The sequence below is a fragment of the Heptranchias perlo genome, chromosome 30 (assembly GCF_035084215.1).
Source record: "Heptranchias perlo isolate sHepPer1 chromosome 30, sHepPer1.hap1, whole genome shotgun sequence".
NCBI classification, from domain to species: domain Eukaryota; kingdom Metazoa; phylum Chordata; class Chondrichthyes; order Hexanchiformes; family Hexanchidae; genus Heptranchias; species Heptranchias perlo.
In genome coordinates, this window is record NC_090354.1 from 1,407,154 (window position 1) to 1,479,242 (window position 72,089).

General features: G+C 47.7%; 1 protein-coding gene, 1 long non-coding RNA gene and 1 pseudogene across 2 annotated transcripts; 2 read left to right on the top strand and 1 right to left on the bottom strand.

The window, feature by feature from the left end:
* Positions 1 to 14,550: 14,550 nt before the first annotated feature.
* Positions 14,551 to 23,889, top strand: LOC137300220 (uncharacterized). Its single transcript, XR_010958045.1, has 3 exons — positions 14,551 to 14,634; positions 16,930 to 17,086; positions 22,916 to 23,889. It is a non-coding gene; the product is annotated as an uncharacterized lncRNA (long non-coding RNA).
* Positions 23,890 to 28,261: 4,372 nt separating this feature from the next.
* selenow2a (selenoprotein W, 2a) lies at positions 28,262 to 41,187 on the top strand. The gene is made up of 4 exons (XM_067969320.1): positions 28,262 to 28,365; positions 35,254 to 35,351; positions 38,317 to 38,393; positions 39,431 to 41,187. Exons 1-4 carry the CDS (start codon positions 28,337 to 28,339, stop codon positions 39,509 to 39,511), a joined length of 285 nt encoding a protein of 94 aa, XP_067825421.1. The 5' UTR covers positions 28,262 to 28,336; the 3' UTR covers positions 39,512 to 41,187.
* Positions 41,188 to 55,557: 14,370 nt separating this feature from the next.
* Positions 55,558 to 66,504, bottom strand: LOC137300054 (proteasome subunit alpha type-2-like; annotated as a pseudogene).
* Positions 66,505 to 72,089: the final 5,585 nt, after the last annotated feature.

Here is a 72,089-nt window from a genome sequence, read left to right on the forward strand (position 1 = left end):
CAGCTAAATTTATGACCTGGCAGTATGAACTCTTTCACTGAACTAATATTTTTTTGCTGTTATAAAGTCCTGTACGACTTTTATCGAGCTGGAGTTTATTATCATGAAGATAGGCTGAAGATACCTATCTCCAATCATTCCCATTAAACTCACAGGGATGGAATCTGCTGCTTGAACTGATGCCAGATCAAATATATCTCTTAGGCCAACGTGTTCACAAATAGGGCGGGCAGTATTATACAGGGTGCAACATTTATATCTTTCCCCAAAAGAAAGAAAGACTTGCATTTATACAGCACCTTTCACGGCCTCAGGATATCCCAAAGCGCTTTACAGCTAATGAAGTACTTTTGAAGTGTAGTCACTGTTGTAATGTAGAAACACAGCAGCCAATTTGCACACAGCAAGATCCCACAAACAGCAATGTGATAATGACCAGATCATTTGTTTTAGTGATGTTGGTTGAGGGATAAATATTGATCAGGACACCGGGGAGAACTCCCCTGCCTTTCTTCGAAATAATGCCGTGGGATCTTTTACATGCCATGTGATCCTCGACCCTTTGATGCAGACCCTCAGTATTCAGCTAGGATGCTCCATGTCACAGACTCCCCACAGCTTCTGTTATTAAGACTCCATCTTTGCTTCACCTTTAGCGGAGGCACCTCATGGGATGGAACCAATAAATGTTATTGTAAAGGGTAGTGAAAATCTGGAACTCGCCCCCCCAAACACCTGTGGATGCTGGGGGTCAATTGAAGCTTTCAAGACTGAGTCAATAGACTTTTATTAGGTAAAAGGGATATGGAGAAAAGCCGGGAAAAGCTAGTGCACAGATACAAAAAGGCTAATGGAAAGTTGGCCTTTATCTCAAGACGGCCAGAATACAAAGGGGAGGAAGTTATGCTTCAGTTGTACAGAGGCTTGGTCAGGACCCCATCTGGAGCCTGCAGACAATTCTGGGCATCGCATCTCAGGAAAGATGAACTGGCCTTGGAAGAAGTGCAGCGCAGATTCACCAGAATGATATCAGGCCTTAAATTTTGAGGACAGGTTGCATAAACTTGGCTTGTATTCCCTTGAGCGTAGAAGATTGAGGGGTGATCTGATCGAGGTGTTTAAAATGATTAAGGAATTTGATAGGGCAGATGCAGAGAAACTATTTCCTCTGGTGGGGGAATCCAGAACGAAGGGGCACAATCTTAAAATTAGAACCAGGCCGTTTAGGAGTGAAATCAGGAGGGATATGGAACAAAGGCAGGTGAATGGAGTTGAGGTACAGATCAGCCGTGATCTAATTGAATGGCGGAGCAGGCTCGAGGGGCCGAATGGCCTACTCCTGTTCCTACGTTCTCATCATTCTCCTGGCGGATATTTTCCCACGTGCTTTGCTCACTCCCTTTCAATGTTATAAGATGCTTTTCCCATTCACAAAATGCTCCCACCCTAATTGAAGGGTTCACCCGCCAATGTTCAATACCTCTCTGGATGTTTATTTACCAATTATGTTGCAGGGGCCAGGGAGAGAAGCAGAGGATTATCTTGTCTGATGGGCTGCCAACACTGCACACATGCAGAGACTGGAGTATCGCGCAGGAATACAGAAGATCTGACGTACATGCAATACTGAGGAAATAGAACGTGCGACACTTAGAACTATGTTTGGGGGGGTCTTGGGGTGTGTGGGGGGGGTGATGGGGTGTGTGGGGGGGTGATGGGGTGTGTGGGGGGGGTGATGGGGTGTGTGGGGGGGTGATGGGGTGTGTGGGGGGGGGTGATGGGGTGTGTGTGGGGGGGTGATGGGCTGTGGGGGGGTGATGGGGTGTGTGGGGGGGTGATGGGGTGTGTGGGGGGGTGATGGGGTGTGTGGGGGGGTGATGGGGTGTGTGGGGGGGGGTGATGGGGTGTGTGTGGGGGGGTGATGGGCTGTGGGGGGGTGATGGGGTGTGTGGGGGGGTGATGGGTTGTGTGGGGGGGGGGGGTGATGGGCTGTGTGGGAGATGATGGGGTGTGTGGGGGAGATGATGGGGTGTGTGTGGGGGGGTGATGGGGTGTGTGGGGGGGTGATGGGGTGTGTGGGGGGGTGATGGGCTGTAGGGGGGGTGAATGGGGTGTTGGGGTGTGGGGGTGATGGGGTGTGTGGGGGTGATGGGGTGTGGGGGGGGTGATGGGCTGTAGGGGGGGTGAATGGGGTGTTGGGGTGTGGGGGTGATGGGGTGTGTGGGGGTGATGGGGTGTGTGGGAGGTGTTGGGGTGTGTGGGGGTGATGGGGTGTGTGGGGGTGATGGGGTGTGTGGGGGTGATGGGGTGTGGGAGGTGTTGGGGTGTGTGGGGGTGATGGGCTGTAGGGGGGTGATGGGGTGTGGGGGGGTGATGGGCTGTAGGGGGGTGATGGGGTGTGGGGGGGTGATGGGCTGTAGGGGGGTGATGGGGTGTGTGGGGGTGATGGGGTGTGGGAGGTGTTGGGGTGTGTGGGGGTGATGGGCTGTGTGGGGGTGATGGGGTGTGTGGGGGTGATGGGCTGTAGGGGGGGTGATGGGCTGTAGGGGGGGTGATGGGCTGTAGGGGGGGTGATGGGGTGTGTGGGGGTGATGGGCTGTAGGGGGGGTGATGGGCTGTAGGGGGGGTGATGGGCTGTAGGGGGGGTGAATGGGGTGTTGGGGTGTGGGGTGATGGGGTGTGGGAGGTGTTGGGGTGTGTGGGGGTGTTGGGGTGTGTGGGGGGGGGTGAATGGGGTGTGTGTGGGGGAGGTTTTGGGGGCGGTGTAGAAGGTGTTGGGGGCGGTACCTGTATCACAGAATGAGTCAGAGGTTTTAGAATAAATGGGACTGAGAAAAAATTAAATAAAACAGTAAGTGATTTCTCTAAAGCCTGGATTCTCTCTGTTTGCTGGGCAGCGCCTGAAAGGTTTAATTTACCTTGTTAAACTTTCTTGGTCGATGCCTGTGGATTTGAGATGAGGGTTTGAAAGAGTTGTGTGTGTTTGGTTGTCTCAGGCTATTCTGCGGCATTAGCCTCAATGCAAGACTTTTGTCCAGAACCAAGAACCCTGATACCAGCTGGGAGCTGGAGGGTGTGGCTGTGTCAGGCCAGCGTTACCAGTACCTCAACACCCCACAGTCTGACATTTCCAAATCAACAGACTCTTCAGTTGTCTGTTGGTAACATGTGTACGAACTCACACTTACAGTCACCGTCCAGTAGATCACACTTTCAGTAGATGGTAAGCAGCAGGAAATGTTTAAAAGATGTATAAGAAAAGCAGAGAAAGAAAATATAAAAAAACTATTAGGTAAAACCATAAAGAGGAAGGAATTCTGGGACTTCAACACAGAATATATCCGCCCAAGACACTGTCCATCAGCTCCTCGAACCATGCACCTCCAATTTTTTGGTTTTACTATTTATTGTCCTCACTAATGTGTGAGTTACCACTCGTTGAGAATGAGGAACATTTTTCTACTTTATACACACAGTCTGAGCATCAAACACTCCCAGGGCAGGTACAGCACGGGTTAGATACAGAGTAAAGCTCCCTCTACACTGTCCCATCAAACAGTAGAGATGTTTGGATCAAAGCACCACAGTACGTGACCTTTGATAACCCAGCAAATTTTTCCCGTCAAGTATTTATCCAATTTCCTTTTGAAAGTTAGTATTGAATCTGCTTCCACCGCCCTTTCAGGCAGCGCGTTCCAGATCATAACAACTCGCTGCGTAAAAAAAATCTCCTTGTCTCGCCTTTGGTTCTTTTGCCAATTACCCCAAATCTGTGTCCTCTGGTTACCGACCCACCTGCCACTGGAAACAGTTTCTCTTTATTTGCTCTAACAAAACCCTTTACGATTTTGAATACCTCTGTTATCTCTCCTCTTTAATCTTCTCTGCTCTAAGGAGAACAGCCCCAGCTTCTCCAGTCTCTCCATATAACTGAAGTTTACTTGGAAAGACGAACCAGTGCATGGCTCTTTCCTTTCCTGGCTCTTCCCTGAACTTTGTCCAGCTCTTGCCCATCACCTGGTCATCCTTCAACGTAACTATTCATGTGTGAGCTCCATTTTCCGCTCGAATGCCACAACACCAACCACCTCTCGACCCCAATCTTGTACTAACTCCTCTCCTTATATCCTTTCCCCCACATAAGCAGAAGGTAAGAAAAAGACAACCAGGGGTGTCCATGCTTTTTGCCTGCACGGGCTGCAGAGGCGCTAAGCACAGAGCCTCAGAGGCCATATATAAAGTTTAAATCCGGGTTTCCATTAATTTGGAGATATCTCAAGTTGCTGATCCTAACAGGCTTTGGGCTTCTAATTTGGGATTTTCAAACCTGCAGAACCACAGATTCAACCAGGCTAAAACCATGGATAAGAAACAAAAGCACAGTTGGGACTGAGTAGCCTGGGCTGGGCCTGCCTGAGCTTGGGGTTTACATGCAGCCCCTGGGTCGTGGTACGACCACCTACAATACACCACCTTTCCTTGCAACAGCCAAATCAAAGTTTCATGTCTCCTTTTGCAGTCATGTAAGAACAGCAGTGAATTCTAAACTAGGAGATTGGAGTTCAAATATTAATTTCAAGCAGCATTCCCAATCTGGGAAGCGTTAGCCACGTTGCAGAGTGAAGAAGGGAAAAGGGACTGGAGGGTCTAATGGCCAGAATTGTGTCTGCTGTCTCCCCAGGGAGTGAAGGGACATGTTTGACCAAAGGTGAAACCATGACCCTATCCAGGGTCAGATTCTCAATCCCAGACAGAGTCAGGGAAAATAAAAATATTGGGAAAGAAGCAGAAATTCGTCACACAAAAAAAAAGGTCTCCATGAATATTTTTTCCATCTCGCCCCTGAGAAAAGGGTGAAGGAAGAACAAGGGCTTATCTTAGGCTGCCTGCCGACTTACTGTGACCAGCAGGCCTAAACTGGGCCCTGGAGGCAGCAAGGCCTGGAACTGGTTTCTATAGGAACTATTCTACTGAAACCGTGCTTTGTCAGCAGCTGTTTGTCTTTCCTTGTGATTTATGAATCCACTGTGCCTAATCCTTGGTAGTAAAATGTAGAACGTTAATTTAGAGAATACTTGAAAGATTAAAACCGTAAATCACCAGTGGGAGCCGAATGCTCCATTGAAGTGATCTGAATGGGCAATACTGCCTCTACTGGGATGTCACTCAATGCACATCCCACATGTCCCGTGATTCAGTCTGGGGCTCCCCTGCTAGCCCGTCTGTAAACTTCCAACAGCTGAGTGCATTACATGCCTCCTGGAGAGTTATATTTAAACTTCTGTGACCTTTTGAACTCAGAACATTCACCATTTAAATGTCTGTCAAACAAGAGCAGCATTAACATTCTGCTGTTGCTGCTCTGAGTAACATTTGCATTGTCTGCAACAAGAAATCCAATGTAATACTGAATCTGCACAGCAGGATCCCATCAGAGATCCTGAATCATCAGGGTAAGGGTCACTCACTGTGCAACGACACAGTGTTCCTGTTTATTCAGAGTAAGGGTTACTCACTTTGTAACTGTACAGAGTCACTGTTTATTCTGGGTAAGAGTAAGAGAGTAGTGGTGAACGGATGTTTTTCGGACTGGAGGGAGGTGTACAGTGGTGTTCCCCAGGGGTCGGTGCTGGGACCACTGCTTTTCTTGATATATATCAATGACTTGGACTTGGGTGTACAGGGCACAATTTCAAAATTTGCAGATGACACAAAACTTGGAAGGGTCGTAAACAGTGAGGAGGATAGTGATAGACTTCAAGAGGATATCGACAGGCTGGAGGCATGGGCGGACACGTGGCAGATGAAATTTAACGCAGAAAAATGCAAAGTGATACATTTCGGTAGGAAGAACGAGGAGAGGCAATATAAAGAAGAGGGCATAACTCTAAAAGGGGTACAGGAACATAGAGATCTGGGGGTATATGTCCACAAATAGTTGAAGGTGGCAGGTCAGGTTAAAAAAGCATACGGGATCCTGGGCTTTATAAATAGAGGCATAGAGTACAAAAGTATGGCAGTCATGATGAACCTTTATAAAACACTGGTTCGGCCACAACTGGAGTATTGTGTCCAGTTCTGGGTACCGCACTTTTGGAAAGATGTGAAGGCCTTAGAGAGGGTGCAGAAGAGATTTACTAGAATGATTCCAGGGATGAGGGACTTTAGTTACGTGGTTAGACTGGAGAATCATAGAATCATAGAAAATAGGAGCAAGAGTAGGCCATTCGGCCCTTCGGGCCTGCTCCACCATTCAAAATGATCATGGCTGATCGTCTAACTCAGTACCCTGTTCCCGCTTTTTCCCCATATCCCTTGATCCCTTCAGCATTAAGAAATATATCTATCTCCTTCTTGAATACATCCAATGACTTGGCCTCCATTGCCTTCTGTGGTAGAGAATTCCACAGGTTCACCACCCTCCGAGTGAAGAAATTTCTCCTCATCTCGGTTCTAAATGGCATACCCCGTATCCTGAGACTGTGAGCCCTGGGGTTGTTCTCCTTGGAGCTGGGGTTGTTCTCCTTGGAACAGAGACGGTTGCGAGGAGATTTGATAGAGGTATTCAAAATCATGAAGGGTCCAGACAGAGAAGATAGAGGAAAACTGTTCCCATTGGCAGAAGGGTCAAGAACCAGAGGACATAGATTTAAGGTGATTGGCAAAAGAACCAAAGATGACATGAGAAAAAACTTTTTTACACAGCGAGTGGTTAGGATCTGGAATGCACTGCCTGAGGGGGTGGTGGAGGCAGATTCAATCATGGCCTTCAAAAGGGAACTGGATTATCGTCGCTGGGTCAAAATCCTGGAACTCTCTTCCCAACAGCACTGTGGGAGAACCTTCACCACACGGACTGCAGCGGTTCAAGAAGGCGGCTCATCACCATCTTCTCAAGGGCAATTAGGAGTGGGCAATAAATGCTGACATCGCCAGCGACGCCCACATCCCGTGAACGAATAATTAAAAAAAAGTACTTGAAAGGAAAATATTTGCAGGGCTACGGGGATTGGGCGGGGGAATGTCCTAGGTCCAACCATCTTCAGCTGCTTCATCAATGACCTTCCCTCCATCATAAGGTCAGAAATGGGGATGTTGTCTGATGATTGCACAGTGTTCAGTTCCATTCGCAACCCCTCAAATAATGAAGCAATCCGAGCCCGCATGCAGCAAGACCTGGACAACATCCAGGTTTGGGCTGATAAGTGGCAAGTAACATTCACGCCAGACAAGTGCCAGGCAATGACCATCTCCAACAAGAGAGAGTCTAACCACCTCCCCTTGACATTCAACGGCATTACCATCGCCGAATCCCCTACCATCAACATACTGGGGGTCACCATTGACCAGAAACTTAACTGGACCAGCCATATAAATACTGTGGCTACAAGAGCAGGTCAGAGGCTGGGTATTCTGCGGCGAGTGACTCACCTCCTGACTTCCCAAAGCCTTTCCACCATCTACAAGGCACAAGTCAGGAGTGTGATGGAATACTCTCCACTTGCCTGGATGAGTGCAGCTCCAACAACACTCAAGAAGCTCGACACCATCCAGGACAAAGCAGCCTGCTTGATTGGCACCCCATCCACCACCCTAAACATTCACTCCCTTCACCACCGGCGCACCATGGCTGCAGTGTGTACCATCCACAGGATGCACTGCAGCAACTCGCCAAGGCTTCTTCGACAGCACCTTCCAAACCCGCGACCTCTACCACCTAGAAGGACAAGAGCAGCAGGCACATGGGAACAACACCATCTGCACGTTCCCCTCCAAGTCACACACCATCCCGACTTGGAAATATATCGCCGTTCCTTCATCGTCGCTGGGTCAAAATCCTGGAACTCCCTTCCTAACAGCACTGTGGGAGAACCTTCACCACACGGACTGCAGCGGTTCGCCACCACCTTCTCAAGGGGCAATTAGGGATGGGCAATAAATGCCGGCCTCGCCAGCGACGCCCACATCCCATGAACGAATTAAAAAAAGAATGGGACTAGCTGGATTGCTCTTGCATAGAGCCAGCGCGGAATCGTTGGGCCGAATGGCCTCCTTCCGTGCTGTAACCTTTCTATGATTCTTTGATAAGGGTCACTCACTGTGTAACTGTACAGCCACTGTTTACTCTGGGTTCGGGTCACTCTCTGTATAACTGTACAGAGTCACTGTTTACTCTGGGTTAGGGTCACTCACTGTGTAACTGTACAGAGTTACTGTTTATTTAGCGTGGTAAAGGTTAATCACTGTGTAACTATATAGAGTAGCAACCCAAACTGCGTGTGTGCCTGGTGCTTCTAACCATCCTGCTTTCCTGCAGTGCCACTCAAAGCAGGACATGCCATGTATGCTGTGCATCTGAAGAACCAGCCAACATTCCCATTAGTCAGGCATTCACGTATTCTAGTGGTGCCATGAAGTCTGCAGTGTTAGCCTCCCTTAGGAGTAGAAGCCTCCATTCGTACCAATCATCTGCCAAAGTGAGGTATGCGCACTTGTGTCTGCAGATATAGGTGTGAGGGTACTGGTGGGTGGCTATGGAAGTCTTCTCATGCAGCCTTAGTCCACTTCTTCATCCAATCACCTGAGAAAGGGGGAATTCCCATTGGGAAACCCACTATTGCCAGCAATAGTGTTAGCAGAAAAAAAAATTAGAACAATTGGCATAAAAGTTCAAGAGAACCTAATGCCAGGAATTTCCTTGGCCTCTGCAGCCAGAACCTCTGCAGAAACCCCGTTTATGTGTATAGATGGAAAGAAAGTGAAAATCAGGCAAAGAATTGCTCTGAAAACTCAGACCTTCCCATTACTATGCCCTTCAAATGCACTTCCATGTTTTTCCTGGTCCCAAGCACATTGGACACGTAAATGTCAAGAATATTTAATAGAGATTTAATGGAGGTGTTCAAAATTATGATGGGTTTTGATAGAGTAAATGGGGAGAAACTAATTCCAATGGCAGGAGAGTTAGGTAACCAGAGGACACAGATTTAAGATAATTGGCAAAGGAACCAGAGGGAAAATGAGGAGAAATTTTTTTATGCAGCGATCTGAAATGCGCTGCCTGAAAGGGCGGTGGAAGCAGATTCAATACTAGCTTTCAAAAGGGAATTGGATAAATACTTGAAAAAGATAATTTGCAGGGCTCTGGGGAAAGAGCAGGGGGAGTGGGACTAATTGGATAGATCTTTCAAAGAGCCGGCACAGGCACGATGGGCCGAATTGCCTCCTTCTGTGCTGTATGATTCTATGAATATAATTAAGGATGGACCATCTGCATACATGAACATCATAAAATGGCATGCAGGACCTCCCTTCCCAAATCTTAATATTGTAATGAACCTCCCGCCTGCCCCAGACCCACCCATAGTGTTCAGCAAATGTGAAAGGGGCAAAGATACGGGGTCACGAATCTCTGTCGGTTTACCCAGTCACTTACGGGCAAACATGGAGTGTAACAGGCTTTACAATCAGCTCCAACTCGCTGCATGTTAAGGAGAGGACGATTACACAGAGTGCGCTGGAGAACGTGTTATTTTGCTGGGATACTTTAGGTAATAGGCACAAAAGTTCTACAGGTTAAAAATAAAGAAAAGAGTGTAAATAGGAGAGTAACTAGGAGAGAGGAATTAATATAGACTTTTAAAATTTTGTTCTCGGGAAGCAGGCGCCATTGACAAGCTCGAATTTACTGTGTTGAGAAGGTGGTGGGGGGCCTTCTCCTTGAACTGCTGCAGTCCGTGTGGTGGAGATGCTCCCACAATGGTGTTAGGTAGAGAATTCCAGCATATTGACCCAATGACCAGGAAGGAATGGCGATATATGTCCAAAGTCGCAATGGAGCGTGACCTTAGGTGATGGTGTTCCCACGACATTGCTGCTGTTGTCCTTTTCGGTTGTAAATAATTTTACAACACCAAGTTATAGTCCAACAATTTTATTTGAAATTCACAAGCTTTCGGAGGCTTCCTCCTTCCTCAGGTGAATGTTGTGGAAATGAAATCCTCGAATCCTTCACATTTATAAATCACAGAACAATGCCTGGTGATTACAGACAGTCTTTCCTACTGCCCGTTGCCACGGCAATCACAGTGTGCAGACAGAGAGGTGTTACCTAAAAGGCCACCGAATATACAAACCACCAAAAAAAACAGAGAGAGAGGCAGAAACAAACATAGAAAAGACAGCAAATGACCCATTATATTAAAAACAGATAACATTTGTTCGCTGGTGGGGTTACGTGTAGCGTGACATGAACCCAAGATCCCGGTTGAGGCCGTCCTCATGGGTGCGGAACTTGGCTATCAATTTCTGCTCGACGATTTTGCGTTGTCGTGTGTCTCGAAGGCCGCCTTGGAGAACGCTTACCCGAAGGTCGGTGGCTGAATGTCCTTGACTGCTGAAGTGTTCCCCGACTGGGAGGGAACCCTCCTGTCTCGGCACTCTACACCAGTATCCCCCACGATGACGGCATCGCTGCGACAGCATCAATACTCAACACCAACAACAGCCAATCTCCAGACGCCATCCTACAACTCATCCGCTTCATCCTGGATCACAATGTCTTCACCTTCGATAACCAGTTCTTTACCTAAACACACGGAACATGGGGACCAAATTCGCACCCCAATACGCCAACATTTTCATGCACAAGTTCGAGCAGGACTTCTTCACTGCACAGGACCTCCAACCAACACTATACACCAGATACATCGATGACATTTTCTTTCTATGGACCCACGGCGAGGAATCACTAAAGAGACTACACGATAACATCAACAAGTTCCATCCCACCATCAAGCTCACCATGGACTACTCCTCAGAATCAGTTTCTTTCTTGGACACACGAATCTCCATCAAAGACAGGCACCTCAGCACCTCACTCTACCGCAAGCCCACGGACAACCTCACGATGCTCCACTTTTCCAGCTTCCACCCTAACCACATCAAAGAGGCCATCCCCTATGGACAGGCCCTGCGAATACACAGGGTCTGCTCAGACGAGGAGGAACGCGATGAACACCTACAGACGCTGAAAGACGCCCTAGTAAGAACGGGATATGACGCTCGACTCATCGATCGACAGTTCCGACGGGCCACAGCGAAAAATCGCGTAGACTTCCTCAGAAGACTAACACGGGACGCAACCAACAGAGTTCCTTTCTCCCTGCGGAGAAACTACGCCATGTTCTCCGCAGCCTTCAACATGTCATCAATGACGACGAACACCTCGCTATGGCCATCCCCACACCTCCACTACTCGCCTTTAAACAGCCACCCAACCTCAAACAGACCATCGTTCGCAGCAAATTACCCAGCTTTCAGGAGAACAGCGTCCACGACACCACACAACCCTGCCACGGTAACCTCTGCAAGACATGCCAGATCATCGACACAGATACCACCATCACACGAGAGGACACCACCCACCAGGTGCATGGTTCATACTCCTGTGACTCGGCCAACGTTGTCTACCTCATGCGTTGCAGGAAAGGATGCCCCAGAGCATGGTACATTGGCGAGACCATGCAGACGCTGCGACAACGGATGAACGGACACCGCGCAACAATCGCCAGTCAGGAGGGTTCCCTCCCAGTCGGGGAACACTTCAGCAGTCAAGGACATTCAGCCACCGACCTTCGGGTAAGCATACTCCAAGGCGGCCTTCGAGACACACGACAACGCAAAATCGTCGAGCAGAAATTGATAGCCAAGTTCCGCACCCATGAGGACGGCCTCAACCGGGATCTTGGGTTCATGTCACGCTACACGTAACCCCACCAGCGAACAAATGTTATCTGTTTTTAATATAATGGGTCATTTGCTGTCTTTTCTATGTTTGTTTCTGCCTCTCTCTCTGTTTTTTTTGGTGGTTTGTATATTCGGTGGCCTTTTAGGTAACACCTCTCTGTCTGCACACTGTGATTGCCGTGGCAACGGGCAGTAGGAAAGACTGTCTGTAATCACCAGGCATTGTTCTGTGATTTATAAATGCGAAGGGTTCGAGGATTTCATTTCCACAACATTCACCTGAGGAAGGAGGAAGCCTCCGAAAGCTTGTGAATTTCAAATAAAATTGTTGGACTATAACTTGGTGTTGTAAAATTGTTTACAATTGTCAACCCCAGTCCATCACCGGCATCTCCACATCATGTCCTTTTCGGTGGGAGAGGTCGCGGGGGAGGTGCTGTTGAGGTAACTCGGATCCAGCAGTCACAGTGCGCCGTTGATGGAGGGGATGGATATTGAGCCTGGTGACAGGGTTGCTGCTCAAGCGAACTGCTTTGTCCCAGATGGTGTCGAGCTTCATAAGAACATAAAAAATAGGAGCAGGAGTAGGCCATGTGGCCCCTCGAACCTGCTCCGCCAATCAGATCATGGCTGATCTTCGATCTCAACTCCACTTTCCCACCCGATCCCCATATCCCTCGATTCCCCTAGAGTCCAAAAATCTATCGATCTCAGTCTTGAATATACTCAATGACTCAGCATCCACTGCCCTCTGGGGTAGAGAATTCCTAAGATTCACAACTCTGTGAGTGAAGAAATTCCTCCTCATCTCAGTCTTAAATGGCCGTACCCCTTATCCTGAGACTATGCCCTCAAGTTTTAGACTCTCCAGCCGGGGGAAACAACCTCTCAGCATCCACCCTGTCAAGCCCCCTCAGAATCTTGTACGTTTCAATGAGATCACCTCTCATTCTTCTAAACTCCAGCGAGTATAGCCCCATTCTACTCAATTCTTGAGTGTTGATGCAGCTGCACCCATCCAGGGGAATGGTGAGTGTTCCATCACACTCCTGACTTAAGCTTTGTAGGTGGAGAGGTCAGGAGGTGAGCTACTGGGCACAAATACCCAGCCTCTGCCCTGCTTTTCTAGCCACAGCGTTGACATAGCTGGTCCAGTTAAGTGACTCCTCCCCCCCCAAGATGTTGATGGTGGCGGACCTTGGTAATGGTGGTGATGTTGAAGGTCAATGTTAGATGGTTGGGCTTTCCCTTGTTTGAGATGATCATTACCTGGCACTCTGTGGCACAAGTGTTACCTGTCTGCCCAAACCTGGATGTTACCCAGGTCCTGTTTTAGGCCGACATGGGCTGCTTCATTATCAGAGGAGTCGTAGAGGGAGCTGAACACTGGAACCGTCAGGGAACGGCCCTGCTCCTGACCTTACGATCGAGGGAAAGTCATTGATGAAGCAGCCGAAGATGGTTGGGATGAGGACACTTCCCTTAGAAACTCCAGCAGTGATGCCCTGGGGCTGAGATGATTGGCCTCCAACAACCTTTGTGTCAGGTGTGTTGCAGGTTTTTCCCTTTGACGTGTACTGACCTCATATTGCTCGAGCTATTTCCTGCCATACTTGGTTGGACGATTGCTTAATTGAAAAATAAAATGAAGTTATATTTTGGAAGGTTTTAGTATCATTCTACAGGCTTAGGAATAAAGGGAATGGGAGTTAAACTAATTGAGTGAAATATATGAAATAATATATTGACTATATTTATACAGATGTGATGAAGATTGTATGTTAGAGAATATATAAATATTTGTCGATGTTTCTATTGTGAGAGTGATAATGGCCTAGATTTTGCTGGAGTGGAGAATCTTGCGAAGTTCCCCGTTTGTTAGATTTTTTTCCCTCATCCTTCAGCTTGAAAATTTTTTGGAAGTGCGAGCTGATAACGGGGCGGTGAGGTCTTCGGGGCATCCGGGACCTGAGTGAACGGCGGGGCCAACAGTCTGTCTCCTTAATCAACGAGATTTAAGGATTGAGAAATAAACAGAGGAACAGCGGAAAAGTAAATAGGGTGAATTAGAGTCAAATCAGGTACAGAAAGAGAACTAAGGAGAGGGAAAGAAAGATTGGATTAAGAGAGAGAGAGAAAAAAAAAGAGACTGAAAGGAAAGTAAGAAAAAAAATTTAAATTTTAAGAATCTCTAAGAACAATTTACTACCTGCAGGAATGAGACTCCACGGTTTCAATTGCCCCAGGACACATTAATGCTGAAAGACACGGAATCATAAACACCAGCATCTCCAGCAAACAATAGCCCCGAATTAGCTGGGAAAATAATGGTGAGTTTAATGCGTTGACGACCTGGTGTGTGATAGGATGCGGGCAGCTGGTTTTTGGATGAGAATGATGTTCATGGTCGATTGGGAGAAATAATAAGGCAGTGTCCTTCAAAGAATCATTTCGTGTCTCCGCATTACAGAGAATAAAACAAAGTCTGGAAATGATTTATTGTTAAGTAATTCATTGTTTTTATAACTAAAAACAGAAAATGCTAGAAAGGAGCAGCAAGTCAATCTGAGACAGAAAGAGGCAGGTTAGAGTGCAAAGGTCAAGCTCCAGCTGACCGCATTCTGGTGACGGCCCCCACTCCAGCGTTAACTCTCCTCTTCCTGTCTCGGATGCTGCCTGTCTACTGTGCGTTTTCCGGTTTTATTTCAGATTGCCTTGATTCAGAGGGTATTTTTTCACCACTTGTTGTGTTTACTCTTCTGGGCGTGCAGGGAAAACCAGCCAGAAAATAAACCAGAGCAAGGAAAAAAGAGCATTGCAAGGAAAATGCGAATCCTCGTCTGGGATAGCTGGTCCAGCCAATCTGCTAATGACTTCCACCCCTGCGTAAGATCCATCTCAGATTAACTCAGTCAGGGCTTCTAAAGGAGCGCATAGAAAACTTCTAAAATGAAATTTATTGTTTAAACAGTTTATCTTTCTTGAAGGATGAGGATAAGAGTTGTTGACGCAGTATCATAGGATGGTATTACTGGGAAGATCCAGTTGATAGAGCATCGCAGGGTGTTACTGGGAGGGTCAGGTCGCAAGACGACATCTTCGTTTCCCTTTATCACCCTGGGATGTCATCTGAGGGTACCATGAAGTGGAAATGATGCATTTCCCCACAGAGAGGGAGCCACACCAGGCAAACCTCACCGATCTTGCCATGGTTGAACATAATAACATAAGAAATAGGAGCAGGAGTAGGCCATACGGCCCCTCGAGCCTGCTCCGCCATTCAATGGCTGATCTTCAACCTCAACTCCACTTTCCCGCCTGATCCCCATATCCCTTGATTCCCTTAAGAGTCCAAAAATCTATCGATCTCAGTCTTGAATATACTCAACAAATGAGCATCCACAGCCCTCTGGGGTAGAGAATTCCAAAGATTCACAACCATCTGAGTGAAGAAATTTCTCCTCATCTCAGACCTAAATGACTGACCCCTTATCCTAAGACTATGCCCCCTAGTTCTAGACTCTCCAGCCAGGGGAAACAGCCTTTCAGCATCTACCCTGTCAAGCCCCCTCAGAATCTTATGTGTCAATGAGATCACCTCTCATTCTTCTAAACTCCAGAGAGGATAGGCCCAAAGTTGGCACAAGAGCAGATCTATGCACAGTCACAGCCAGCGAATGGTGCGTTATACGCAGTCCCAATCAGTGGATGGTGCATTGTGGCAGTGCCATTCAGCGGATGGTGCATTGTGTGCAGTCCCAATCAGCGGATGGTGTGTTATACGCTGTCCCAATCAGCGGATGGTGTGTTATACGCTGTCCCGATCAGCGGATGGTGTGTTATACGCTGTCCCGATCAGCAGATGGTGTGTTATACGCTGTCCCGATCAGCAAATGGTGCATTTTATGCTTTCCTGATCAGTGATTGGTGCATTTTGCGCTGTCCCGATCAATGGATGGTGCGTTGTGCGCAGTCCAGGTCTGTGACTGGTGCATTTTGCGCAGTCCCGATCAGTGAATTACGTGTTTTGCGCAGTCCCGATCAGTGAATTGTGTGCAGTCCTGATCAGTGAATTGTGCGTTTTGCACAGTCCCAATCAGTGAATTATACGTTTTGCGCAGTCCCAACCAGTGAATTGTGCGCAGTCCTGATCAGTGAATTGTGCGCAGTCCCGATCAGTGAATTATACGTTTTGCGCAGTCCCGACCAGTGGATTGCGCACAGTCCTGATCAGTGAATTGTGCGTTGTGCACAGTCCCAGTGGTGAGCTGGTACCCAAAAGAAGAGAATATAACTTACAATTTGGACAAAATAAATATATAAATAAATACATGAATAAAAAGGTACAAAACACTGAGCTTCATCCTGAAAAACAACCTTCTGATTCCACAGAAACACAAATTGTCCAAAATATCAAGTTTTATCAGAGAAAGCCCTACATTATCTCTCATTTGCACTTCCAGCTCCTGGCCGAGTTTGTCAGTAAATACCCTTCCCGACTCTTTCAGTCACTCTAACTGTGTCAATGTCTCTCAACACTTTCTGTCTCCTTGACAACTATCTCCATCTCCTTGACACACTCTCTCTCTCTCTCTCTCTCGGTCTTTCTGTCTCCTTGACACATTCTCTCTCTCGGTCTTTCTGTCTCCTTGACACACTCTCTCTCAGAGAAAGATACTGACTGACTGTCTCACAGTCTTTGAATCTGTCGCTCTGTCACTCAGACGCTCTCTCACGCATAAGAGTCTGTCTCTATCTCTCCTCCTCCGTCTCTCCAGTCGCTCTCTGTGTCGCTCTGTCCGTGCAGTGCTGTGTTACCTTGTTTGAACTCGTGCCATCAGTCCATTCCTGTTCTTGGACTGATGATGTCCTTTCTGTAGACTTTCTTTTCCATAGACAACTGCAGCAAAAGACCAGTCCAAGTGCTCTGCTCCAGTGCAGCTTTCGTTTCTGCTTCATCAACTCCGTCTTTCTGCCTCTTCTCAACCTTTAATTGGGTACCACGTGGAAAATATCAAAGCTGATTTACAGAACTAACGAAACGTGTTGTCTCTTGATACTCTAACCACAAAGGAATCTCCACTTGTCTACGGATCACTGGCCAGAATCCAGGGATAGAAAGGCCTTGCCTGCCCCTAAGGGCTTTGATTTTTTTTTCTCTAAGCCTATCTTTCTTGACAGGTGCAGTATGGTGTTGACACAAATGCCTCCCTTAACATAGGGTATCGCAAAACGAAAATCAACAGTCCTTTACCAAGAAAAAGTTTCCAAATTATGCATCCACTTCCAATCTGAAGACAAGCTGGAGAGAATATTCCTACCCATGCACTTTGAGATGGTGAGTCTGGATACTGGGAATAGAGGTGGGCATAATGTTTCTTTAGGCAGCTGTAATCAGCCCTCCCCCAACACAGACTGAGGCAAATCTCACCGCTAACTCTCCTTAACCCAATACAGTAGCTGGGCTTTTGAAATGATCTTAACAGATAGCAGGACACCAGCTGCATATACATGTTTAAATTCCTGCATGTCAACATACGGAGCAGGACTCACGTCAAGGCCTGATGCAGACTGCTCTCTGCCAGACACCCTCTGATCTATTTCCAGCGTTTGGAAGAGGCAGAGGGGGAGGGGTAGGGAAAGGCGGAGGGGTAGGCAGAGAGGAGGAGGGGGAAAGGGAGGGGGAGGTGGAGTGACGGAAGGGGAGGGGGAGGGGAGAGGGAGGGGGAAAGGGACGCAGAGAGGGAGGGGAGGGAAGGCAGAGAGGGAGATTGAGAGGGAGGGAAGGGGGAGGCGGAGAGGGAGAGGGAGAAGGAGGGGAGGGGGAGAGGGAGGTGGAGGGGGGTGGGGAAGGGGGAGGTGGAGGGGGGTGAGCACTGGATGCTCTCACTCACACAGTGCCTCACTCCATTCAGTACAGTGAGTCGAAGCTAAATATTATTCAGGTCTCCTCACAACATACTCAGGTTCCTTTCCAACCAGTTTGGCCGTCCACCGAGGCCACGATTGGCATGAAAGACTTGAGCAAATGATCCAGGCCGTCACTCCCAATGCCAGTACTGAGGGAGTGCTGCACTGTCGGAGGTGCCGGTTTTCGAATGAGACGTTAAACCAATGTCTCATCTGCCCTCTCAAGCGGATGTAAAAGATCCCACGGCACAATTTATAAGAAGAATAGGGGAGTTCTCCCGGGTGTCCTGGTCAATATTTATCCCTCGACCAACATCACTAAGAAACAGATGATCTGCTCATTATCACGTTGCTGTTTGTGGGATCTTGCTGTGCACAAATTGGCTGCCATGTTTCCTACATTACAACAGTGACTGCACTTCAAAAAGTTCTTTATCGGCTGTAAAGCCCTTTTGGATGTTCTGAGGTTGTGAAAGGCGCTATATAAATGCAAGTTCTTTCTTTTCCCCAGGACCTCAATATGGAACTATTGCCGTCCTTTCTTCCTACAAACTTCAGGCTTTTAGAAGTGGCGAGAACTTCCTCTACTCTAATTTCTCACCTTTACCTCCATGGCTGTTTTGATCTGAGGGCCTTTGTATTGAACCTTGATTGAAGTTTAGTGGTAAGAATTGGTGGGGCATTCATCGGATCGGACAAACGGGGCCACTCACTATTGACTAACTGGTCTGGCTCAGTAATGGAACTTAAATGGGTCAATACAACTCATCTGTTCAAAACTCAAAAAAGCATCTCCCACCCACACCCCCACCCCACTCCTCCTGCCCCCATCTGTAGGTTTACTGTTGGCTTCTGTGGACAGAACTCCCACTCTGCCAAATCCTGAAGAGGATATGATAGAAAAAAGACTTACATTTATACAGCACCTTTCATGACCTCAGGACCTCCCAAAGTGCTTTATAGCCAATTAAGTACTTTTGAAATGTAGTCACCGTTGTAATGTGGGAAATGCAACAGCCAATTTGTGCACAGCAAGTTTTGCCACAACAGCAATGTGATAATGACCAGATAATGGTTTAATAATGTTGGTTGAAGGATAAATATTGGCTACGGCACCAGGGAGAACTCCCTTGCTCTTCTTTGAATGATGTCTTGGGATCTTTTATGTCCACCTGAGGGCAGATGGGGCCTTGGTTTAACGTCTTATCTGAAAGGCGCCACCTCCGACAGTTAAACATTCCCTCAGCACTGCACTGGAATGTCAGCCTAGATTTTGTTCTCAAGTCTCTGGAGTGGGACTCAAACCCATATCCTTGTGACATCAGAGGCGAGAGTGCTACCACCGAGCCACAGCTGACATAGACTCTTATCCAAGACACTTGTGACCTCTTCAAAAAAAAAATCAACTAAATTAGTCAGATATGACCTGCCCTTCACAAATCCATGCTGACTCTTCTTGATTAGCTCATATGTGTCCAAATGCTCAGTCACTCTGTCCCTGATAGATTTCAGTAATTTTCCCGCAACTGATGTTAAACTGCCGGGCCTGTAGTTTCCTGGTTTCTCTCTCCCTCCCTTCTTAAATAATGGAGGAACATTTACAATTTTCCAATCCAGAGGGCCAATTCCAGAATCTAGAGAGCTTTGGAAAATTATGACTAATGCATCTGCAATTTCTTCATTTATTTATTTTAATACCCTGGGATGGAAACCATCAGGTCCTGAAGATTAGTCCATCTTAAGTCCTAGTTTCTCTATTACCATTTTTTGACTCCTCTCCTTGATTTTATTTTAGATTCTAGAAATTAATTGCCAAAACTACTTGTGGTGTTCTGCTTCTCCCAGTCTAGACTCAAATGAATCTCCCATTATAACCACATTGTCTTTGGTACATGCTTCCCTGATCTCTGTATTTGTACATCCCTCCCTCACCTTCACTACTATCAGGTCTGTAGATAACTCCTACCAGACTCTTGCATCCTTTGCTGCTCCTTAATTCTACCCATAGTGTTTCCACTGCCTGATCACCCTTACTGAAATAGTTGTGTTTATTAATATTGCCGCTCCTCCCTCTTCCCAATGTCCCTGTCCTTCCTAAAGATTCTATAGCCTGGAGCTCCCAATCGTGTTGAGCTGTCACTTACACGAGGTAACATTTCCCTCGGGTGCAAAGTCTAGATGGCAAAGAAAATGTCCCTTCGCAATTGCCAAAAGATGACAAAAGAAAATGATCAATAGCCTTAAGTATGAAATGAGCGCTTTGTAATAGCCGATTTTCTGTTGTTCAAAACATAGAAACATAGAAAATAGGAGCAGGAGTAGGCCATTCGGCCCTTCGAGCCTGCTCCACCATTCAATATGATCATGGCTGATCCTCTATTTCAATACCATATTCTCGCTCTCTCCCCATCTATCTAGCTCCATCTTAAATATATTCAGTGACTTGGCCTCCACAGCCTTCTGTGGTAGAGAATTCCACAGGTTCACCACCCTCTGAGTGAAGAAATTTCTCCTCATCTCAGTCCTAAATGTCCTACCCCGTATCCTGAGACTGTGACCCCTCGTTCTGGACCCCCCCAGCCAAGGGAAACATCCTCCCTGCAGTCTGTCTAGTCCTGTCAGAATTTTATATGTTTCAATGAGATCCCCTCTCATTCTTCTAAATTCGAGTGAATACAGGCCGAGTCGACCCAATCTCTCCTCATACAACAGTCGTGCCATCCCAGGAATCAGTCTGGTGAACCTTTGCTGCACTCCCTCTATGGCAAGTATATCCTTTCTTAGGTAAGGAGACCAAAACTGTACACAATACTCCAGGTGTGGTTTCACCAAGGCCCTGTATAACTGCAGTAAGACATCCTTGCTCCTGTACTCAAATCCTCTTGCAATGAAGGCCAACATACCATTTGCCTTCCTAACTGCTTGCTGCACCTGCATATTTGCTTTCAGTGACTGGTGTACAAGAACACCCAGATCCCTTTGTACATCAACATTCCCCAATCTATCACCATTTAAATAATACTCTGCCTTTCTGTTTTTCCTTCCACATTATACTGCACTGCCATGTATTTGCCCACTCACTCAACTTGTCTAAATCGCCTTGAAGCCTCTTTGCATCCTCCTCACAACTCACGATCTCACCTAGTTTTGTGTCGTCAGCAAACTTGGAAATATTACATTTGGTTCCCTCTTCCAAATCATTGATATATATTGTGAATAGCTGGGGCCCAAGCACTGATCCCTGCGGTACCCCACTAGTCACTGCCTGCCACCCAGAAAAAAAACATTTATTCCTACTCTCTGTTTCCTGTCTGTCAACCAATTTTCATTCCATGCCAGTATATTACCCCCAATCCCATGTGCTTTAATTTTGCACACTAACCTCTTATGTGGGACTTTATCAAAGGCCTTCTGAAAATCCAAATACACCACATCCACTGGTTCTCCCTTATCTATTCTACCAGTTACATCCTCAAAAAACTCCAGTCGGTTTGTCAAACATGATTTCCCTTTCATAAATCCATGTTGATTTTGTCTAAACCCATTGATATTTTCTAAATGTCCTGTTGTCACATCCTTTATAATAGACTCTAGTATTTTCCCTACTACTGATGTTAGGCTAACCGGTCTGTAGTTCCCTGTTTTCTCTCTCCCTCCTTTTTTAAATAGTGGGGTTACATTTGCCACCCTCCAGTCTGCAGGAACTGTTCCAGAATCTATAGAATTTTGGAAGATGACAATCAATGCATCCACTATTTCCATGGCTACCTCTTTTAGTACTCTGGGATGCAGATTATCAGGCCCTGGGGATTTATCAGCTTTCAGTCCCATTAATTTCTCCAGCACTATTTTTTTACTAATACTTAAACATAGGAACATAGGAAACATAGGAAAAGGAGTAGGCCATTCAGCCCCTCGTGCCTGCTCCGCCATTTGATAAGATCATGGCTGATCTGTGATCTAACTCCATATACCTGCCTTTGGCCCATATCCCTTAATACCTTTGGTTGCCAAAAAGCTATCTATCTCACATTTAAATTTAGCAATTGAGCTAGTATCAATTGCCATTTGCGGAAGAGAGTTCCAAACTGTAGAAATGTTTTCTAATCTCGCTCCTGAAAGGTCTGGCTCTAATTTTTAGACTGTGCCCCCTACTCCTAAAATCCCCAACCAGCGGAAATAGTTTCTCTCTATCCACCCTATCTGTTCCCCTTAATATTTAATAAACTTCGATCAGATCACCCCTTAACCTTCTAAACTCGAGAGAATACAACCCCAATTTGTGTAATCTCTCCTCGTAACTTAACCCTTGAAGTCCGGGTATCATTCTAGTAAACCTACGCTGCACTCCCTCCAAGGCCAATATGTCCTTCCGAAGGTGCGGTGCCCAGAACTGCTCACAGTACTCCAGGTGTGGTCTAACCAGGGTTTTGTATAGCTGCAGCATAACTTCTGCCCCCTTGTTCTCTAGTCCTCTAGATATAAAGGCCAGCATTCCATTTGCCTTCTTGATTATTTTCTGCACCTGTTCATGACACTTCAATGATCTGTGTACCTGAACCCCTAAGTCCCTTTGGACATCCACTGTTTTTAACTTTTTACCATTTAGAAAGTACCCTGTTCTATCCTTTTTTGATCCAAAGTGGATGACCTCACATTTGTCTACATTGAATTCCATTTGTCACAGTTTTGCCCATTCACCTAATCTATCAATATCGCTTTGTAATTTTATGTTTTCATCTACACTGCTTACAATGCCACCAATCTTTGTGTCATAATTATACTAATTTCCTTTAAACCATTGTGTGATGGATGGATGTGTGTATAGAAAAGGCCTTGATGAGCTTTTGAGAAAACACACAAATTTTACAACAACAGTGTGTAAAAATAAATAAATAATTGCATGTGCTTTTAAAAGCAAAATTTGACGTCTTCAGTTAACATAAATATTGGGTTGGTGAAAAATTTATTTAAACTGAAACAAAACTGAAGCTGGTGTTTATCTCAACTGGACAGAGATCCATTTAAGGGGAAGCGAAATAACTGCATGAGGGAGAAAGGAATAGAAGGATATGCTGATAGGGTGAGATGAAGTCGAGAGAGAGGAGGCTCAGGTGGAGCATAAACACCAGTTTGGACCAGTTGGGCTGAATGGCCTGTTTCTGTGCTGTAATTTCTATGTAATTCTATGTAAAACTTGAAGTCTTGGTCAGTGTGTGACCTAGGGTTTGTAAGCATATTGCATTGTTTTCAACAGGTCTTGAAATCTGTCCTCCTGAGACAGCAGCGATTATCGTGCAGTGAAGCAGCTCTCTTCCCACAATTCCTTTACAGGTTGTGTTACTTGAGAAAGACCAGTCTGCACAAACTTCCTATGGATGCAAGAAAGTGGATCCAACCTTAAAATTATCCCTGTTGTCCATTAGGCATTGTGCTGCATTGTGTTGGTGTTTTTTGTTGGGTTGGGTGGGGGATGGTTGTGTCCTGGGGCCCACTCTCATGGGCCAGATGAGGCCAGTTCCATTCCTCTGCTTCCCCACCCCCCACACATGCACACACACACACACACGCACGAACACACACATATACATCCACACACATTAGTACACACATATACACACGCATGCACACATGCAGGTACAAACACATACACACGTACATATGTGTGCACACACGCACACTGATCAAAGTCTCTCAATGATGTGCACAGTGTAGTTTTCACTCCAAGTTTGAATGAAAACAGTGTTCACTCCAGAACGAAACTTATTCTATAAATGGAGCTTTGCTAAATCAGAAACATGTGTCGCCCAACCCCGGGGGAGGAATTTATAGTTTAAATATATTTTATTAATAGGTATTTCTACAGGTCATTCCAGTTAATCTTGAAAGGTTGTTTCCAGTGCCTCCTCGCCCTGGGGTGTCTCACAGAGATAATGTGGAAGACGGAAGAAATTCTTCACAAATCAAAGTAACATCCCTTCTGTCACGGTAAGCTTACAGTTATCCACCTCTGATTTTTGATGTAAAGTTTCATCCTGACTGAGAAGCCAACCAGCACTTTGAACCGGAGATGGGATTTTGCTCATGTCTGTTTTTATTTTAAAGTAAAATTAAAAACAATTGAATATTGTAATTTACATTTTTATTACATGTCCCGCCAATCTTCCTCTCATTTCCACACCACCTGAGGAAGGGGGAAGCCTCCGAAAGCTTGTGGGATTAAAAATAAAATTGTTGGACTATAACTTGGTGTTGTAAAATTGTTTACAATTGTCAACCCCAGTCCATCACTGGCATCTCCACATTCTCTCCTGAAGGTGCTGACTCTCACTGGGGCCCAGTTGGTTTTTCTCTCCCTCCTGTCCTGAAGGTGCTGACTTGCACTGGGGTTAAGTTAGTTTTTCTCTCCCTCCTCTCCTAAAGTTGCTGACTTGCACTGGGGTTCAGTTGGTTTTTCTCTCCCTCCTGTCCTGAAGGTGCTGACTCGCACTGGGGCACAGTTACATGGCAGCCCTCTTAACACCTAGTCCAAGTGGCCACTGTGAGTGACAGCTGTGGAGCTGCATTTCAGACGATCCCAATCCCAGCCTTGCTCGATATACTCACTGGAGAGCAATCAGGGATACAAACACTGGTGGACTTTCGACTTCCCTGACTACAGAGGCATGGAGACCAATTAGAACATAAGAACATAAAAAATGGAGGCAGGAGTAGGCCATACAGCTCCTTGAGCCTGCTCCGCCATTCAATAAGATCATGACTGATGTTCTACCTCAACAGCACTCTCCTGCCCTCTCCCCATATCCCTTGATTCCCTTAGTGTCCAAAAATCTATCAATCTCAGCCTTGAATATACTCAACGACGGAGCATCCACAGCCCAGGGATTGGACTGGGGGCATTGCCTGTTGGTATGTTCCACACCAGATGTGTATTCACCCACTCCGCCACTGGGGAGCTCCCAGTAATCAAATACTTCATAAATCTGCCCCCTCTTTCCTCGCCCATTACTCGGTGCAATTCCCTGGCTGGGGGCAGCTGCTCTGCTCCATGGCCTCTGCCCATCCTATTCTGTCCTCAGCCGTAAAGAATTGCATGGCAGCTACCCGTTTGTTTTTCCTCTCTCCCCACTGGAGAAGTGTCTAACCTCCACTGAGCTCCTCTCCGGTACAGTGCAACCTGGGATCTTGTCGTGTCTAACCTCCACTGAGCTCCTCTCCGGTACAGTGCAACCTGGGATCTTGTCGTGTCTAACCTCCACTGAGCTCTTCTCCGGTACAGTGCAACCTGGGATCTTGTCGTGTCTAACCTCCACTGAGCTGCTCTCCAGTACAGTGCAACCTGGGATCTTGTCGTGTCTAACCTCCACTGAGCTCTTCTCCGGTACAGTGCAACCTGGGATCTTGTCGTGTCTAACCTCCACTGAGCTGCTCTCCAGTACAGTGCAACCTGGGATCTTGTCGTGTCTAACCTCCACTGAGCTCTTCTCCGGTACAGTGCAACCTGGGATCTTGTCGTGTCTAACCTCCACTGAGCTGCTCTCCGGTACAGTGCAACCTGGGATCTTGTCGTGTCTAACCTCCACTGAGCTCCTCTCCGGTACAGTGCAACCTGGGATCTTGTCGTGTCTAACCTCCACTGAGCTCCTCTCCGGTACAGTGCAACCTGGGATCTTGTTGTGAGGAGAACCAATGAGATAGATGGGCTAGTGCAGGATTTACATAGAATTTACAACATTGGTACAGGCCATTCGGTCCAACAGGTCTGTGCCGGTGTTTATGTTCCACACGAGCCTCCTCCCACCCCTCTTCATCTCACCCTACCAGCATGTTCATCTAACCTTTTCTCCATCATGTATTTATCCAGCTTCCCCTTAAGTGCATCTATGCTATTCGCCTCAATTGCTCCTTGTGGTAGCCAGTTCCACATTCTAACCATTCTATGGGTAAAGAAGTTTCTCCTGAATTCCTTATTGGATTTATTAGTGACTATCTTATATTAACGGCCCCTAGTTTTGAACTCCCTCATAAGAATGTAAGAAATAGGAGCAGGAGTAGGCCATATGGACCCTCGAGCCTGCTCCGCCATTCAATCAGATCATGGCTGATCTTCGACCTCAACTCCAGTTTGCTGCCCCATTACCTCTCATTCTTCTAAACTCCAGAATATAGGCCCATTCAAACTCAATCTCACCTCATAGGACAACCCTCTCAACCCAGGAATCAATCTAGTGAACCTTTGTTGCACCGCCTCTAAGGCAAGTATATCCTTCCTTAGATAAGGAGAACAAAACTGTACACAGTACTCCAGGTGTGATCTCACCAAAGCCCTGTACAATGTAGCAAGACTTCCTTACTCTTGTACTCCAACCCCCTTGAAATAAAGGCCAACATGCCATTTTCTTTCCTAATTGCTTGCTCTACCTGCATGCTAACTTTCTGTTTTTCTTGCACGAGGACACCCAAGTCTCACCATTTAAAAATTATTCTGTTTTTCTATTCTTCCTACCAAAGTGAATAACCTCACATTTCCCCACATTATACTCCATCTGCCACCTTCTTGCCCACTCACTTAACGGGGGTGATTTTAAACCCCAAGAATGGGTGGGTTAGGGGCGGGTGGGAGTTGAAAATAGTTGTTTTTTTGGGTCGCAACCGAAAAATAATCGGACTTGGCATTCCAAGTGGGAAGCCTGTACGTGTCGGCGTTAAACCCAGAAATAAAGCCGGGTTGAGGTCGCGACCCAAAAACAACTATTTTCAACTCCCCGCCCCCAACCCACCCATTCTTGGGATTTAAAATCACCCCTAACCTGTCCATATCCTTTTGCAGACTCTCTGTGTCCTCCTCACAGCTTACTTTCCCACCTAGCTTTGTATCGTCAGCAAACTTGGATACATTACACTCGGTCCCTTCATCTAAGTCATTAATATAGATTGTAAATAGCTGAGGCCCAAGCACTGATCCTTGCGGCACCCCACTAGTTACAGCCTGCCAACCTGAAAATGACCCGTTTATCCCTACTCTCTGTTTTCTGACCGTTAACCAATCCTCTATCCATGCTAATATATTACCCCCAACCCCATGAGCCCTTACCTTGTGTAACAACCTAAGTGCGAATCAGTCTGGGATGCCTGGGCTTCAAGAGCCGAATAGCCGGGGCTCGGGTCACGTGCGGTCCTGGGACAGTGTCACTGAAGCACAACATTCTTATACTGAAATCACTGAGACTATTCACCACCAGTACAAATACACACCCGTTGCGTTGCTAATGACCCCGAGTCAAGGGGCTGGCAATTTCGAGACAGGGCACCAGACTCCTATGCTATGGGCTGGTGCTTGAATTCTAACCCTTGACTGACATTTGAACTGTTTAACGCCCCCCCCCCCCCCCCCAAAGAGAAAGCAAAGCAATCCGACTTCTGTGAAGTGTAAAACCATCAAATTTTACCCCTTAGCGCCAATTCTGAGTCACAATCACCATAGATAGGACGACTATCCAGGGCAATGTTATTGGTTCTGAAAGCAGTACAGACGGGGATATATATAGAGTGGGCCAAATATATATCACAGAAAGTAATAATAACAGAAAACCCAGCACCTGCACCAAGTGATTTCAAACTGCAGCATTAGTGAAGCACAACAGTGACACCTCGTGGCTTTGAATGATCAGGGAAGCTACTTCAAGTTCCAATCCATCTATTTCCCTCTCTGGTATATTTTCTCTCACTGATATATTTCCCTCTCTTTCTCTGCTATGTTCCCCCCTTTCCCTGGCCCGTCAGGCTGAACCAGACTGTTTGCAACCTCGGAGTCCTATCTGACCCTGAGCTGAGCGTCTGACCCCATATCCTTTCCATTACCAAGACCGCCTACTTCCAACTCCGTAACATCGCCCGTCTCCACCCCTGCCGCAGCTCATCTGCTGCTGAAATCCTCATCTGTGCCTTCCTTACTTCCAGATTTGAGTATTCCAATGCTTTCCTGGCCGGACTCCCATCTTCCACCCTCCGTAAACTTCAGCTCATCCAAAACTCTGCTGCCCGTATCCTAACTCGCACCAAGTCCCGTTCACCCGTCACCCCCTGTGCTCGCTGACCTACATTGGCTCCCGGTCCGGGAATGCCTCGATTTTAAAATTCTCATCCTTGTGTTCAAATCCCTCCATGGCCCTCGCCCCCTCCCTATCTCTGTAACCTCCTCCAGCCCTACAACCCTCCCAGATCTCTGCGCTCCTCCAATTCTTGCCTCACGTTCATCCCCGATTTCCTTCGCTCCACCATTGGCGGCCGTGCCTTCAGCTGCCTAGGCCCCAAGCTCTGGAATTCCCTCCCTAAACCTCTCCACCTCTCCACCTCTCTCTTCCTTTTAAGACGCTCCTTAAAACCTACCTCTTTGACCAAGCCTTTGGTCACCTGTCCTAATATCTCCTTACGTGGCTCGGTGTCAAATTTTGTTTCATAATCCCTCCTGTGAAGCGCCTTGGGACATTTTACTGGGTGAAAGGCGCTATATAAATGCAAGTTGTTGTTGTATTGCTGTTGCCCCTGGTTACCTCAGGCCCGCCCCGATACGGGGTTTTCCGCTCTGCCCTTGCCCCGCCCCTTTGTAGATCACGTGACTGTCGGCGTCAAGTGTCCGTCGATCGAGCGGCGGAGAGAAGGACGGAGCGGCCTGAGAATGAGCGCCAAGATTCACGTCGAGTATTGGTGTGTAGGCCGAGGCCTGGGGCTGGTGTCGGGGGTTTGGCGGTGAGCGGGGGGGTTTGCGGGGAGCCGGGGGTTTTGTGGGGGGGGAAGTCGCCGCCGAGGGTGAACCGTCAACCTAACCTGCTGTCCCGGGATGATTGACGGGAGCTGCGGCCAATAGGATTGTTAGCTTGTCAGCTGACTGTGCATAGTTAGCCAATTGGAGCCGGGGGGCGGTGCCGCGATCAGGTTAGGTCGCCCCCGCCCTGTCAGTGGGAGTTCCAGCGAGACCCGAACCCCCAATAAACAGAGAGGAAGGGGGCAAATGAACAGATCAGCATTGATTTTTATATAAAGTCATTAGTCTAGTGCACACTTGTGTAATTGTCACACTTCCTGACACAGTTCAGACATTATATTTTGGCATATCCTCTCAACGTGAGCAACGCCACAGGAGATCTGGGAGGGCCGGCATGAGTAACCCTGTGGCAGTGCTGCCTGCCCCTGTGGCAGTGCTGATGATGCTGTGTCTAACACCGTGGCGCTGCTGGTGCTGCCTGCCCCTGTGGCGGTGCTGGTGCTGCCTGCCCCTGTGGCGGTGCTGGTGCTGCCTGCCCCTGTGGCGGTGCTGGTGCTGCCTGCCCCTGTGGCGGTGCTGGTGCTGCCTGCCCCTGTGGCGGTGCTGGTGCTGCCTGCCCCTGTGGCGGTGCTGGTGCTGCCTGCCCCTGTGGCGGTGCTGGTGCTGCCTGCCCCTGTGGCGGTGCTGGTGCTGCCTGCCCCTGTGGCGGTGCTGGTGCTGCCTGCCCCTGTGGCGGTGCTGGTGCTGCCTGCCCCTGTGGCGGTGCTGGTGCTGCCTGCCCCTGTGGCGGTGCTGGTGCTGCCTGCCCCTGTGGCGGTGCTGGTGCTGCCTGCCCCTGTGGCGGTGCTGGTGCTGCCTGCCCCTGTGGCGGTGCTGGTGCTGCCTGCCCCTGTGGCGGTGCTGGTGCTGCCTGCCCCTGTGGCGGTGCTGGTGCTGCCTGCCCCTGTGGCGGTGCTGGTGCTGCCTGCCCCTGTGGCGGTGCTGGTGCTGCCTGCCCCTGTGGCGGTGCTGGTGCTGCCTGCCCCTGTGGCGGTGCTGGTGCTGCCTGCCCCTGTGGCGGTGCTGGTGCTGCCTGCCCCTGTGGCGGTGCTGGTGCTGCCTGCCCCTGTGGCGGTGCTGGTGCTGCCTGCCCCTGTGGCGGTGCTGGTGCTGCCTGCCCCTGTGGCGGTGCTGGTGCTGCCTGCCCCTGTGGCGGTGCTGGTGCTGCCTGCCCCTGTGGCGGTGCTGGTGCTGCCTGCCCCTGTGGCGGTGCTGGTGCTGCCTGCCCCTGTGGCGGTGCTGGTGCTGCCTGCCCCTGTGGCGGTGCTGGTGCTGCCTGCCCCTGTGGCGGTGCTGGTGCTGCCTGCCCCGACCCTGTGGCGGTGCTGGTGCTGCCGTGTCTGACCCTGTGGCGGTGCTGGTGCTGCCGTGTCTGACCCTGTGGCGGTGCTGGTGCTGCCGTGTCTGACCCTGTGGCGGTGCTGGTGCTGCCGTGTCTGACCCTGTGGCGGTGCTGGTGCTGCCGTGTCTGACCCTGTGGCGGTGCTGGTGCTGCCGTGTCTGACCCTGTGGCGGTGCTGGTGCTGCCGTGTCTGACCCTGTGGCGGTGCTGGTGCTGCCGTGTCTGACCCTGTGGCGGTGCTGGTGCTGCCGTGTCTGACCCTGTGGCGGTGCTGGTGCTGCCGTGTCTGACCCTGTGGCGGTGCTGGTGCTGCCGTGTCTGACCCTGTGGCGGTGCTGGTGCTGCCGTGTCTGACCCTGTGGCGGTGCTGGTGCTGCCGTGTCTGACCCTGTGGCGGTGCTGGTGATGCCGTGTCTGACCCTGTGGCGGTGCTGGTGATGCCGTGTCTGACCCTGTGGCGGTGCTGGTGATGCCGTGTCTGACCCTGTGGCGGTGCTGGTGATGCCGTGTCTGACCCTGTGGCGGTGCTGGTGATGCCGTGTCTGACCCTGTGGCGGTGCTGGTGATGCCGTGTCTGACCCTGTGGCGGTGCTGGTGATGCCGTGTCTGACCCTGTGGCGGTGCTGGTGATGCCGTGTCTGACCCTGTGGCGGTGCTGGTGATGCCGTGTCTGACCCTGTGGCGGTGCTGGTGATGCCGTGTCTGACCCTGTGGCGGTGCTGGTGATGCCGTGTCTGACCCTGTGGCGGTGCTGGTGATGCCGTGTCTGACCCTGTGGCGGTGCTGGTGATGCCGTGTCTGACCCTGTGGCGGTGCTGGTGATGCCGTGTCTGACCCTGTGGCGGTGCTGGTGATGCCGTGTCTGACCCTGTGGCGGTGCTGGTGATGCCGTGTCTGACCCTGTGGCGGTGCTGGTGATGCCGTGTCTGACCCTGTGGCGGTGCTGGTGATGCCGTGTCTGACCCTGTGGCGGTGATGCCCATGCCGTGTCTGACCCTGTGGCGGTGATGCCCATGCCGTGTCTGACCCTGTGGCGGTGATGCCCATGCCGTGTCTGACCCTGTGGCGGTGATGCCCATGCCGTGTCTGACCCTGTGGCGGTGATGCCCATGCCGTGTCTGACCCTGTGGCGGTGATGCCCATGCCGTGTCTGACCCTGTGGCGGTGATGCCCATGCCGTGTCTGACCCTGTGGCGGTGATGCCCATGCCGTGTCTGACCCTGTGGCGGTGATGCCCATGCCGTGTCTGACCCTGTGGCGGTGATGCCCATGCCGTGTCTGACCCTGTGGCGGTGATGCCCATGCCGTGTCTGACCCTGTGGCGGTGATGCCCATGCCGTGTCTGACCCTGTGGCGGTGATGCCCATGCCGTGTCTGACCCTGTGGCGGTGATGCCCATGCCGTGTCTGACCCTGTGGCGGTGATGCCCATGCCGTGTCTGACCCTGTGGCGGTGATGCCCATGCCGTGTCTGACCCTGTGGCGGTGATGCCCATGCCGTGTCTGACCCTGTGGCGGTGATGCCCATGCCGTGTCTGACCCTGTGGCGGTGATGCCCATGCCGTGTCTGACCCTGTGGCGGTGATGCCCATGCCGTGTCTGACCCTGTGGCGGTGATGCCCGCCCCTGTGGCAGTGCTCGTGATGCCCGCCCCTGTGGCAGTGCCGGTGATGCCGTGTCTAACATCGTGGCGGTGACGCCTGCTAGTCTTAGTTCTTCCCATTGGATGGAACTGTCGCCTATTACGAGACCTGTTATCCCCCGCTTGTTCCAGAGATGTTGCTGTAACCTGTTACAATGGCTAAAAAACATACTAGCTGAGGTTTTCTGCTTCTGCGCTCACCAACCAGTGATTTTCCTCCCATACACTATAATGGGGGCCTGGTCAGCCTACTAACGGAAAACCCCAGCCAGCAATATCTCGGACTAACAACGAGCAACACCACAGGAGACTCAATAGCATCCATAACGTGTCTCGATTGCTTGTGCAGCTCCTGTTTTGAGCTTTGGGACATTTTACCACGTTAAAGGCGCTATATAAATGCAAGTTGTTGTGGTTCAGGGCCTGTGCAGTTTGAGGGTTCTGTCAAAAACCTTCACCCGAACTGTTCTTCACCCAGAACCTTTCTTTTCTCAGATGGATTTTCTGTGTTTATTTTAGACCAGCTCCTTTTACAATTCTCTGTTTCACCAGAGTTTATATGATGTACTTAATTAAGGGTGTTTTCCTTACTGGGATATGTCGCTGCGCTAAGAATAGAAAATATGAAAAATAACAGCAGCCTCGGTAAAGAGAAATGGTGACTTTGGTGCAGCTATTTTGCAGAAATGTGTTGCTTGGCATTATTACCATTAAAAATTAGGCATAGCAATTCTCCTTCACCTGACCACCTATCCAATGCACCACCTCTTGAATACAGCCTCTTGGCTTATTGGTTGTGAATTGTGCTAGTGGCCAAACAGTTTCCGTGATTGCCCACTTGTTGACACCTGGCAGAATACAGGGAGGGAAGGGGTTAGATTGCAACTCATCTTATGTGCTGTTTATTGGTTGGTTACGGAGCAGCAGAAGCCCGGGGGAACTGTCACCTGCCCTCCCAGGGAGGGTGAACATTTCCAGCAAAATAGCTAAGCTCTCAACATTATTGTGATGAGTAATATGTTGGTTGTCAAGGCACCTCTGCCAAGCAGTGTGAGAATCTGTTTTGCAGTGGCTGTCTACAGAGGGCGAGGCATTCGTATTTCCCTGACAGGAAATCAGGGACTTTGAGGCATGTAGTGCAGTGTGAGAGTGATGTTTGAAAACGTCCACGGGGACAATGTTGGAGTGAAAACACTGCCTTTTAGAGCATTGATGTGATGGGTTGCTGGGTGATTAGGTGCTGAGATGTGGGTTTGTCCCTGTATTTCTCCACACACAGCTTGGGGAGATAGTAAGTGGAGGTCACTCAGTTCCCCCCAAAAATAGAGAAAGGCTTCCCTGGGGTTGATGAGTTAGGGAGCAACAATTGGCCTCAGTATCCCTGAGTTTGGGGGGGGGGGGGGGTGGGAAATCAGCCATGATTCCCTGATCAAAAGTGATTGGCATATCAACTTGGGAATGGAACGCTGGGTTAGAATCATAGAAAGGTTACAGCACGGAAGGAAGCCATTCGACCCATTGAGTTCATGCCAGCTCTATGCAAGAGCAATCCAGCTAGTCCCACTCCCCTGCCCTATCCCCGTAGCCTGCTATTTTTTTCCTTTCAAGTACTTATCCAGTTCCCTTTTGAAGGCCATGATTAAATCTGCCTCCACCACCCCCTCGGGCAGTGCATTCCAGATCCTAACCGTTCACTGCTTAAAAAAGTTTTCCCTCATGTCACCTTAAATCTATATCCTCTGGTTCTTGACCCTTCCACCAATGGGAACAGTTTCTCTCCATCTACTTTGTCTAGATCCTTCATGATTTTGAATACCTCTATCAAATCTCCTCTCAACCTTCTCTGTTCCAAGGAAAACAACCCCAGCTTCTCCAGTCTATCCACTAAATTCCCTCATCCCTGGCATAATCCGTGAAACCCTGGGTTTGTTCTTCTTTTGTGCATGTTTGTAAGTATATGCAGCGTCTGGGGTTCAGGGTACCGAGCGAGGGTTGGGGCGGTGAGAGGGGATGATCTGGGATTAGTACTTATCTAAAGAATTTGACTGCATGTACTGGTGCCGCTCTGATACGTTGTACGCCATCTCTCTCGTCTCTGGGTTTTGAGATAATTGTACAACGTCAATTAAATGGCACCCTTTTTTTGATTAAAACATTGTGTTGGTGGATTTTCAGGATTAGAAATTGAGTTGTGGTTGATTTTTTTTGGAGAAGACCTGATTGGTCACCTAGGTCTAGGTGAGTAAGTGCTTATTAAAGGTTGTTATTTAGCAACACCTGCTGGAAGTCCCTATGTGTGAGGACAGGTGTTTGTGCTCAGCCCATGGTAGAATAGCTTGCTGAAACTCACTGCCCAGGCTCATACCTGATGAAATGGCCACTTAGACAAGAGGGAAATTGGAGATGGAAAAATCAGCAGTTAAAAGCTTGACACAAGTTATCTTGATGTCTGTCTGTTGGAATCTCAAACTTTAAATACTTAAAACCTTTTGTCAAAAGAAGATGCTGTAATGGGCACAAAGCCAGATTTCAGAATTTTTAATTCCTCTTGGTGTGCGTCACATTGTGAGTTTCATTTTGGTTCCTGGCTTAGGTGGGCCGGAATGGAATGTGGAGTTGGCCTGAACTCGTTAGAAAGAAAGAACTTGCATTTATAAAGGGCCTTTCGTATCCTCAGGACGTCCCAAAGCGTTTTACATCCAACAAAGTACTTTTGAAGTGCAGCCACTGTTGTAATGTAGGAAACGTTGGAGCCAATTAGTGCACAGCAAGATCCCACAAACAGCAGTGATCAGATAATGTTTTTAGTGATATTGGCAAAAGAGAAACTATGTATATATTATATATGTGGCTTTGGGAGCTGAGTCCATGAGGGGGTCCCAGAAGTTCAAGACCAACATCCGTCACACCTTCAATAGTAGGGGATGTCCTGGGCTGTTCTATAAGGACAGGAGTGTGATGCCATGTAACACAGTGCAATATTCTGAAGGTACTGGGGAGCTGTGTGTAATCCCTTCAAGAGTACAAAGTGTCATACCCCTCACACATGCTGGGAGGTCGAGTGTTCCACAGTGCACCGAGGAGACCTTATCTGTAAGACCGCCTATCCTGCACTATGCAGAAACTCACTTTGCACGTTGAGCAAGAGTCCCACCAAGTGGAGGTGCAGGAGCACAGCTTTCTGGAGGTAATAGTACTTGGGCTAGCTGCAGCTTGGAGCTCATTCATGCAAACTTTGCCCATTTGTACCTGAGTCCTGAGCATCATTTTGTCAGCGATTGGAGTAGGGGCTCTGTGGGAGTGTGTCAACATTTGCAGGGGTCCCCCTGCTCACAGGAAATAAAACAGACTTACATTTATATAGCACCTTTCACAACCTCAGGACATCCCAAAGCACTTCACAGCCAATGCGGTACTTTTGAAGTATAGTCACTGTTGCAATGTAGGAAGCACAGCAGCCAATCAGTGCTGCACTGGAGGATTAGCCTGGATTATGAGCTGAAGCCTCTGGAGCGGGGCTCAAACCCGCGACCGTCAGACTCAGAGGGGAGTGCGCTACCCCTAAGCCACAGCTGACGCAGGAAAGTTTGTAACCGTAGTACAGTGCTGTGCAAACAAGGGAGAAGATGGATTTCTGTCACGGGAGAAGCTGATTGAGGGAGCGAGGAGACTCAATGATGTGCAGAGAATTTTACTATAGTGTGACACAGTAGTCAGATAATTGCACTAACTGCTGGTGATACTGTTAATAAGTCTGTCAGATATTGAGTGAAGTTGATGAACTGACTCCATTGTGTGTTTGTTGTAGTGGTGCCTGAGGGTACCAGCCCCGCTATCAGAAACTCGCCAACACCATCATGGGGACGTTTCCTGATGCGGATATTTCTGGAGATGTTGGGAGATCAGGTAACGTCGATGCATTAAACACTGTCCTTTCAGCTATCGCCCTTCAGGTGGGAGGGTGGGATGGTTGTGGATTTCCACACCTTTCTCAATGGCCCTAAAGTACTTTGTATAGCAGGAGCAGCAATAGGTGAACTTCAACTTCAGTCAAGGCTGAAATCTGTGGGTTTCTCTCCGTTTTACGTTGGGAATTCCTCTCCCTGCTGTAATAGCTACCTGGCTAACCTGCAGTTAGAGAAAGACTTGCATTCATATTGTTCCATCCCTCAAAAGCACTTCACAACAATAAATTATATTGAAGAGCAATATCTCTGGTTAGGTAGGCAATTGTACAGCCAATTTGTGCAGAGCAAGATCCCACAAACAGCAGGTGAGACAGATGAGCAGTTAACTGTCTTTTGGTGCCATTGATCGAGAGAGGTATCTTTCCTCCACGCTGGGAAAGCTCAGTGAGATCTTTGTAACATCCATCTGAACCACCAGAAGAGGAGAGACAGGACTTCAGTTTAACGCCTTATCTGAAGGATGGTACGTCCAAGGATACAGCACTCCGTTAGTGCTGCACTGGAGTATCAGTCCAGAATATGGGCTCATGTCCTGGAGTAGGGCTTGAACCCTCGACCTTCTGACTCCGAGCCAAACTTTGTGGTTCCTACATCTCCAATCGAGCCAAACTTTGTGGTTCCTACATCTCCAATGCTGTTCGAACCATAGAAGTTTACAGCACAGAAGGAGGCTATTTGGCCCATTGTGTCTGTGCTGGCTCTATGCTGGAGTATTTCAAAACTAATCCCACTGCCCTGCTTTCCCCATAACTTCTCTGCTTCAAATCTTTATCTATCTAATCTTCCTGTAAAAGATGCAATAGTCTCTGCTTTAACCAACCCTCTATTTTAAAAAACCATTTCTCCCAATCCCCCTCCTCACTCTATTGGTGTCAATTTTAAATTAATGACCCCTTGCCACTAACTCCCCAACCAGACAAAATAGTCTTTCCCTATTCACTCTATCAAAACTCTTAATAATTTTTAAAATCTCTCTTAAATCTCCTCATCGCCTTCTCTGCTGCAGTGAAAATAGTAAACAATTTTACAACACCAAGTTATAGTCCAGCAATTTTATTTTAAATTCACAAGCTTTCGGAGATTTTCTCCTTCCTCAGGTAAATGTTCAGGATCTCCTTGAAGCCTACGCATTTATACATATTGAATAATACATGGTGTTTACAGACTGCCCCTGCAACTGCCCGTTGCCAAGGCAATCACCGTGTTCAGACAGAGAGGTGTCATCTGCAGAACCCCCGAATACACATCGACCTCATAGACCTCCTCAGGAGACTAACACGGGACGCAACCAACAGAGTACCCTTTGTCGTCCAGTACTTCCCCGGAGCGGAGAAACTACGCCATGTTCTCCGCAGCCTTCAACATGTCATCAATGAGGACAAACACCTCGCTATGGCCATCCCCACACCTCCACTACTCGCCTTTAAACAGCCACCCAACCTCAAACAGACCATCGTTCGCAGCAAATTACCCAGCTTTCAAGAGAACAGCGTCCACGACGCCACACAACCCTGCCACGGTAACCTCTGCAAGACATGCCAGATCATCGACACAGATACCACCATCACACGAGATGACACCACCCACCAGGTGCATGGTTCATACTCCTGTGACTCGGCCAACGTTGTCTACCTCATACGTTGCAGGAAAGGATGCCCCAGAGCATGGTACATTGGCGAGACCATGCAGACGCTGCGACAACGGATGAACGGACACCGCGCAACAATCGCCAAACAGGAGGGTTCCCTCCCAGTCGGGGAACACTTCAGCAGTCAGGGACATTCATCCACCGACCTTCGGGTAAGCGTACTCCAAGGCGGCCTTCGAGACACACGACAACGCAAAATCGTCGAGCAGAAATTGATAGCCAAGTTCCGCACCCATGAGGACGGCCTCAACCGGGATCTTGGGTTCATGTCACGCTACACGTTACCCCACCAGCGAACAAATGTTATCTGTTTTTAATATAATGGGTCATTTGCTGGCTCTCTCTGCCTTCCGGATGTTTCTGCCTCTCTCTGTGTTTTTTTTTCTCTTTTTTTTCCCTGTTTGTTTTTTTGTTGAATGTGTATTCGGGGGTTCTGCAGATGACACCTCTCTGTCTGAACACGGTGATTGCCTTGGCAACGGGCAGTTGCAGGGGCAGTCTGTAAACACCATGTATTATTCAATATGTATAAATGCGTAGGCTTCAAGGAGATCCTGAACATTTACCTGAGGAAGGAGAAAATCTCCGAAAGCTTGTGAATTTAAAATAAAATTGCTGGACTATAACTTGGTGTTGTAAAATTGTTTACAATTGTCAACCCCAGTCCATCACCGGCATCTCCACAGCAGTGAAAATAGTCTCAGTATCTTGAGTCTCTCCTCATAACTATAGTTTCCCACCCCTGGCAGCATCCTGGTAAATCTACACTGTACGCTCTCTATAGCTTTAATGTCCTTTCTACAATGGAATGCTGTTTAATTTTCCTGCCCGATATGAACTTAGGTTATTTCCTACTGCGTTTATATTATCACTGGTGTGTTGCTAATCCCTTTTTACTGCTGAAATGATCTATTCCTCATTTATATAATAATATAGTTCTGTTCTCCGCCCTCTTGACGTTCCTTGTACCGTCTGTCAGTGTGATAGGTGTGCTTATCATTGATTATTGATTGATTGATTGATTATTTCCCTCATTCCTTCCTTCTCCTCGCCTCATTGCTCTGTACCTCTCCCTTGGTGTGCCCATTAACGGGGACTCACGGGCAGAGACTACCCTCCCACTCTGTGACACAGTCTGTTATACCAGTAACACATTGCCCTTTGCTTAGCTTTTTGTAAAATGCCCTGTGACTACTGTCTGTAGCTGAGGAAATGTATCTTGTTTGTTAATCAACTTTTTTTTCTTTGACTTCAGGCAGCTTTGAGATTGAAATCAATGGCCAGCTGGTGTTCTCCAAACTGGAAACCAGTGGGTTCCCTTATGAAGATGATGTAAGTAAAGAATTTAATCCTTTCAAGACTGAACCTGTACAATTCTAAACGTAACTGGTTCCCCCTGCCTCACCCTGTACCCATGTTGTCTTCGGCAGGGTGGGATAGTATCATTTCTGGGTATCCTCCATGCAGACACTCTGGATGTACCCAGTGGGGTGCGGGGAAGGCGGGGAGTGATGTACTTCAATGATGTGAGAAGGTAGCCCCCTGCCTCCCCACCCCCCCACCCGACTGTCTCCATTTCCCATTGGGTTTTGCTCCATAACTCTGGGTCCTGGATTATATGGTCTCCTTTACCTGCTGGTCCCTCTCTACATATCACATAGAATTACATAGTATTTACAGCACAGAAACAGGCCATTCAGCCCCAATGGTCTGTGCCAGTGTTTATGCTCCGCACGAGCCTTCTCCCTCCTGACTTCATCTCAACGTATCTGACACAAGTGTGGAATTCTCTGCCACAAACCATTGTCGATGCAGAGTCAATAAATTCTCTTAAAATGGGAATTAGACAAGAGGAATATAAACACATCTGGGGAGAGAGGAAAGTGGGATAGGCTAGCTGGTTCATGTGAAGAAAACCACAGCAATGGGCTGAATGGCCCCACCATTGGCGGCGGTGCCTTAGCTGCCTAGGCCCAAAGCTCTGTAATTCCCTCCCTAAACCTCTCCGCGCCCCCCTCCTCCTTTTTAAGACACTCCTTAAAACGTACCTCTGCGACCACCTGTCCTAATATCTCTTTACGTGGCTTGGTATCAAATTTTGTTGGATAATCGCTCCTGTGAAGCGCCTTGGGACGTTTTACTATGTTAAAGGTGCTGTATAAATGCAACTTGTTGTTGTACTTGTGTAACCGTAAACTGCAGCGATTTGTCCTTGAGGAAATGTGTGCGCTCAAATCAAGATGACTTATTGAAGCTAAATCGCAGTGGATTCTGTCACTGACAGTAACGACTTTCTGCATAGCTTGCCAGGCAGGTGAATGTGAGCAGTGGTTTCTGAAGCTGTACTGGTTACTCGCTGTCTGTTACAGATCATCGATGCAATCCAGAAAGCCAATAATGGCGAAGATGTCCAAAAGATCCTGAAGAGCCACCCTTGTATCATTCTGTAGCCCTGCCTAGATGGTGCCTTTTCTTAGTCAGCTGTCAACCTACGATTGAAAACCTGCCTTGAAGTGTGTTCAGTCCAGGTCCTGGCGATGTGGAACAATTCAAGCCTCCAAGACAGTGTGATGTAGCTCTTTTTAGTGTAGTATTGTGATTTCACGTACTAGGTGCTGCTTGCGAAATATTTATTATGTAAACCTGTGGTGACCCGACTATCGAGTGTAATTTAGATTTCTTCACCAACCCAGTGTGCTTCAGATACAACTTGTAATCCCTGCCTCTCGGAGCAAATCAAATTAATGCATTTTTAAGAAATGTTTCCGCCCAATGTAGTTTGCAAATCACTGTTTTGCTGTCCCTCCTTTTTCTAAGGCATTTTTGCCTTTAGTTGTTCCCTGGGCAGACACAGTTTTCTGCAGGTATTCTGACTGTTCCCGGGCCTCTGCCTGTGCTGCTGTGAAACACACGAGTGACCCAAAGCTCTCCTATCTCGTCTACTTTCCTCACTTCCGTTCTCTAGTAGAAGCAGTCTGCCTAAAATCGGGGAATCATGGGGCACCGTGTGTGCACATCATGCAACGAAATGTGATGTGCGTCCCTCACAAAGGGATATTCACTCTCAGTCCAGGCAGGATGCAGGGCTGCCTCACCCCCCTCCCCCCATTGTGTCACTATCTCCGCTCTTTAGCCTTGGTGAGAGAAGAGCGGCAGAACTTGTAAATGAAAGCAGCCAGATTCTACTGACAAATGTCACTTATTTATAACCGTGAGTGCACACTACTTGGATAAGAGTCTCTGTGCTCAGAATATGGAAGGGTTGTTTCATGCACGGAGGGGAGTTTGGTCCTTATTTTGACCTTTCCCCCTTGCATTGGACTTGATTGTTTTGGAGGCTGACCTGCTTCTAACTGTTAGCCAGCACTCTTGGCCAGCCACTCTTGATGTAAGGAGGGGGAATGTTGACCACTTGTTCTTTGATTCCTCCCTGTCCCGTCCCCTCACCAAACAGGAAGACGCTGGATCTTTGCGTGACATCTCCCTGCACAGCGTGGCTGAGATTGAGTTGGGCAGAGAGTCGGGGCCTTGAACCTACATCCCTCTGCTCTATTGTGTTATATGTTCAAGCATCAACACTGTGCCTCGGGCAATGAGTTCCTATTGATCTGAGAAACAGCAATTGCTAGATTAGACCATGCTTTGCTCAGAGAGGCGGATTATCCCCACTCCTGCACTTTTATCTCTATTATTGAGTTTCAATTACTGGATTAAAAGGGATGAAGATTCCTGGGGAATCCGTGTGAGCTGTGGATCTACTCCCATCGCAGCTGTGTGGGGCGGCTGAGTGTATGACTCATTCCTCGCACCATTCGTGTACATTCCCGAGTCCTGCTCTTTCTCCATTGTCTGAGGCGGTTACATGTCCTGGGGTTTTCTCCGAAAGCAGCTGCTGATTTACTGAAACTGTCGACTTGCTGCAGATTTAGAATCTGGTTTCTATGAATGACTATTTTAACTGAAAAACTAATGGTTGAAATATGATAGGAAAGAGATGCCTTTTTCTAACTGGAGAGCAGATTTGCAAGTTCAGTTTAAAAAAAAATGTTACTTAAAAAGAATTATGCTGTGTGAACTTGACTGATATCTAATCTAATATAATTAAAACATTTTCACATGATCAGAACTTGTGCTGTTGTCAGTTGTTTGTAAGAATGGAAATTGAGTTTTTAATATGTAAATTCATGCTGATAACTGAAACCAATTCTTAGTGATTTCTTAGAGTCAGTGGGCAGCGCTCTCATCTCTGAGTCAGAAGATTGTCGGTTTGAGTCCCACTCCAGAGAATTGAGCACATAATCCAGGCTGACACTCCAGTGCAGTACTGAGGGAGTGCTGCATTGTTGGGGGTGCTGACTTTCAGATGAGTTGTTAAACTGAGGCCCCGTCTGCCCTCTCAGCTGGACATAAAAGATCCCTCGGCAATATTTTGAGGAGAGCAGGGGACTTCTCCCAGCATATCTTCATCCCTCAACCAACATCACTGAAAAAAACATTATCTGGTCATTATTGGCTTTAAAGCGCATTGGGACACCTTGAGGTCATGATGCAAGTTCTTTCTTTATTAGAAGCAAAATAGTAAAGTATATTTAGTGTGTGAGGTGATTTCATACTGTTCATTTTATACTCGGTTCGTGATTTCCTCCCTGTCTCCTGCGCACAGCCCACCTTGAGGGACTCCCACCAGGCTCCATCCAGCAGTGGGACCCAAAAACCAGCCAGGACCACGGCCCCGGTCACTGTCCTAGAGTAGCCGGAGAGCACAGTTGGAACTCGTGCCCTTGTTAGAGTTCAGTGCTGTGTCAGACCAATCGTCAGTTTGGCTTTAAAAGCTACAAAGAATTCTTTTTAAATGATCTGCAGGTTTGTCACGAAGATCATTTCACGTCGGCAATAAAACAATGGAGGATAAAGTGCAGTTCAGTCCACACGCTTCTAATGAGAAGCTCTTGATCCATCCCTTCAAACTGCTGCCAGTGTTACAGTGACAGGCCTGCACCCACCAGTACCGTACCCCAGCGTTATACCGTGACAGGCCTGCACCCACCAGTACCGTACCCCAGCGTTATACCGTGACAGGCCTGCACCCACCAGTACCGTACCCCAGCGTTATACCGTGACAGGCCTGCACCCACCAGTACCGTACCCCAGCGTTATACCGTGACAGGCCTGCACCCACCAGTACCGTACCCCAGCGTTATACCGTGACAGGCCTGCACCCACCAGTACCGTACCCCAGCGTTATACCGTGACAGGCCTGCACCCCAGCGTTATACCGTGACAGGCCTGCACCCCAGCGTTATACCGTGACAGGCCTGCACCCCAGCGTTATACCGTGACAGGCCTGCACCCCAGCGTTATACCGTGACAGGCCTGCACCCCAGCGTTATACCGTGACAGGCCTGCACCCCAGCGTTATACCGTGACAGGCCTGCACCCCAGCGTTATACCGTTACAGGCCTGCACCCCAGCGTTATACCGTGACAGATCTGCACCCACCAGTACTGTAGATTTCTGTAGATCTTCCGCCAAATTGCAGCAAATGATAGGGAGAACCCCCACGGAAATTCTACCCCATTGTAAGAAAAAACTTGAGAGAATTGTAATCTTTCCCTTTTGGTTCTGACTCCCTCGACCCTGTTCCTCAAACAATGATCAGTTTTGCAGAGTAACCGCCTTGTTGAATTGGAGTATTTGTGCGTGGGGAAGAGAGCTGCAGCTCCTTGTTCCGCTGATTTTCAGAGCCTCTGATTTTGTGCAGTCGGTGTGTAATCTGTAACAGAAAGCAAAACGCTTTCAGATCCTGGAAATCTGAACAAACAGAAAAATGCTGGAGATTGTGGAGCTGAAAGGTTAGCCTTCCTTTCCCCACACAGGTGCTGCCTGACCTGCTGAGTTACACTCAGGGAATGGGGCCTCTGCAGACCTGTTCTCAGCATTTTTAATTTTATGGAAAGTAACGGTCCTGCTCCTGTTGAGGGCCTTTTCCTGGGGTGAAGAATAGTCCAAGCCACTCCTGCCCCCCAATAAAATATCTCCAGCTCAATGTCTCACTTCGTAACACCTCATCCTTCATTACATTTATAATAAAGGTTTTAAGCAAATGAAAAAGTTGAAACCAACCGTATCAGTATCCAGGAGAGGTGAATGGCAGGTGACATGCTCCAAAAGCCTCTACTGCAGTGTTTAAACTACCCACCCAAAGGCTGTGCACAAGCAGGCCAGTGTAACTCCCTCTCTTTCCCCTGCACTTCCCAAATGTCCTTCCCTTAAGGCACTGACTCTTGTTGGAATAGTTTGATGGGGAAGAGCATTGTTCCTCTCCTCACGAGATTGCACAAGCCGGTGCCTCTGGGTCATGAGCAGCAGGGAGACCCCGGTTATTTTCCCTTCCTTCCGACCTTGCTGGCAGAGGTCACTTAACAGAGCTCCCAACTACTCAGCTCTCGGAGCACAGACCAGGGGACCTAGAAACAATAAACTGCAAGGGCTGGAAATCCAATACAAAAACAGAATATGCTGCAGGTCATTCAGTATCTGTAAAGACAAAAGACAGATTATTGGTTCAGGTGGAAGACCCTTCCTGAGGTCACATTTCCAGTATTTTCTGTTCTTATTTCCAGAATCAAACATCCTGTGTTGCCTGCCTTATCTAACTGTCGCCACCGGGGAGCGCTGGAATGTCAGTTTTATTAAATGTCTCACTCAGTCAGCCTTGGAAAATCTTTTCTCAGCAGATTTCCTGCCTGTTTACCTCAAGGTCTATGCAATATGCAAGGTCTGGAGATGCCCTGTTCCCTGGTCTGTGTTTGCCCTGTGCCCAAGTCTAAGCTGAGTTAGCCGATCTCAGCCTTGGTGATGTAGGGGTTCCCGCACTGACCTCAGTGACCCTGGATTAGGGAGGAGGAAAAGTTATCCAGGATTCCCTCTCCTAACCCAGAGACTTCTGCTAGAAATGGATCATGTGTGGATACCAGCTGACCACTCTGCTCCGAGGCCCTCACCATCACATAGTCTGAGGCCTCTCACCGTTTAGGCTTAAACCTGAAGAATGAGTCGTTTGGCAGCAGTTCCAGAGACGTCTTAGCCTGAGTCCAGTGCCAGTTTGGCTCAGCTGCGCACTCTTCTGTCACTGGGTCAGAAGATTATGGATTCAAGACCTGTACCAGAACAGGGCAAATAACCGCAGCTGTGGGGTGGACTGTGTTAGACCAGATCTCTGGTGATTCGGCTGCATATTAAGGATCCTGTGACATTACTTAAAGACCAGGGAGCTCTCCCGGTGTCCTGGGCAAAGTCTCTCCATCAACCTCCACGGAGCGATGATTCATCTCATTGCTGTTGGTGGAGTAAGTCTGTGTCTCAGTGGTAGCATTCCTGACTCTGAGTCAGAAGGTGCAGGGGCCAAACCCCATTCCAGACAGTCCCGGGGAGCGGAGACCGGAGCTGTGGTTCTGAATTCTGGGTTAACATCCAGCAGGATTCTCGTGTCCGGTGGGTGTGGGTGGCCCCCTCCTCATCGTATGGGGTGTCGGAGCCCATAAAACCCTCCCTCAGGATAAGCTATACAAAACCCTGGTTAGACCGCACCTGGAGTACTGTGAGCAGTTCTGGGCACCGCACTTTCGGAAGGACATATTGGCCTTGGAGGGAGTGCAGCGTAGGTTTACTAGAATGATACCCAGACTTCAAGGGGGAGAGAGTACACAAATTGGGGTTGTATTCTCTTGAGTTTCGAAGGTTAAGGGGTGATCTGATCGAAGTTTATAAGATATTAAGGGGAACAGATAGGGTGGATAGAGAGAAACTATTTCCGCTGGTTGGGGATTCTAGGAGTAGGGGGCACAGTCTAAAAATTAGAGCCAGATCTTTCAGGAGTGAGATTAGAAAACATTTCTACACACAAAGGGTGGTAGAAGTTTGGAACTCTCTTCCGCAAACGGCAATTGATACTAGCTCAATTGCTAATTTTAAATCTGAGATAGATAGCTTTTTGGCAACCAAAGGTATTAAGGGATATGGGCCAAAGGCAGGTATATGGAGTTAGATCACAGATCAGCCATGATCTTATCAAATGGCGGAGCAGGCACGAGGGGCTGAATGGCCTACTCCTGTTCCTATGACTAACCCCCCTATTGGATGCTATAGTGATGGTTATGGCCAGGGAAGGAGTGTTCATGTCGCGGCCTGTCAGACTGTTAATCAGCCTGAGAATCCTGACACTGCTTCACACTGTTCTCCAAGGGAAGAGGGGAAAGATATGCAACTAACTTTGCTGTTGGGGGGATTTTGTTGTGCACAAAATGACCGCCATGCTTGTTTAACAATGTCACTGCGCTTTAGAGCGACTAATTGTATGTGAAGTGAGATGTTTTTGAGCTGTGATAAGGTGCTACACAAATGCAGGTCTTTTAACAGTCAGTGGCTTCAGAAGGGAAGTGAAGAAAGTCAGGAGGGAGATTCCCATTGGAACTGGCGGTTCTGCGGTTGTGAGATTGTAGTGGGCTTGTGACTGAATCGATGCCAGGTGACATGACAGGAAGGAGTGACGATACAGGGACATGTTTGATCACGCGAGTTCCAAACAAGTACCGTCTAGCATGCCTCTGTGAAACAACCTAAATAGGAATTGCACGCTGGGAGTGGAAATCATTTGCAATAAGTTACTTCTGCTGGAAAAGACAGCTTTTAAAAATATATATATATTATTGTCAGTGTTTCCTCCCTGAGAGGAGGTATCTGGCCTGTGGCATCCAAACACCCGCCATTGCGGGTATTCCAATGGTTTGTGTCAGTCTAGGGTGGGGGGGTCAATGGTTTGTCTGTGACATGACACTCTATCCTAACTCCCCTCACCCTTGAATATCCCGCCCAGTCTAATCCCACTCTTCCCTCACTCCGCATACCCTTCAATATCCCACCCAGTCTAATCCCACTCTCCCCTCACTCCCCATACCCTTTAATATCCCACCCAGTCTAATCCCACTCTCCCCCTCACTCCCCATACCCTTTAATATCCCACCCAGTCTAATCCCACTCTCCCCCTCACTCCCCGTCCCCTTTAATATCTCACCCAGTCTAATCCCACTCTCCCCCTCACTCCCCATACCCTTTAATATCCCACCCAGTGTAATCCCACTCTCCCCCTCACTCCCCATACCCTTTAATATCCCACCCAGTCTAATCCCACTCTCCCCCTCACTCCCCGTCCCCTTTAATATCTCACCCAGTCTAATCCCACTCTCCCCCTCACTCCCCATACCCTTTAATATCCCACCCAGTGTAATCCCACTCTCCCCCTCACTCCCCATACCCTTTAATATCCCACCCAGTCTAATCCCACTCTCCCCCTCACTCCCCGTACCCTTTAATATCCCACCCAGTCTAATCCCACTCTCCTGCTCACTCCCCGTCCCCTTTAATATCCCACCCAGTCTAATCCCACTCTCCCCCTCACTCCCCATACCCTTTAATATCCCACCCAGTCTAATCCCACTCTCCCCCTCACTCCCCATACCCTTTAATATCCCACCCAGTCTAATCCCACTCTCCCCCTCACTCCCCATACCCTTTAATATCCCACCCAGTCTAATCCCACTCTCCCCTCACTCCCGTACCCTTTAATATCCCACCCAGTCTAATCCCACTCTCCCCTCACTCCCCGTACCCTTTAATATCCCACCCAGTCTAATCCCACTCTCCTGCTCACTCCCCGTCCCCTTTAATATCCCACCCAGTCTAATCCCACTCTCCCCCTCACTCCCCATACCCTTTAATATCCCACCCAGTCTAATCCCACTCTCCCCCTCACTCCCTGTACCCTTTAATATCCCACCCAGTCTAATCCCACTCTCCCCCTCTCTCCCCGTACCCTTTAATATCCCACCCAGTCTAATCCCACTCTCCCCCTCACTCCCCGTACCCTTTAATATCCCACCCAGTCTAATCCCACTCTCCCCCTCACTCCCCGTACCCTTTAATATCCCACCTTTTTTACTTCCCCTTTAATTCTGTTTGATTATCTTAAATGTGTGCCCTCTCGTTACCATCTCATCGAGCAGTGGAAACAATCTCTCACTGTTCTCCTTATCATAACCCTTCATAATCTTGGAGACTTTGATCAGGTCGCCCTTTAATCTGCTCGACTCTGGTGAGAAAACTCTAACTTCTCAAGACTCTTCTTATAGTTGTTTTCATATTCGTCTTTTGGACGAGACGTTAAACCGAGGCCCCGTCTGCCCTCTCAGGTGGATGTAGAAGATTCCATGACACTATTTCGAAGAAGAGCAGGGGAGTTCTCCCCGGCCAATATTTATCCCTCAACCAACATCTCTTAAAAAACAGAATATCTGGTCATTATCTCATTGCTTTTTTTTGGGATCTTGCTGTGTGCAAATTGGCTACATTCCAACAGTGACCACAGTTCAAAAACACTTAATTGACTGTAAAGCATTTTGGGACACCCTGAGGTTGTGAAAGGCGCTCTAGAAATGCAAGTATTTTTTCTTTATCCTCTCATCCCTGGGAACACCTCAGTGAATCTCCTCTGTTCCTTTTCACTTGCTTTTATATCCTTCCTTTTATATCCTTCCTATCGTGTAGTGGTCAAAACCGTACCCAAAATTCCGACCGTGGTATTATACAAGTTCTTGCTTTTTTATTCTCTCTCTCTCTAGGTACAAAACCAAGGATTCTATTTATCTTTTAATGCGCTGTCCCCTTTATTTACTTGATGTCTTACTTTTGATAATTAAGTGAGTTTGGACGAAGGTGGCCATTCAGCTCATTCAACCTCAACCCTACAGTCTCGTCCTTACAGCTTTAATACCTGGAGAGAAGCTCAGCTTAACATCACATCTGAAGGACGATACCTCTGACAATGCAGCACTCCCTCAGTATTGCACTGGATTGTTAGATTATGGGCTCAAATCCTGGAGTGAGGTTTAAACCCACAACCTTCTGACTCAGAGGGGAGAGTGTTCACTGCCACTGAGCCAAGGGTGCAAGAAAAATGACAAAGCTCAGTAGACAACAACTTGTATTTATATAGCACCTTTAAAATAGTGAAACATCCCAAGGCACTTCACAGGAGTGTTATCAGACAAAATTTGACACCGAGCCACATAGGGAGATATTAGGACATAAGGCTTGGTCACAAGGGTAGGCTTAAAGGAGCATCTTAAAGGAGGAGAGAGAGATTGAGAGGTTTAGGGAGGGAATTCTAGAGCTTAGGGCCTAGGCAGCTGAAGGCACGGCCGCCAATGGTGGAACGATTAAAATCGGAGATGCGCAAGAGGCCAGAATTGGAGGAGCTCAGAGATCTCGGAGGGTTGTAGGGCTGGAGGAGGTTACAGAGATAGAGAAGGGCGAAGCCATGGAGGGATTTGAAAACGTGGATGAGAATTGTAAAATGGAGGAGCGCAGAGATCTCGGAGGAGTTCACAAACTTGGAAGTTTAATTAAGTTAATGCAATCAACTTTGTAAGAAAACAGGCTGGAAGTGCAACGCGAGGAATTGAAAGTATGTTTGTTCATAACATGTAAGTCCTGGAATCGGGTATAAAGGACACAGCTCAAGAGGATCTAACATGTGCAAAGGCAAGAAACACAAACTATCACAGATTTACGGAAGGCTGGTTGTGCCGATCAGATTAATTGAAGCAGATGAGGTGCTGTATGTTAGTTAGCCAGGTAACTGAAGAGAAAGTTAACTGGAACTAGGGTGGTTACTTTATGGACTGTTAAGTTAGGGTGGTCGTCAATGATCTGACTTCTAATTGGACATCACAACCAGCAAAGAACTAGAAAAATAGGCAATATCATGAGAACCAGGCAGAATATAGAAAGTTCAGAGGGGAAGTGAAAAAGGAAATAAGAGGGGCAAAGATAGAGCACGAGAATAGACTGGCGGCCAACATAAAAGGGAATCCAAAAGTCTTCTACAAACATGTTAACAGTAAACGGATAGTGAGAGGAGGGGTCGGGCCGATTAGGGACCATACAGGAGATCTGCTCATGGAGGCAGAGAGCATGGCTGAGGTACTAAATGAGTACTTTGCATCGATCTTTACCAAGGAAGAAGATGCTGCCAGAGTCTTGGTAAAGGAAGATACAGTTAAGATACTGGATGGGCTAAAAATTGAGAAAGAAGAGGTGCTAGAAAGGCTAGCTGCACTTAAAATAGATAAGTTACCTGGTCTGGATGAGATGCGTCCTAGGTTGCTGAGGGAAGTAAGGGTGGAAATTGTGGAGATACTGGCCATAATCTTCCAAACCATCCTTAGATACGGGGATGGTGCCAGAGGACTGGAGAATTGCAAATGTTCAGAAAAGGGTGTAAGGATAAACCCAGCAACTACAGGCCAGTCAGTTTAACCTCAGTGGTGGGGAAACTTTTATCGGGACAGAATTAACAGTCACCTGGACAAGTGTGGATTGATTAGGGAAAGCCAGCACGGATTTGTTAAAGGCAAATCGTGTTTAACCAACTTGATAGAGTTTTTTGATGAGGTAATAGAGGGGGTCGATGAGGGCAATGCAGTTGATGTGGTGTATATGGATTTTCAAAAAGCGTTTGATAAAGTGCTGCATGGTAGGCTTGCTATTAAGATTGCAACCCTTGGAATAAAGTGGGGCAGTAGCAACATGGATACAGAATTGGCTAAGTGACAGGAAACAGAGAGTAGTGGTGAACGGTTGTTTTTCGGACTGGAGGGAGGTGTACAGTGGTGTTCCCCAGGGGTCAGTGCTGGGACCACTGCTTTTCTTGATATATATTAATGACTTGGACTTGGGAATACAGGACACAATTTCAAAATTTGCGGATGACACAAAACTTGGAAGGGTAGTGAACAGTGAGGAGGATAGTGATAGACTTCAAGAGGATATAGACAGGCTGGTGGCATGGGCGGACACGTGGCAGATGAAATTTAATGCAGAAAAATGCATTTTGGTAGGAAGAACGAGGAGAAGCAATATAAACTAGAGGGCATAATTTTAAAAGGGGTGGAGGAACAGAGAGATCTGGGGGTGCATGTGCATAAATCGTTGAAGATGGCAGGGCAGGTTGAGAAAGTGGTTAAAAAAGCATACGGGATCCTGGGCTTTATAAATAGAGGCATAGAGTACAAAAGTATGGAAGTCATGATGAACCTTTATAAAACACTGGTTCGGCCACAACTGGAGTATTGTGTCCAGTTCTGGGCACCGCACTTTAGGAAAGATGTGATGGCCTTAGAGAGGGTGCAGAAGAGATTTACTAGAATGGTTCCAGGGATGAGGGGCTTTAGTCACATGGATAGACTGGAGAAGCTGGGGTTGTTCTCCTTGGAACAGAGAAGGTTGCGAGGAGATTTGATAGAGGTGTTCAAAATCATGAAGGGTCTAGACAGAGTGGATAGACAGAAACTGTTCCGATTGGCGGAAGGGTCAAGAACCAGAGGACATAGATTTAAGGTGATTGGCAAAAGAACCAAAGGTGATATGAGGAATAACTTTTTTACACAGTGAATGCACTGCCCGAGGGAGTGGAGGAGGCAGATTCAATCATGGCCATCAAAATGGAACTGGATAAGTATTTGAAAGGTAAAAATGTGTAGGGTTACGGGGAAAGGGCGGGGCAGTGGGACTAGCTGGATTGCTCATGCGTAGAGCCGGCGCGGACTCGATGGGCCGAATGGCTTCCTTCCGTGCTGTAACCTTCTATGCTTCTATAATTCTATGAATATCAGCTTTAAACCTGTGGATAGATTGTCAACAGGTCAGTCAATGACGAAACTTGCATCTTAGTTAAACCACACATGCTGTACTGTGGATTCACTGTGGAGCATCCGTGATGCTGAGACTATCGTGGATAGCACGTTCAGTGAGGTGGTCACACCGCAGATAAAGATTACGCAGGCAGAAAGGAAATGGGTGACCGCCACGCAGAGTAAAAGGACTAGGCAGGTAGAGCAGGAGTCCCCTGGGGCCATCTCCCTCTCAAGCAGATATACCGCTTTGGATACTGTTGGGGGAGATGGCTTATCAGGGGAAAGCAGCAAGAGCCAAGTTCATGGCACCACGGGTGGCTCTGCTGCACAGGAGGGGAGGAATAAGAGTGACAGGGCTATAGTGATAGGGGATTCAATTGTAAGGGGAACAGATAGGCGTTTCTGCGGCCGCAAACGTGACTCCAGGATGGTATGTTGCCTCGCTGGTGCTAGGGTCAAGGCTGCAGGGCATTCTGGAGGGGGAGGGTGAACAGCCAGTAGTCGTGGTCCATATCGGTACCAACGACATAGGTAAAAAAAGGGATGAGGTCCTGCAAGGTGAATTTAAGGAGTTAGGAGATAAATTAAAAAGCAGGACCTCAAAGGTGGTGATCTCAGGATTACTACCAGTGCCATGTGCTAGTGAGTATAGGAACAGGAGAATAGACCAGATGAATGCATGGCTGCAGGGATGGTGTAGGGGGGAGGGATTTAGATTCCTGGGACATTGGGACTGGTTCTGGGGAAGGTGGGACCTGTACAAGCGGGACGGGTTACACCCGAGCAGGACCGACACTGATGTCCTCGCGGGGATGTTTGCTAGTGCTGTTGGGGAAGGTTTAAACTAGAATGGCAGGGGGATGGGAACCTGAGCAGGGAGACAGAGGAGGGGGAAACAAGGATAGAAACAAAAGACAGAAAGGGAAGAAGCAATAGTGGAAGGCAGAGAAAACAAGGACGTAAAACAAATAGGGCCATAGTGCTAAATAAAACTAAGATGACTAGCAATCTTAAAAAGACAAGTCTAAAGGCATTGTGTCTTAATGCGCGGAGAATTCGCAATAAGGTAGATGAATTAACAGCGCAGATAGATATTAACGGTTATGATATAGTTGCGATTACGGAGACATGGCTGCAGGGTGACCAAGGATGGGAACTGAACATCCAGGGGTATTCAATATTTAGGAAGGACAGGCAAAAAGGGAAAGGAGGTGGGGTAGTGTTGTTAATAAATGAGGAAATCAATGCAATAGTGAGGAAGGATATTGGCTCAGAAAATCACCATGTGGAATCTGTATGGGTGGAGCTAAGAAACACCAAGGGGCAGAAAACGTTGGTGGGGGTTGTCTATAGGCCCCCAAACAGTAGTGGAGATGTAGGGAAGGGCATTAAACAGGAAATTAGAGATGCATGCAAGAAGGGTACAACTATAATCATAGGTGACTTTAATATACATATAGATTGGTCAAACCAAATTAGCAATAATACTGTGGGGGAGGAATTCCTGGAGTGTGTACATGATGGTTTTCTGGACCAATACGTTGAGGAACCAACTAGAGAAGAGGCGATCCTAGACTGGGTATTGTGCAATGAGAAAGGATTCATTAACAATCTGTTGTGCGGGGTCCCTTAGGGAAGAGTGACCATAACATGATAGAATTCCTCATTAAGATGGAGAGTGAAGTAGTCGAATCTGAAACTAGGGTCCTGAATCTAAATAAAGGAAATTACGAAAGTATGAGGTGTGAGTTGACTATGATAGATTGGGGAACTTTACTAAAAGGGATGATGGTGGATAGGCAATGGCTAATATTTAAAGAACATGTGCAGGAATTACAACAATTATTCATTCCTGTCTCGTGCAAAAATAAAACAGGAAAGGTGGCTCAACCGTGGCTTACAAAAGAAATTAGGGATAGTATTAGATCCAAAGAGGAGACATATAAAATTGCCAGAAAAAGCGGCAAGCCTGAGGATTGGGACCAGTTCAGAATTCAGCAAAGGAGAACAAAGAGATTGATTAAGAGGGGAAAAATAGAGTATGAGAGTAAACTAGCAGGGAACATAAAAACTGACTGTAAAAGCTTCTATAAATATGTCAAGAGAAAAAGATTAGTGAAGACAAATGTAGGTCCCTTACAGTCAGAAATGGGGGAAATTATAATGGGGAACAAAGAAATGGCAGAACAATTAAACACATACTTTGGTTCTGTCTTCACAAAGGAGGATACAAATAACATACCAGAAATATTAGGGAACCAAGGGTCTAGTGAGAGGGAGGAACTGAAGGAAATCAGTTTTAGTAAAAAAAATAGTGCTAGGGAAATTAATGGGGCTAAAGGCTGACAAATCCCCAGGGCCTGATAATCTACATCCCAGAGTACTAAAAGAAGTGGCCCTGGAAATAACGGATGCATTGGTGATCATCTTCCAAAATTCTATAGACTCTGGAACAGTTCCTACAGATTGGAGGGTGGCAAATGTAACCCCACTATTTAAAAAAGGAGGGAGAGAAAAAACAGGGAATTACAGACCAGTTAGCCTAACATCAGTAGTGGGGAAAATGCTAGAGTCTATTATAAAAGATGTGATAACAGAACACTTGGAGGGCATTAACGGGATTGGACAAAGTCAGCATGGGTTTATGAAAGGGAAATCATGCTTAACGAATCTACTGGAGTTTCTTGAAGCAGTAACTAGTAGAATAGATAGGGGAGAACCAGTGGATGTGTTGTATTTGGATTTTCAGAAGGCTTTTGATAAGGTCCCACACAAGAGGTTAGTGTGCAAAATTAAAGCACATGGGGTTGGGGGGAATGTACTGACATGGATTGAGAATTGGTTGACAGACAGGAAACAGAGAGTAGGAATAAACGGGTCTTTTTCCGGGTGGCAGGCAGTGACTAGTGGGGTACCGCAGGGATCAGTGCTTGGGCCCCAGCTATTCACAATATAGATCAATGATTTGGATGAGGGAACTAAGTGTAACATTTCCAAGTTTGCAGGCGACACAAAGCTGGGGTGGAATGTGAGCTGTGAGGAGGATGCAAAAAGGCTCCAATGTGATTTAGACAAGTTGGGTGAGTGGGAAAGAACATGGCAGATGCAGAATAATGTGGATAAATGTGAGGTTATCCACTTTGGTTGTAAAAACAGAAAGACAGATTATTATCTGAATGGTGATAGATTGGGAAAAGGGGAGGTGCAATGAGACCTGGGTGTCCTTGTACACCAGTCGCTGAAAGTGAGCATTCAGGTGCAGCAAGCAGTTGGGAAGGCGAATGGTATGTTGGCCTTCATTGCAAGAGGAATTGAGTACAGGAGCAGGGATGTCTTACTGCAGTTGTACAGGGCCTTGTTGAGACCACATCTGGAGTATTGTGTGCAGTTTTGGTCTCCTTATCTGAGGAAGGATGTCCTTGCCATGGAGGGAATGCAACGAAGGTTCCAGATTTTTTTTCTAGAAAAGAGAAGGCTGAGAGGTGACCTGTTAGAGGTCTTTAAAATTATGAAAGGGTTTGTTGGGTAGACATAGGGAAAATGTTTCCACTTGTCGGGAGCCCAAAACTAGGGGCCATAAATATAAGATAGTCACTAATAGGGAATTCAGGAGAAACTTCTTTACCCAGAGAGTGGTGAGAATGTGGAACTTGCTATCACATGGAGTAGTTGAGGTGAATAGTGTGGATGCATTTAAGGGGAAGCTCGATAAACACATGAGGGAGAAAGGAATAAAAATAGAAAATTCTGGACTCAGCAGGTCAGGCAGCATCTTTGGAGAGAGAAACAGAGTTAACGTTTCAGGTTGATGACCTTTCGTCAGAAGGAATAGAAGGTTATGCTGATAGGATTAGACGAAGTAGAGAGGGAGAAGGCTTGTGTGGAGCGTAAACACTGACATAGACCTGTTGAGCCGAATGGCCTGTTTCTGTGTTGTACATTCTATGTAAACAGCCAAGCCAAAGGGCAGGAGAGAAATAAAAATGGCCCAAGTCTCTCCCAGGCAGAGTCCATCACACGGTTTGGCAGATAGAGACCCAAATACCATTGCTGATTGGTGCCTCCCCAATGTCCCTCCCAGGTCCCAGTGCGTCATATTCAGAGAATGGAGATTCATGGCCTTTTCAGCAGAGACTTGAAAAATTGGTAAGTTTGTCCAGTCAGTTTCCACAGGATTTGTAAGGAGAGCTGTATCCCTACAATATTCCCTGGGACAGCAAGGGACCCTATGAGCAGTACCTGAACAGCGATTGTACGTCCACATTACACTGCTCTTCAGCGGTTATTTTTTACCCACCCTTGGGTCGTGCTCGTGTGCAGGCACATGTGAAACACACGGTGCTTGCGTGTGTGTGTGTGTGTGCATGTGTGTGTGTTTGTACACGTACACACAGCAATGCTTGCCCCAGGCTGGGGCGGACCTCACTGGTGCTATAACGGAGCTGGCAGTGATTAGGGCAGAAATGTTCCTTAACCCTTGCGACACTGTGAGAGTGACACGTACAAACAAAAGGCAACGCACATTAAAATGAAGCCACGGCCCTGAAAGGTTTGATGGAATTGCAAATATAATAAAACCATAGCAGTGATTAATCTTTCAAAGCTTGGTTTTATTGGAGGAAGAAAAGGTAACTTGTCAGAGGCACAAAAAAGAGACTAAATATTTCTTTGGAATGAGAAGGTGGGAGGGGGTTTCGATCCAGTGATAACGGCTGCACTGGATGAACTTGTACTTGACACATTGCTCACGCTGTAGAGGCCAAGTAGTCCTGGACTTCTGCAAGATCGAGGTGTTTGAATCCCGTCTCGTTGCAGATTCCAATCTCAATGTTATCTTCAGTCACCTGCCCTTCAAAGTTTGCCTACAAGTAGGTATTGTTTATTGTAAAACATCTCTAGAACGCCTAACATTCTCTCTTAACTGTAGGATCACCACACAGTGAAAAGTATTATTACAGCAAGCTCCCACTCTGGAAACAAGAAACGAGGGGGAAGCATGTTCCCAGAGCTGGTTGTGGACCGAACGACTGAATCCATTTCATTCCCCCCAACCCCACCTTTCTTCAAGTTACTGATTCTTTCTGCCGAACAATTCCACAATCCCAGCCACCCTCCAATACCGCACCCAAATACCACTCCACCTGTCTGAGGTTGGACAGAGTGCTGGCAGAGTAGTTCACCATGGGGGGAGTCACAGCAATACCCAATCTGTCCACATATACACACAGACACACAAACACACACACACACACACACACTCACTCACAGATACTCACACACAGACACACACACAAACACGCACACACAAACACGCACACAGACACTCACACCACAGACACTCAAACACAGACACACACACACAGACACATAGATACACACATATACACACACACAGGCACTCACACACAGACACTCACACATAGACACATAGACCCTCATGCACAGATACACACACACAGACACACACACAGACACATAGACACTCACACACAGACACACATACACAGACACACACACAGACAGACACTCACACACAGACACATAGACCCTCACACACACACACACACAGACACTCACACACAGACACACACACACACAGACAGACACTCACACACAGACACTCACACACAGACACTCACACACAGACACACACACAGACAGACACTCACACATAGACACTCACACACAGACAGACACACACACACATAGACCCTCACACACACACACACACACACAGACACATAGACCCTCACACACAGATACACACACACAGACACACACACAGACACTTACACACAGACACTTACACACAGACACATAGACCCTCATACACAGACACACACAGACAGATGCACACGCACACACAGACAGACCCGCGTGCACAAAGAAAGACCCACACGCACACAGACAAACGCTCGCGCGCAGACAGACGCTCGCACACAGATACTCAGATACTGAATAGCAATTGAGCAGGAACTCAAGCTAAGATTTCTCTTCCCCCGCCCAGGGACTCAGAGGCCAATTAAGATGCCATCCCACTATTCAAAGAGCAGGAGACCTGGTGTCCTGGTCAACGTTCCTCCCTCAGCCAATACTATCAAACACAGCTTAATGGGTCATTCATCTTCCTGATGTTCATGGGATCTTGCTGTGTGCAAATTGGTTGTAAAACAACAGTGACTGCACTTCAAAAAGTAATTCATTGGCAGTGAAATACTTCCTGAGGGTGTAAAAGGCACTATATAAATGCAAGCTTGTTCATTCTTTAGCGTGAGCCTCAACAATGTGTGTTGGCAAACTGTTCAACTGCAGGGGCATCACTTCCAGCCGGGGTCACTAAACAGCGATCAGGAGTAGGATCCCAGGGTGCCTCGATTTCCTCTTCCCCCAACCCAGCCCAATCACAGCATCACAGACACCCACTCACTGAGAGCAGCCGACTCGACACAGACCCAGGATTGAAGCTGGGACTTTACTGTTGGGTGTGACTGAGCTACTGATTGTGGTGTGAGGGGGATCTGTGTGTGGGGTTAATAAAGTAACCACCGACATCCCACATAGTGAAATCCAATATGTTGTTTTGGCTATAACCTGGGGAACACACAGACGCCTATTGTTTGGTGGTGGTGTTTTAGGGTGTGTTCAGGTTTATGTCGTCTCTGAGCCCAAAAGCTGTCAATCCGTTAAACTTCACTGAGCACTCATCCGTTTACCGCCTAAACCAGCTTTCTGGAGAGCAAGCTCGTACACAAAGTGGTGTCTCCACCCGCCATTGATCAGCTCCACAGGTGCACATAAAGACTGCCATTCTGCAGGTAAGTCTGACCTGTTGTCACCCCACTCAGGTTTAGAGACCGTTTGCTGCCCTTTGAAAACTTGCACATTAGTTCTGCAGGCACAGAGTGAGAATTTACTGCCCTCAACACCAAGGCAACGCTCGACCCAGAATAGCAACAAGGAACCTGAGCAAAATGGAGGTAAATGGGGAAACCCTCCAGAGGCTGGAGTCACGTCAGACACATGGGGAGCTGTTGGTTGTTAAGAACATAAGAAATGGGAGCAGGAGTGGGCCACACGGTCTCGCGAGCCTGCTCCGCCATTCAATCAGATCATGGCCGATCTTTCACCTCAACTCCACTTTCCTGCCCAATCCCCATATCCCTTGATTCCCTTCAAGTCCGAAAATCTATCGATCTCAGCCTTGAATATATTCAACGACTCAGCATCCACAGCCCTCTGGGGGAGAGAATTCCAAATATTCACCACCCTCTTGATTGGTTGTTGGAGGTTAATCCTTGCAGCCCCTGGAGATTGCTGCCTGGGCACAACCGTTAAACTGATTCATCAGTGACCTTCCCTCCATTATAAGGTCAGGAGTGGGGCCGTTTGATAAGATCCGGATAAGATCCAGGCTTGAGCAGGCAAGTGGCAGGTAACACTTGCAGCACACAAGTGCCAGGCAATGACCGTCTCGAACCAGACAACTTCCAAAGAATTGAAGTGGGCTTTCTCCTGACAGGGCGCTCACTCTGAGATCCCCCCCCTCTTTATTTCGTTCCTTGTGAAATGTTAAAATAAGCAGTAGATCAGACAGTAGATTCTGTCTCATTGGGTTCCATACACAATAAACAACTTGCAGGAGTGTTCCGCTCCAAAACAACACACTGAGCGGTGACAGGACTGAGCAAACTACAACTCAGATTGCACAACCCTGGAGTCACAACAACAAGTGGGCAGGAGAGTCCCTGATTGCACAACCCCAAGAAGGGCTGTGTTGTTTAGATGTTACTCAATGTTTTCACATGGGAGGTACAGGTAGAGAGGGAAAGTCCCTCCCAGCTCATTCACCCCTTGCCCGATCGGACAGTTTCCTAAATGATTCCACCGGCTTTTGACGCCAATACCTATTATCCTTGACCAGCATTGGCCACCCCGACAGGAGCTTTCCTGTTTGACCTGTGCCCCTTGCCCTGTCGGTTTGATCTGAATTATTGTTCTGGATTTAGCTTTATAGATGGTACCATTTTGTCTCAGAGATTTCTCCCACTGTCAGTGGGGTTTGCCTGAAGTTCCAAACCCCCTGAAATGACGGCTCCTTGCTCAGCTCTCCTGATGGGCGAGCTGTGACTGCTCACATGTTCAATACCAAGTCTGTGCAACCGGACAGCAACAACAAACCAGTGGAATTGTATTCCAGTGAGACAGTAGCTGGCACCAGTGGAACTGTATTCCAGTGAGACAGTAACTGGCACCAGTGGAACTGTATTCCAGTGAGACAGTAACTGGCACCAGTGGAACTGTATTCCAGTGAGACAGTAGCTGGCACCAGTGGAACTGTATTCCAGTGAGACAGTAACTGGCACCAGTGGAACTGTACCCCAGTGAGGCAGTAACTGGCACCAGTGGGACTGTACCCCAGTGAGGCAGTAACTGGCACCAGTGGGACTGTATTCCAGTGAGACAGTAACTAGCACCAGTGAAACTGTACCCCAGTGAGGTAGTAACTGGCACCAGTGGAAGTGCATTCCAGTGAGACAGTAGCTGGCACCAGTGGAACTGTATTCCAGTGAGACAGTAACTGGCACCAGTGGAACTGTATTCCAGTGAGACAGTAACTGGCACCAGTGCAACTGTACCCCAGTGAGGCAGTAACTGGCACCAGTGGGACTGTACCCCAGTGAGGCAGTAACTGGCACCAGTGGGACTGTACCCCAGTGAGGCAGTAACTGGCACCAGTGAAACTGTATTCCAGTGAGACAGTAACTGGCACCAGTGGAACTGTACCCCAGTGAGGCAGCAACTGGCACCATTGGAACTGTACCCCAGTGAGGCAGTAACTGGCACCAGTGAAACTGTATTCCAGTGAGACAGTAACTGGCACCAGTGGAACTGTACCCCAGTGAGGCAGCAACTGGCACCAGTGAAACTGTACCCCAGTGAGGCAGTAACCGGCACCAGTGGAACTGTACCCCAGTGAGGCAGTAACTGGCACCAGTGGAACTGTACCCCAGTGAGGCAGTAACTGGCACCAGTGAAACTGTACCCCAGTGAGGCAGTAACTGGCACCAGTGGGACTGTACCCCAGTGAGACAGTAACTGGCACCAGTGGAACTGCACCCCAGTGAGGCAGTAACTGGCACCAGTGGGACTGTATTCCAGTGAGACAGTAACTGGCACCAGTGGAACTGTACCCCAGTGAGGCAGTAACTGGCACCAGTGGAACTGTACCCCAGTGAGGCAGTAACTGGGACCAGTGGAACTGTACCCCAGTGAGGCAGTAACTGGCACCAGTGGAACTGTACCCCAGTGAGGCAGTAACTGGCACCAGTGGAACTGTACCCCAGTGAGGCAGTAACTGGCACCAGTGGAACTGTACCCCAGTGAGGCAGTAACTGGCACCAGTGGAACTATACCCCAGTGAGGCAGTAACTGGCACCAGTGGAACTGTACCCCAGTGAGGCAGTAACTGGCACCAGTGGAACTGTACCCCAGTGAGGCAGTAACTGGCACCAGTGGAACTGTACCCCAGTGAGGCAGTAACTGGCACCAGTGGAACTGTACCCCAGTGAGGCAGTAACTGGCACCAGTGGAACTGTACCCCAGTGAGGCAGTAACTGGCACCAGTGGAACTGTACTCCAGTGAGGCAGTAACTGGCACCAGTGGAACTGTACCCCAGTGAGGCAGTAACTGGCACCAGTGGAACTGCACCCCAGTGAGGCAGTAACTGGCACCAGTGGAACTGCACCCCAGTGAGGCAGTAACTGGCACCAGTGGGACTGTATTCCAGTGAGACAGTAACTGGCACCAGTGGGACTGCACCCCAGTGAGGCAGTAAATGGCTTCACAAGAGGGGAAAAAATTATAAAGAGAGTTTAAAAAGACTACATTGAATGAAGTGTCACAGATTCTTATTAAATCTGACAGATCACCTTCACTGTGCCAAATATCTGGGTGGGAACTAATTGGCTTTGGCACTCCTTAATAGGACTTGGCTTTATTTACCTCTGGTGTCAGGATTGCCGTGTGTTTGGCATCTTCAAGCTCCAGGTCTTCATTGTATCTGAGAGAGAAAAACACAAGAGCATTTCCCCTCTTCACACCGTTCTGGAGTGCTTTACGTGCAACATAACACACAAACTTTACTCGCGACCTGTCTAGTGTGATGCAAGGATGGATTACAGAGGGTGTAGTTGGGTCCATGGATGGCACACTCAGGTGAGTCAGAAGATCGTGGGTTCAAGCCCCACTCCAGGACTTCAGCACATAATCTCGGCTGTCGCCCCAATCCGGTCCTGAGGGGGTGCAGCATTGTCCTTTGGAGGAGATGTTTAAACTAAGGCCCCGCCACCTGTTGTGGATATTAAAGATCCCATGGTATTATTTGAAAAGAGCAGCATTCTCCCTGTGTCCGAGCCAACATTCCCCCTTCAACTAACACCATCAAAGCAGATTAACCGACTGTGCTTCTTATTGTTGTTTGTGGGATCCTGCTGTACATAAAATGGCTGCTGCGTTTACCTGTATAATAACAGACACTGCACCTCAAAGTGCACCTTAATTGTGTATAAATGTGATAAATCTTTGTGTAAACACAAGTCACTCTTTTCAAATAGTAAATGCCATTCAACTCACCCAGAGTTCACTTTGCCCTAAGCCAGTGGGTGGCATTGCCCAGTTGTATATTGTAGTATTTGCAATGGCGTGTACACTGTATGAAAAACAATTTTAAAATATACACAATGTTATACAGGTGAGCACTTTCTAGGTTCGTTTTCTTAAATGAGTCATTAAAACCCTAACCCTAACCACCACAACAACAACAACTTGCATTTATATAGTGCCTTTAATGTAGTAAAACATCCCAAGGTGCTTCACAGGAGCGATTATCAAACTAAATTTGCCAGCGAGCCACGCAAAGAGATACAAAGATAGGTGAGCAAAGCTTCACACGAATCAGTTCACATTCAGTGTCTCCATCACCAATCCCAGCAGGCTCGACCCTTCAGAGACTTGGACAAATTAGCCAATCAATGAGGGCAGGAGGGGGCAAGCAGACTGTTGCCTGGTGGAGGAATTTCTACACAGGCCGGAAACTCCTGCAATAGGTCACTTGCTGGGCAATAACCCAGACCAGAGCGCACAAAGTCTCTACACAAAGCTTCTACTGAGGCACACAATCAAAGGAGGAACACAGGGACACTGCACCAAATACTCTCGTGTCCTCAGGCATCATAACAAGACTTCCGCAGTACTGATGATAGCAGAGTCAATAAGAAACAACTATTAACGTCAGAAAGAAAAAGACTTGCATTTATACTGCGCTTTTCACCACCTCAGGACGTCCCAAAGCGCCTTACAGTCAATGAAGTACTTTTTGAAGTGTAGTCACTGTTGTAATCTAGGAAACGCGGCAGCTAATTTGCACACAGCAAGATCCCACAAACAGCAATGTGGTGATGACCAGATAATTTGTTTTTTTATTACTGATGTTAGTGGAGCAATAAATATTGGCCAGGACACGGGGAGAACTCCCCTGCTCTTCTTTGAAATAATGCCATGGGATCTTTTACATCCACCTTAGAGGTCAGAGGGGGCCTCAGTTTAACATTTCATCCAAAAGACGGCACCTCCGACAGTGCAGCACTCCCTCAGTACTGCACCAGGAGTGTCGCTCTGGATTATGGGCTCAAGTCTCTGGAGTGAGACTTGAACGCACGACCGTCTGACTCAGAGGCGAGGGAGCTACCGAGTCACGGCTGATTCTCTGCTACTCACACTTCTAAACACAAGTGACCTGCAGCACAATCTTGGTGCTCACGCTAGATTCTTAAAGATACTAGTCCATCTCTAAAGGGAATTTCACACAGGGCGTCGAGACCAAGTGTAGCCTTTAGGTGAAACATGTCCAGAGGGCCGAGGATACATGACCACAGCCCCATTTTAAAGTCATACAATCTGTCCTTATTTTTATACTTCCATTATAAATTTCAACACCCATTTACAATGGAAACTTCCTATGTAAACTTGTCATGTTGTAATTACACCCTATGGCCACTAGCAGCACAGCAGTGCCTTCACTGGTGGGAGGGTGTAATTACAGCAGTTTACAAAAGGAAGTTTCCATTCTAAGTACAGATATAGACATTTATAATGGGAAAAGTTGATGGGACACACACAGGGATGCGAGATTTTTAATATATACATGTGGATATTCTGCAACTGTTAAGGATTTTTTTTACCTCTTCTCCAGAAACTTTCCATTGATGTAATTGTTACCCATGGCTGTTGCTTTCCATGGAAAGTAAGTACCTCACGGAGAGAATGGGGCATGAGAGACATAGTGACTAACTGGATCTGTCAGTCTGGATTATGGGCTCAAGTCTGGAGTGAGACTTGAACACACGACCGTCTGACTCAGAGGCGAGGGAGCTATCGAGTCACGGCCGATACTCTGCTACTCACACTTCTACACACAAGTGCCCTGCAGCACACACCTCGGTGCTCACGCTAGATTCTTAAAGATACTAGTCCATCTCTAAAGGGAATTTCACAGCCTTTAGAAAGGCAGCTAATACCGTCTTCCGACTGTCTACAAAAATAATTCAGCTCCTTTCTGGTCTGAATTCTAACAAATGTAGAATGATACACCCCATGCCGGGTTTGGAGATTGTGTGGAGAGAGGGGAGAAGAGGGAGAATTTCTCCATGTTTTTAAAGCGAGTGAAGCCCACGTTGCAGTGACAGGTCTGTGCACACACAGGGACCTAAACACCATGCACACTCCCCTTTTACAGGCTCATTACAAATCACCAGGACTGGGTCACAGACCTTTCAAACAAAGACAAACTTCCCCAGATCTTTTTGTAGCTGCTGAGCATTAACCCTTTCCAGTGAGGATCACATCCATTCGAGCATCACAGCTGAGGACATCCTGTGACTGTTCGACACCCACTCGGAAACAGCATTAGAGAAACTTTCAGGATTATTATTTTATTTTGTTTCAGAAATGATCAAAAGGTTACACGTATATATAAGAAAAACATTGAAAAGGGAATTGGATACATACTTGAAAAGGAAACATTTGCAGGGCTATGGGGAAAGAGCAGGGAAGTGGATGGCCCTTTCAAAGAGCCAGCATGGTCACAATGGGCTGAATGGCCTCCTTCTGTGCTATAAAATTCTATGATTCTATGTGGCAGCTGCTCTACACAATGATAACTCCAGAGAGAATCTACCTATATCCTTTTATGGTTGTGTTGGAGGGGAGTCAGCCCTGGGGACTGGATGTGCAGTGGGTTAGATGCTGTTCTTTCATTTCTGTGAGCTGGGATGGGATGAAAATCCTTCCTGTCTGCTAGGGCCCGACGTTCAGTGAGTGTGGGATTGTCTCAATCCAGTTCCTCGTGACACTGGTACAGGAAGGGCTGCTGTTCCGTGCTTTGGCTGGGCCTCACTGGTGGGGCAGAGAAGAGGGGCTTTTACTCTGATCTGACCCTGGTCTGCCACTCCAACATCCCTCACCTTCATCAGCACAAAAAAACACACAACACAAAGAAGTTCATGAAAAAGGCAAGTCTGCCCTTCCCACATTCACATAAAAGGTACTTTCTGCAGGAAGAGTGCAGGCCTGTTCTGGTGGCCCTCCATGACTGTTACTCCCCTGCAATACTTACTCAAAGATTTCCTTGCAAGTGGTCCGGTTTGCCCTCGTCCCAGCCTGCAATCAGTAACACAACTCCAAATGGCCACACTTCACTGAGAAACAAGCAAACACATTAAGCACAGAGCTTAAAGACCGGAAAGCGTCTTCAGATACTCCGAGCCATCATGTGAACTCACTTCACAAGTAATCGTGTGAATTTGTGATCAGGAAAGGCACCAATGGGGAGGGTAAGACTCCTCCATTCATATTGCTACCCTCAAAACAAACAAATAAAAAGAACGGGCATTTCTATAGCGCCATTCACGACCTCAGGATGTCCCAAAGCGTTTTACAGCCAATGAAGTTCTTTTGAAGTGTAGTCACTGTTGTAATGTCGGAAACGTGGCAGCCAATTTGCACACAGCAAGATCCCACAAACAGCAATGTGATAATGACCAGATGATCTGTATCAGGCGCTGGTAGGGATAAATGTTGGCCCCAGGACACCGGGGAGAACTCCCCTGCTCTGGTTGAGAATGCACAAATTCTTTGTTTCCTCCCTGAACCCCACCCTCACTACATAAACCCCAACTGAGGCCAAACCACTCCCAGATTCTCCACTGCTCCTCTACCTCGACCTCTACCCCTTCTCTGCTCTCCATTTTACTCCCTCTCCCGATCGTTCCCCAAACTGATCAACAGAACGGGAGAAAAGAAAAATCAAGGCTGGGATATCAGGAGTACTGTGACATCGCACTGCTTGAATAAATAACTCAATAAAATGGCCGTTTGGATGGCTGGAGGAGGAGGAAGCTTGAGTACTTTCAGGGTGTAGGATCCCAAAAATTAAATCACAGTCTCACTCCCAAGCTCCAGAAGGTTTTGGAAATGCACCTGAATAAAATGGAGACAGTCTAACAGTAAAGGCAGCACTGACTGGAGACTGAAATGTCCAGAAACTAGGAAACCATGAGGAGGAAACAGACTGTGGGATGTGTGAATATCTTTACAAGATGGAAATGAGACTCCCGTCCAGGCAGCTTCACCGGATTTTCTTTTTGACTTCAGAAATGTTCATTTGTTTTGATTCCTTTGGAAATATGTAAGCTGATAATATAAACAGAATATCCTGCTTCCTGGCCAATTACAGCCTTAATTCCCACTTCCTGTGAACTGTCCAGTGTGGCTGATGTGACGAATGCAGTGTGATTTTTGACAGCTCTGTCCCCGAGTTATTGCACCTTCAGCGTTAAAACCAGGTTCACCTGAAGAAAATAACTCAGCCTTTGATAAACAACAGCCCGGGACAGACGATGTGCTCCAGGTATCGGGGAGACATTAATATGAGAGTGCCTTAAATTGCAGACCTTTTTTACAATCCTGTTAATTTATCCATTACTGATTTTTTTACACTAATGCCTTTAAGTTTCTGCCAGTCACAGGATCGTTCCCCCCTCCCCCGTCCCTCTGGGATCGTTCACCCTCCCCCGCTCCTTTGGGGTCGCTCCCCTCTCCCCTGTACCTCTGGGATCGTTCCCCCCTCCCCCATCCCTCTGGGATCGCTCCCCTCCCCTGTACCTCTGGGATCGTTCCCGCCTCCCCGTCCCTCTGGGATCGCTCCCCCTCTCCGTCCCTCTGGGATCGCTCCCCCTCCCCCGTCCCTCTGGGATCGCTACCCCCCTCCCCCGTCCCTCTGGGATCATTCCTCCCTCCCTCTGGAATCGTTCCCCCCTCCCCCGTCCCTCTGGGATCATTCCTCCCTTCCTCTGGGATCGTTCCCCCGTCCCTCTGGGATCGTTCCCCCCTCCCCCGTCCCTCTGGGATCGTTCCCCATCCCCCGCTCCTCTGGGGTCGCTCCCCTCTCCCCTGTACCTCTGGGATCATTACCCCCTCCCCGTCCCTCTGGGATCGTTCCTCCCTCCCTCTGGGATTTTTCCCCCCTCCCTCGTCCCTCTGGGATCGTTCCTGCCTCTCTCTGGGATTGTTCCCCCCTCCCCCGTCCCTCTGGGGTCGCTCCCCTGTACCTCTGGGATTGTTCCCCCTCCCCCATCCTCTGGGGTCGCTCCCCCCTCCCCCGTCCCTCTGGGATTGTTCCCCCCTCCCCTGTCCCTCTGGGATCGCTCCCCCTCCCCCATCCCTCTGGGGTCACTCCCCCCTCCCCTGTACCTCTCTATCCTTTCATTCAAAAAATTATCTTGCTGAACAGATTCTGCTGTTGGTCTGCAGATTCCTCAATCATTTCTCCGTGTGTTCGAGCCCTTGGCCTGTGACTACATTTCAAGTTCGACGGCAATTTCAACCATGTTTCGGTCTATATTCCCAAGATGGTCCATCACTAAGGGGAAAGAATGGGGGAATGGGACTAACTGGATTGCTCTTACAAAGAGCCAGCACGGACTCGATGGGCCGAACAGCCTCCTTCTGTGCTGTAACGGTTCTATGAGACTATGACTAGCAGCTTGTTGTTTCTGGTTCGTTACTCGTAAGTAGATAGAGTATCTCCTGCTCCTTTCAGCTGAACACCTGCTGCTTTAGGAAATTGCGGGCATTCAGCAAATTGCTCTCCTTTCCTCCCTGTGCTGCTACTGCTGTCTCAGTCTGTATAAAGCTTAAACTCCCCCAGTGTCACCACACATCTCTCACAGGCCTCCCCGACCTACGTTCCTCTTAATTGTCACGGGTGCCTGTCTGTAGAAACACCCATCAGCACTGTGCACCTTTCCTGCCCATTAGCTCTCCCCATAGTGACTCGACCTGCTGATTACACTCACTTGGATCCCTCCTTTCTATCACCATCATGATGTCTCTTGTTAATACTGCCACCTCCCCTCCTCTCCCATTTCCTTCCCCTTTCTAAAAGTCCTATACTCTGGTATATTGGGCACAGAGGATGGGAAGGACAGAGAGTGAACCTCTAACGGAGTAAAGGCTAACAGAGTGAGGACGTTCAACTGGGAATTTGGTGAGCGTGGGAATTAGGTGCAGAGGGGTGATAAAAGAACGGGAGCAGAGGGCCGGGAGCAGGGCGGGGATATAAAGGAGGGAGAGGGGAGGCCCCGGATATAAAACTGAGACCAACTCAAACACAGGCAGAAGTTTGAAAGAATAACATCAGAGGAGAGCAGGCTGGTGACTGGTTGGTGAGAAATGCAATTGTTTGCTCTCTGAGCTGGGGGATTGGTTTAAACTAGGAAACTAGAACTTGCTGATATTTTATTAAATTAATAAGTTCAACTAATAAATTAATTGGTTTAAAAACTAAAAATAAACCAAGTGAATTAATTACATAAAAACTTAGGAACCAACGACATAGGGAGAAACTGGAATGAGCTGCTGCTGAGAGAGTTTGAGGAGCTCGGGTCCAAATTAATAAAGTCCAATTAATAAAAAGAAAAGTCAAGGCTGTAGAGCAGAGTAGCGATTTGAGTAAAAACAAGGAGAGTGTGTCAGGAAGGGACAGAGAGTTTAACAAAGGTAATAGAGCATTAGTGAATAAGGTCACATCAGGGAAAAATAATAAAAAATTAAAATTAAAGGCTCTGTATCTGAATGCATGAAGCATTCGTAACAAGATAGATGAATTAACAGCACAAATAGAGATCAGTGAGCTTGATCTAGTAGCCATTACTGAGACATGGTTGCAAGGTGACCAAGATTGGGAACTAAATATTCCAGGGTACTTGATTTTTAAAGAAGGGAGGTAAAATAGAAAAGAACGCTGGTGGGGGTGATGGGGGTTGGGGGAGCCCTGATAATAAAGGATGAGATAGGACAGAAGTGAGAAAGGATCTTAGCTCAGAAGATCAGGAAGTAGAATCAGTCTGGGTGGAGCTAAGAAATAACAAGGGGCAGAAAACATTGGTGGGAGTAGTTTATAGGCCCCCTAACAGAGGTTATAATGTTGGATAGAGTATAAATCAGGAAATTAGAGGAGCATGTAACAAGGGTAATGCAATAATCATGGAGGACTTTAATCTTCATAGAGACCGGGCAAACCAAATTGGCAAAAGTAGTTTGGAGGAAGAGCTCATGGAATGCATTCGAGACAGTTTTCTGGAACAATATGTCGAGGGGAAGCAACTAGGGAACAGGCTATTTTGGATCTAGTATTGTGTAATGAGACAGGATTAATGAGTAATCTTATAATAAAGGATCCTCTGGGGAAGAGTGATCATAATATGATAGAATTTCATTTTGAGTTTGAGAGTGATGTAGTCTTAAATTTAAACATGGACAATTATGTAGGCCTGAGGGGCGAGTTGGCTCAGGTAGATTGGGAAATTAGATTAAAAGATATGAATGTAGATAAGCAATGACAATAAACAATATTAACTGATCCTTGCAGCACCCCACTAGTTACAACCCACCAACCCAAAAATGACCCGCTTATTCCCACTCTCTGTTTTCTGTCCATTAACCAATCCTCAATCCATACACACAGACAGAGACACACACACAGACAGAGACACACACACAGACAGAGGCACACACAGATGAGATACACGTCAGATTTATTAAAAGGACAAGGTACTGGGGGAATAGCAAAACAACAGATTTTACTTGATTACAGAACTTTTAACTGGTACCTTTGTGGATGTAGAAAAATAATAAAAACAGCAACACTTTGTCAACTCTTGCAGTAACGCTAAATCTGGATCACTGTCCATCATACAATCCTATGTGTGAGGTTTAACCTATTGACAAGGAGCCTCCAGCCTCGACCTAGATGGGCACAGAAGAACCAGTGAACTGGGCAAAGGCCATCACAATCTATCTATCCTGAGAATCTGTAGCTCCCACGTAAAGAGTTGTCCGTCAAGTGGACTGTAAAGATTTGGGCATTTCTACCCTCAAAAACCTATCTCGTCTTTCATCTATTGGCAGGACAAAGCCTAGCTGAGCCTTGGCACTATGGCCCGCCAATGTGCCAATCACAAGTAATTTAGCTCCGCTTCCTGCAGTCTGATAAACAATATTGAGTGATTCCCACTGATGTGAAATAATGGCAAATAATCCTTGTTAAGACGTCTATCCAGACAGTGGTGATCATTTGTCTTTGAAGTGGGATTTTGCACAGTAGACAGCAATGTGCATCCTCTCCAACATGGAATAAAAAGCAAGCAGAAAGGGAAAGACTGCTGGGAGATTCTCCGCACAGTGATCAAAGTGACCAACCACACTTCAAATATAAAAATACACAGACTTTATTTTTTAAATGCTACAGATCTCGCTGTCACAGTGTGCAACCCTAGATGACCTTTGAATGGGCTAGATTTAAGCTCATCTGCTCAAGACTGGGCTCTCTCACTCTTTCTTCCCCCAGAGACCCCCCCCCCAAATACTGACACACTCCCAGGCAATTCCCCCCCACTCAAATACTGACACACTCCCAGAGACACCCCACCAAAGACTGGCACACTCCCAGAGACACCCCACTAAATACTGGCACACTCCCAGAGACACCCCACCAAATACTGACACACTCCCAGAGACACCCCACCAAATACTGACACACTCCCAGAGACATCCCACCAAATACTGCCACACTCCCAGAGACATCCCACCAAATACTGACACACTCCCAGAGACATCCCACCAAATACTGACACACTCCCAGAGACATCCCACCAAATACTGCCACACTCCCAGAGACATCCCACCAAATACTGGCACACTCCCAGAGACACCCCACCAAATACTGACACACTCCCAGAGACACCCCACCAAATACTGACACACTCCCAGAGACATCCCACCAAATACTGGCACACTCCCAGAGACATCCCACCAAATACTGCCTCACTCCCAGAGACACCCCACCAAATACTGGCACACTCCCAGAGACATCCCACCAAATACTGACACACTCCCAGAGACACCCCACCAAATACTGCCACACTCCCAGAGACCCTCTGTAAATATGACACTTGGAGTGGGCTTGATCCCATAATCTTCTGACTCTTTTGAGAGTGATACGAACTGAGGCCAACTAACAGAAGATAGGATAGAGGTCCCTGTCCGTCTTTACAGGGGGAGTTCTCCCAGTGTACTGGCCAACATTTTTCCCTTCACTAACACCATCAAAAGAAACAGATGAACGGGCAATTTATCTTGTTGCTGTTTGTAGAATCTTCCTGTGCACAAAATGTCCTCTGTATCCACCTACATAACAGACATGGCATATCAAAAGTAATTCACTGTACGTGAAGCACTTTGCAACATGTCTGAAGGAGGTGATGGGGCATATATCAATGCTAGGCTTTCCTTCACGTGGCAGTTGTCGTACAGAGCCATACAGAGTCGTGGTCGGGCCCCAGACCCCTGTACACGTTGTCTGCTCCCTCGGTGATCAGTTCCACCTTGTGCACGCTGCACTCATCGTGAAGGATGGATTTCTGCTCCTTCTCAGTGGCGAAATCTGCACTGTTGGAAGCTGAACAGAGTGCAGGGAATAAAGCTCATTAGACACCAGAAAATCAGAGAACGCTCCCGCACAGAAACAGGACATTCAGCCCATCAATTCTGCACAGTCTTTTTCTCATTCGAGTCCCCCAGTTTAATCCACTCGCCTCACTCCCCACCCCCTGTAATATTCCTCTTTTTCAAGCAACCAACGAAGTCCCTTTTAAAGGATTTATAGCCTCTGTTTCAACAACAGTTTGTGGCAGTGAATTCCACATTCCAACCTCCCCTTTAATTCAGTGTTGGACCAGAAATTAAACATTTCCCATTTTTACTCTTCGTGTATCTGAGCTGACAAAGAATGGTTAACACTAAACTGATGTATCACTAACCTGTGCAAGCTTTAACCTGATTAATGACTGTAACAGACCTCCAGCCAGATGTGGAGGCAACTGATTACACTGAGAGGTTTGTAACAGTGATGTTTATTACAACAGGTACAAACAGTGAACCAGTTGCACATTATACAGCAGCAGCACTAAGTGGAAAAGGAATTACTGCAAAACGGAGCCTGTTCAGTCAGGGTCACATCTCCTCCTTGTCGATGCGGCCAGTGTTTGTGTTTGTGGCACCACTGCCCCGGGTTTGTAACACAGAGTGAGCAGAGAACAAGACCCCGCCCTCTCACTGCCCAACTTTGTTAGCGGCTGCTCTGTGACGTGGCGTTCATGGGACTGGGAACTGACGCTATTGTTGGAATCAGGAGATTGTACCGTTAATTTCAACACTGGGCTCTCCCGCTGCCACGGAATATTCAATCTGCACCAGCTTCCCAGAGGGACGGACAAGTCAATTCCATCTGCAAAGGAGCAGATAATGGATTGTTCTGATTACCATCCCCAGTCCAGGACAAGGGACCTGCTGCTAGGCCACCAATAATAAAAGGAGAAAGAACTTGTATTCATATATTGACTTTCATAATCTCAGGACGTCCCAAAGCACTTTGCAGCCGATGAATTATTTTTCAAAGTGTAGTCACTGTTTTAATGTAGGAAACGCGGCAGCCAATTTGCACACAGCAAGATCCCACAAACAGCAATGTGATAATGACCAGATAATCTGCTTTTTTAGGTGATGTTGGTTGAGGGATAAATAATGGCCAGGACACCAGGGAGAACTCCCCTGCACTCCATCAAAATAGTGCCATGGGATCTTTTACATCCACCTGAGGGC